The sequence below is a fragment of the Rhamphochromis longiceps genome, linkage group LG15 (genome assembly GCF_057381845.1).
Source record: "Rhamphochromis longiceps isolate RC_006_pf linkage group LG15, R_longiceps_female_GT1.1, whole genome shotgun sequence".
Classification (NCBI taxonomy): Eukaryota; Metazoa; Chordata; class Actinopteri; order Cichliformes; family Cichlidae; genus Rhamphochromis; species Rhamphochromis longiceps.
In genome coordinates this window covers 24,392,389-24,443,659 of record NC_140571.1, presented here as the reverse complement: position 1 = coordinate 24,443,659, position 51,271 = coordinate 24,392,389, and the positions used below count along the sequence as shown (strand labels likewise).

The following is a 51,271-nucleotide window of genomic DNA, read 5'->3' as shown; positions in this document are numbered from 1 at the left end:
ATTTCAATAGAACAGTAGCAGTATAATGTCCTTGTAAGTGGATATCAGGCCCTTGTAGAGCAAAATTGAGTATTTTGGTCTAAATAACCCAAATAGTGATGTCCACATATGTGGACGCCAGGTTCTAGGAGGTTAAGAGAGAAATACAGTTCGTTCACAATTTTTTAGAAAAAGACACAAAAAAGTTAGTACTTATGGCTCTGTACTCCAACACCGATGAATTCATTTGTATTTTATTTTCGTATTTTCTTAAATATAAGGCTCAGTGCAAGTTTAGGAAACCCCAGAGTTTCTCAAATCAAAGAAATGTAGTATTCTTCAAAACCCAAGAGCCACAAAAGAGCATATTTTCAAGTTATTAAATTCAAAAGTGAATGCGGAGACCCACAATGTCCATGTCCATGTTTTCCAGTCACTGTCTGCAAAATTCTTTCATGAAACTGTTAAAAATATATTTTAAATTATGTTCCTTTGTCCCGTTACTATTGAGTCATGGTGCCTTCCTCATCTTGATAATTGGGTAGACTAGAATAAACACATCTTTTTTCTTTGCAGTATGCATCAGTACATCAAGCATTCAAGCATACATCACTCTTAATTACCGACTTGGAGATGATGCCATTCTCCCCTGTGACAACGCACCCCCTTTGGATTCAACATGCTCCATCGTTAGCTGGTTTCACAGCCGAGAGCTACCTTGGACTACAGAGGTGGTTCACAATGGAAACATCATTGAGAAAACAGCCCAAGCCGCCAGGCTGAGTCTGTACAGTAACTGCTTCCTGGGCATCAAAAGCATCACTTTGAAGGACTCTGGTGTTTACTACTGTCGGCCTGGGGACAACAATGCACTGCTTACAACTGTGTATCTAAATATCCTGACAAGTGAGTACAATGACCTGAGCGAACTTGATTTGCTAGTGATATTTAGAACCTCCTACTGACTGATTCTTTCCCAAACTGATCCTATGAAACACACTCCATATTTATGTCTGTGTGATTCTCTAACAATTTTCTAGGCCAAAATGTGAAGATTATTATTGTTTTTATTTAAAACAGTTTCATTATGACAGATCATTAGAAGGATATGAGCATGATTTATTGGTGTGGAGAATTCAGTTTGAGGCATTTGGCTGTTCATTTAAAATTAAAAGGAAAAAATAACCCAAATGATAAAAATATGGCGAAAATACAGAACACAATATAATTTGATTTATGATTATTATACATGTTTCAAAGCATTAGGTTGAATAGGTTACATGGATTATTCCATTAGAATTATAAAAGAAATGAGTAGAAAGGTAAACATGTTTATTTCTTCACAGCGGGCATTGGTGTAAGATACTTCTACCTTTATTACAAATCGGGGCATGATGCCATTCTCCCCTGTGACAACGCAGCCCCACTTGACTCAAGCTGCTCCGTCGTTCACTGGCTTTACAGCAAAGATCGATCTGGGACTGCTGCCATAGTTTACAATGGGGCCATCGAGAAGAACTCATCCCGAGCTGCCCGGCTCAGTCTGCACAGTAAATGCCACCTGGGCATCCAGAACATCACTGCTGAGGACGCTGGTGGTTACTGCTGTCGGCCTGGCAAGAACACTGACCAGGACACAGTTGTGTATCTACATATTTTGAATAGTGGGTACTTACACTCTGCTGTAAAACACACTACATGTATTTGTGTCTTCTTCTTTCTTTTAATTCCTTAATTGGGTTGCCTCAGTGAATCATCTGCCTCACCCTTTCCCTACCATCCTCCTCTGTCATACCAGCAATCTGCATGTCCACCTATCCATGAATCTTCTCTGCGGTCTTCCTCTTTTTCTCCAGCCTGGCCGCTCCATAATCAACAGCCTTTGTCCAATATTTGTCCAATATTTCCTCGGGATGGGCCGTGGAGCGTTTAACATTTAGAGTTAGAAGCTGCATACATTGAAGTGTATTAAAAATTGTATGGGCTTTAGTCCCCATGACCCTAAAGTGGAATAAACTGGATGGATTGAAGACTTTTAGCATGCAGTAACTGGAAAGTAGCAAACTAAAAAAACAATGTTTTGACTAAACACGGATGATGAAATGTATTAAAGGCTTTTGTTTGAGTGATTTTAACACTTCAGATTCATGCTGTCCTTAGAAACAACAACTTAAGAATAAAGTCTCACTGATGAATCCAATGAAATGTGCATAAAGCTGTTAAACATTAGAATTAGTTTGAGATGTGGGAGCAGTTGTGATGACCTAATTACATTTACTTTGTTTATCACCTATTTCTCTCAGTTTCAGCATCTCAGACACTAAATGGGGATGGAGACTTCACATTAAAGTGCGCTCTGTTCAGATACTCTGACCTCCATCCTTGTGAAGAGAACAGCATCCGCTGGCTGGATGAGACGGGAAAGATGCTGCTTGACAGAGGTGTCACGAACACTGGACGGACGTGTGTTTCACTTCTGACCGTGAAACATCAGCGAGGCCACAGAAAAACATACACCTGCCAGTTTTTTAAGGAAAACAGCGTGAAGATAGAAGCTCAGTACACACCTGTCTTCACAGGTAGGATAAAGAACAGATTGATTTTGACATATAGCTTTGGTTTGTTACTGTAGCTTCTAAATGTTCAAAACATTGATGTTGCTGGACATTGACTATAAGGTTACAAGAAGGAAATTTAAGAAATTTAGGAATTAATATTTTCCTTCGTGTGTTTTTCACAGATTCCACAGATCCGTGTCCTCTGAGCTACATCATGTTGGCCCTTTGTATTGCAGGACTGATCCTAATAATTGCTATCATTGCTCTTATGAGAAACAGAGGTTAGACAATTTAAATGCTAACAGAGCTGCAGGATATAAGTTTTACTGCAGAATTTCAAGCACAGGATCAATTTGGAAGGCTTTCCTTTTGATTTGGATGTTTTTTACCTATATCAAGCATTTATTTCAGCATTTGCATCATATAAGGTTCGCTGATCAAAAATAATCAGACGTTTCAGTTTAATTGCTGTTCTGTTACTTTTTCCAGCTACTTTAAAAGCTTGAAAACACCAAAGTGAGTTGAAGCTTGAAATATGTAGGTTTTTTGATTTAAAAATGTAGCTAACACTTACAGTTTAAGTTAGCAGTTAGCAGTATGAGTCATCTAAAGTGCCTCTTGAACAATTTGGTAGTTTTTGAAAACCTATAAACATAATACTGGATGAAACTAGGACTTTATTTCACAGTTTTGCTGTTACAGGAACACTCTCATGAGTTAGTACAGGAAAGACATGCAAACCTGTCTTATTGCAGGATTTGCTATAAGGAGGAGGCACCACCTTGTGGCATCATTCAGTACTGCAGCACATTTACATGACTGACTGTAGCAGCATACTAATCTGGTCTTTAAAGGGCCTTCAAGTTAGATAAGTGCAACCTCAGATGAACAGCAACATATGCCATTGATACTGTGTCATTTTTATTTAACAAAAATGAAACAAAACTGCATAAGCAAACATGAAAAAGCACAGCTTTCACTGGAGGTTCTGCCAGGAGAGAAAGCCTCTTGTCTCTTAAAAGAATATGGCAGCACAGTTTAGGTTTATAAAGTGGCACCTGAACAAACCAAAGAATATCATCATGTTTGCACAAAACAAGCAAAGCATATCAGTTCAAACATAGCAACCGTCTAAATTAACAACACAGGCATTATTTTTTATGTGTCTGTAATATCTAATACACCACCTGTTTTTGAAGATTTACTTGCGTTGTAGGGGAGACCGGGGATAGTTGTAACATTTTTGACATTTCTGTCTGTAAATTGGAGCTCTTTTATGGTAGTGGATTCAAAATGTAATGCAAAGTATTTACATGTCTCGGCTATTAAATAGTGCAGCTATTTTCTCTGCAGCACAATTACCCATTGCATGGTATGGCCTCAAACACAAAGAGTGAAATGTTACAATTAACCCCATAGTCTGGGTTAGTTGTAACATATCCTGGGGTGAAATGTAACACAATGAAATAAGGGTACTAACAAAACATTAACATGTAATCTTTGTTTATTCAACACATGAATGCACTTAGTTGTTCACCAGCATCGCAATTCCATTACTTTTTATCATGGCTTACCTTGGTGTGGTTTGCAAAGTGCTTCAGAAAGATGAGGGAATCTGTTTCTTGCACCCATCCTGATTTATTTCCACTACCAGTACTTCCTACTGGTCCATCTCTGACACAGTGGTCTGCATAAGGTATGTGTGGGAACACAAACAGTGGAGGAATTGTGTTGCCAATGGCATTAACCGCATATACAAAAGCGACCAGTGAACCTCTCTCTGCTGATGTCGTTGCCCCAACTTGTTTAATATAAGTTAAAGTAATAGTGTGGTAAGTTGTAACATCTGCATTATTGTTACAACTAACCCAGACTGTTGCTGTTACAACTGACCCAGACTCCTATAGCCATGAACTAGCTAACATTACAGCCAACGGCTAAAACATTAGCACTAAAGACCTACACAGAATATATCCCCATAGACATACAAATAACATAATTTAGGTTTGATGAGTTTAACTGCAAAGCAGATAATGCTATTAGAAATTGAAATAAAGTAGAAAAACTTACTTTTTGGCATACAAATTACTTTTTTTCGTGTTAAATTGTCTGTGTTTGACAAAATGTGCTGATTTTTCACATGTGATAGCAGAACTGAGTTGGGCATGCACAGGATGAGTCACATCATTTGAAACTTAGCCCTGATTGGAGAAATTGGAAGTGTTACAACTGACCCACGTTACAACTATCCCCGGTCTCCCCTACTTAACAGGTTGATGGTGAACGTGCTGATTTTGGTGACCCTGAAAAGCAGTGCTGAGCTCAGAGCACCAACTTTATCTCACCAGGAACAAAGAGTCATCATAATTCTTTTTAGTTCTTTATCATTTTATAAATAATTTGTATTCTTCAGAAAGATCATGTTTACTTTCTCTTTCTTGTGCTTTGTGGCTTCTCAGTTCCTGCACAAATACATCATGAAACCTTTGGATACTGAACAAGACTGAAACACACTGTACAATGTGTAACTTCTAGAAAAATTAAATAATCTAGTGGAAAATGCTTCATCTTCTGCTGTGCTTCACAGTAAAATTTTAAATGTTTACAATGTGGAAGAGTTTACCCGTAGCCGATGTTAAAATGAGGTTGGTAAATGAAGTGGATAATTTTCTCCCTCTGCTTTTTTAGGGCAATTTTTGTTGCTCACAGTGAGATATGTATTTGTATTCTACAGTCAACTGGATAAAAAAATGGGGGCTTGGTGCTTTTTATGCTCCTTTTTCATGGTGAACAGTGATATTAGAAGTCTTTTTTCATTAATTATGCCCTGATCAGCTTTTCTGAAACCAAACTTTCTGAAATTTCCATCTCAGAGTTAAGACCTCAGGATCCTGCTTGTGCATATGTGTTGACAAGTGATCAACACATATGCACACATGGTCACTGAAAAACCATGTGTCTCTAATTTGAGTAAAACTAGGTGCAAGTCAAATTTTAAATAACTTTAAAAAAAAAAAACTTTTAAAAACGTAAACACATCATTGGCCAGCTAAATCGTTTTTTCCACCAATAACACAAATAAAATATAGTCAGATGCTTTTTGTGTCATTAAAGCATTTTCACTCCAACAAGCTTAAATGACATACATGTAAGGCAGAACCTGCATTTTTTCCTTGGACTTAATTTGCTGCAAACTACACTGCTGAACTAAACAGTCTATTTGAAGGCCATTTATTACTAAGAATAACCTTTAACTTTTTAAATAGATCAGATTTAAACGTTCAGAATTCCATCTATTCTCTTCTGCTCATCCAATTCAGGGTCACAGGGGCACCAGAAGCCTGTGCCAGCTGCAATAGGGCAAGAGGCCGGGTATACTCTAGAGAGGTCACCAGTCTGTCACAGGGCTAACACAGAGAGACAGACAACCATTCACACGTTTTTTTTCTTCTAAAAAAAGAGTCTATTAACTCATTCACTGCCATTGACGTCTATAGCCGTCAATTGCAGTGAATGAGTCAATGGGTTTAACTCATTCACTGCCAATGGCTGGCAGTGAATGAGTTAAACAACTGTTATAGCTGCTAAATTCATGGCCCAAAGGGCCAAAAGAGACAGGAGGGAGACAGTCAACAAAATCAGGTTTCTAGCTAAACTAATGGAAAAAAAACCAAAACTAGATTGTGATTAACTTGTAATTAAAATACACAAATAAAACAAAAAGGTAATACCCGTGGTGAGGGAGGAAGAGAAAGGGAACAAGATGTCAGCTGCAAACTTCCACGCTCTGACTTCTCTGGCTTTATATACGTGGACGAGTATTCTGCGACCAACAGAGCTGGTTAATGAGATGACAAGAAGACAATAAAAGGATGATGAATAAATCAGTGGCCCACATAACACCAGTAATCCCAAAGGATCACTGAAGCATTGCTCTGACCTATAGTGCCACTAGTGTGTTTTTTTTCTCTTCTTTTTAGATAATTTATTAATTAAATTTATCAAATGCATATGCATGCGTTTGGCGTATTGCATTTCCAGGGAAGAACTTTAATCTAATTTAATACAGAGAATAACAGAGTTCTCAGCATATTTTGCCTTTCCTTGTGTCTTATCCTGTATATGTATTTAATTGCAGCCCAGAGTTTGAAATAATGAGTATGTGCAAAGCTCACCTCAGGCACACAGCTCTGGATGTGACAACAGTTGTTCGTTCAACTTTTGGTACATGTGTTGATGAGGAGCAGCCAATCGGAAGAAAGCTTATAAAGGTATAAATGAAGACGTTTTCTGTCAGACAAAAGATAAAAAGGGGCTATACAAGGAGTAAGTATGTATAATTTGGCCTTCTTGTCCTTCTTTTGTGGCATGTATTTTACAGACTTTTAGAAACTCTACCAGGTTAAATTAACCAAGACCTGTTTTTTCTTTTGTTTGTTTTACTTGCCCCTGGGCTTCTATTGAAAAGCCAGTTATACACCGCACTGTCCCCATAGCTGATTTAGCATCTACTGTGACATAAGATTGACCTTGTGGGTGAAACACTTCAGGTAACATGGTAAATGAATGGCAATGAGTATGTTGGGGTCCTGGGTCATTTTGACCTAGCACTCTCAGTTTTGTTGCGTTTCTGTATCATGCTAAGATCATTTGTCATTCTAAGGAGTTATTCTTTGTTGTTCGGTTTAGTTGATTGGATTTCCCCTTGTGTCTTTACCCCTCTGTGTATTGGAGTTCTGGTGCCTTATTTTCCCTCCTTGTGTTTTATTCCATGTTTCCCCAGCCCATCATGTCTGTGCTCTCCCTCGTGCTCCTCAGTGTTCTCTCTCCCCCTCCAGTCTGCCTCTCTGTGTATTTCCTGTTTTACTTTGAAAGTCTGTGTCTTACGTTAGTGCATTCTGCTTTGCTTCCTTGTCTCTTTGTGCCCAATCAGTTCTAGCTGTGTTGCCACCTGTTCCTCATTCCCTCATGTTCCCGTCTGTGTATTCAGTGTGTGTCATCTTGTGCTCATTGCTGGTTCGTCTGTGTTGTTTCCCCAAGTCTCCCTGCGTCTCTGTTTAAAGGTTTCTGGTATGTTTTTGTTAGTTTTTCCAGTTTAGGTTATCTTAGTGTAGCCAGGTGGAAGGTCAGTATTATGGGACATGCCACTGGATGGCGCTGTTTCTTTTGGGGTACCTCTGAGAGCGCAAGAGATGATGATGGGGATCTACAGAGACTAGGGTTGCCAACTCCCTGAAAAATAAATAAGGGACACCTCGTGGCCAGGGCCGGGCGACCCAGTTGTCTTCACCCTTCCCAGTGTGGTGAATTTTCTAGCTCTTTTTTTGTGTGTGAAATTTTTTTTTTTTAACCATTTGACTTGAAGTTGATTTAAGCAGATGCATATTCTATTCTTTGTGATATGAACACATGTGAAACAAGTGATCATTTAGCCATTTATTTTTAGCTCAAAATGACAACATTAACACAATAAAACAGGTCTCTTTCTTAAACAGAAGCCTGTCATGCTTAACTTTTGAGAATATAAGTAAATCTTTCTTTAAAAGAACTTTGTCCTGCTTAACTTAAAATAATAGAAAATAATAGAAAGAAAAACATTCTTGTAACAGTGCACATTTAGTGCATTTAGTACAATTGGCTTCAGCTGAGGTATTATTTCAGCTTTTCTAATGCTAATCAGCTGCTCCTGTTTGTAAACCCGCTTGTTCCCATGATTATGCATCTTAACCCATCATTATTCACCTATGTATTACTTTTATGTATTAGTCATCTATTTGTTGTAATCATCTATCCTTGCAGTTGTTTATTACACAAAATAAATTATATTATCACACTTCTGGCCACATAGCGCTGATATTCACTGCACATGCCCATATTAACTTTTTCCAGCCAGGTGTTTTCCTTTTCCCATTCTTCCCTTTCTCTGAGGGGAACAAACATTGCTGCTCTAATGCTGGGCTCACACTGTGCGATTTTTGGCCCATTTTGAGCCGATTTTTGAGTGATCGGACCGATTTTGGCGATCGGCCCGATTTTGGCCTTCATCGTGCGTCGTGTAGTATACGTGGGGTAACGAGAAGTGATTAACACCTCACGACCAGCTCCCGATCATCAATCGCTCGTGAGGATCTCACCACAGCCGCTCACACTGCTCACGCGCAAACACATAAACGTCGGTGAAAAAGACGGCGCAGCTCGGCAGTGCAGCGTGTGATCTGGACACAAGCGATGGAGGCACAACTTGTAGAACTTTGGAAAGCTCATCCGAGCCTTTTCGATGTGGCATCACAAAATGATCACGACCACAACAACCGTGAAAATAGTTGGATTTACACTGCTGCTCAATCACAGCTGCCTGATCAATGTTTTTCATTAGCAATTTAGCAAAGTTGATGGTGGTGGTGTGCGTGTCTGTGTGAGTGAAAGACAGAGAGAGCGAGCGACAGATTTTCTGTTATAACCTTCATTTTATGGACGCACAGGGTGAGCTCTCAGGTCGCATCAGAGCATCGGGCGGTATAGTGTGAGACTCTGCATCGTGACCTATGAACTTCTAACCCCTGCGAGTCAATCGTGCAGTTTGAGCAGGAGCTGAATATCGCGACTGAAAAAATCGCACAGTGTCTGCCCAGCTTTAGGTGTACTGTCGTCCGAGACGTGCACCGCAGTGTCGGCGTTTGTTTCCCTGTTGGCCATGCTTCTTGTTGTGGTCACCTGTTGTCTTCCGGTATTTTCTCCGCAAGCGACCTTTCCTCGACCAATGAGATGAGCGGTAATCTGAATTGTCATACTCGAATTGTCATAAGTGTGCTGTCAGCTCATTGGTCACAAAGCAGGAGAGGGGCTGGGAATTATGTTTTCAAACAAAGCGTTAATTCCATTAACATTTATAGACTACTTTTGATTCTCACTGTATTACGGGACAAAGTGCGTCCCTTATTAGCTCAATACGGGACGTGTACTTTTTTTTCTAAATACGGGATGATTCCGTATTTTAAGGGACGGTTGGCAACCCTAACAGAGACATTCACGGAAGTGCTAGCTTGCATTGGTGTAATGTGGGTGTGCAATGCCCACAATGTAATCACGACGGTTTTTCGCTGCGTGATCTGTTTGAAACGCAAAGTGTGGAACAGTTAAAGCACCAGAAGTGTCTGCAACCGACTTCAACCATTCATCTCAGAGGGATCTGTATTCCGTTTTTCTACTGGATTAATGCACTGTATGTATTTGAGGTCACACTTGTATTATAATATCTCCGTGGGTAAGAGGGAAAATGTACCTTTGTTAACTGTTTAATCTTGGCTCTGTCTTTCAGCAGGAGAAGCCACTACAATTATTTTTGCACTGCTGAGATTTTGTTTCTGGATGGGTTTATATCAGTCACACATTGACGCTAGACATCTTTGAGTTACAGATGCTGACAAAGTTGAGAAAATAACCTGCAGTAGCAGTGGGTTACCAGTGCACAAAGCTGTTACTGGATAAGAAATAAATGCATTTATTTTTACAACCTTTTTATTTCCAGCGCTTACTTTATCATTCAGATTAAAAGAACCCCAAAGATAATCTGTGTTCTGGGCTGGTTAATTTAGCCAGGCTACGTTCTGCACATGCTATCACCACTGCTGTTTCTACCCTCACCATAAAAATGAATCTTGCATCAGAAGCAGAAGCCTGCATCTTGGGTCCTAATCAGTGTTGGTCAAGTTACTTGAAAAAAGTAATCAGATTACAATAATGCGTTACTTCTATCTCTGCTGTACTCTCCCTCCTTGCAAACAAAACAGTATGCGTTGGGTGGATGAGACAGGAAGTGTGCTGTGGGACAGAGATGTGAAGAACACTGGACGCACGTGTGTTTCTCTTCTGACTGTGAAGCTTCAGAGTGGCAACAAGAAAAGATACACCTGCCAGTTTGAAGATAACAATACTGTGAAGATAGAAGCTCACTACACACCTGTCCTCATAGGTAGGATAACATCAATAAGAAAAGTAAATTAAGATAAGATGGGATATAAGAGTGAGTCACTTTTAAAAAAGTGAATTACATACTTTTTAATGACTTTTGAAAGACTTTTAATGCTGACTACTTTGAATCCTCTGACAGATTCCACCCCAAACAAGGCTTTCATCATCATTGGTGCTGTGATGCTGGTGCTGGTGGTTGCCGTCATCGCTGCTGTTTTCATCAAATACAGGAGGCGTGCTAAAGTGACAGAGGGTTAGTAATTATAGTACATATAAATGTGGTCATTCTTGGGTCATCTACTTATCATCTAGTTCATCTAATATTATTATTACTATTATATATTATTACAAGAGCTCTATCCCATTTTGAGCAATCTGCAATAATTGCAGCTTAATGTTAACTTGTGAAAATGCTACATTTTCACTGCGGTTACTTCAGTCTAATATACTTTGCACTGGAAAATTGATTTAAGAAGCTCTACATTGTGATTATTGATTCTACTTTTTCTTCCAGACATTCAAAAACCCACCCAACCCAAACATGTAAGTATATTGATACACACTATATATGATATGTTTTCACATATAACAGAAATACCTTTGTTTAATATTAATATAACCTTTACAAATGAACTTTTTTCTTGCACATTATTGCCACTGATCACTCGGAAAATTGCAACATGCTGACCGTGCCACAGTATATGATGACAATGTGTTCTTCCCTTTTCTTGTTTAGAATGAGGAAATACTTCAAGGAGTCTTGGGCCAGCTGATCTCGGTAAATAGTTCATGTATCTATAATAAATATAGTAATGAACATAGTAATAAATTAAATTATTATTTATATAATTCATTGGCTTAATTTGCTGTCTAAAGTATTCCAGTTAAACCTGGATTCATCAGATTACTGTGTATGCTGAACCCGAATACGGTATTCGGAGAGGCACAAATAACGTGTTTTTTTACGAATACTTATTTCGAACAAATACTTTAAAAATATATTTGTATTCGGGAACAAGAAAAACTTTATATCAAAAAGCTGAGTTTCCTTATGAAACCGCTGTGCATGACTGGATGAGTGAGTGACGTGTGAAAGAGGTGACTGACACAGGCTGCTCCACACAACTACAGAGACAGTTCGGCTGAGCGAAAAAAGACTGAACTGCATCACTATTCTTGTTGAATAGATTTTTTTGTACCTTAACTGGGTTCCGGACGCTGTTTATAACTTTTGCGAAGATCGGGAGACTATTCCATTACGCTGCATTACTGACGACTGCAGTCTTCGTTCTGTTTACATAGCTCTGTTAGCTCGGTCATTTACAAATAGGCTGTTGACAGAGTAACGTTAACGTTCGGTTAAAAGGTTAGAACAATGCTTGTGTAGTTGTGTCGAATTTTATGCATTTGTGGAAACATTTTACAATCAGTACTGTAGGTGAAACCAAAGCGATATGTAATGTGTGCAAAAGTCAAATCGACAGTGGCAGATATATCAAACATCTGTCAACATCTGCTATGCATAATCACATGCATTTAAAGCATCCTCTCTTGGTACTGTCTTCATTATATTAAATTATTAAAACCAGGACACTACATCCATCTGTTATTTAAAGTCTGTATGTATAGAGAGGGGAAAAAATACATACCTGTGACTAAGTGGACAGGTGCACTTTGCAGCAGTTTAAAGCTGGTTTGAGATGCAATGAGTAACTGAGGAACAACAATTACTTTTTTTTGGCACAATGGCATAATAACCTCAGCCTGCTTGTAATTCCTCTTCTCTGACTTCACTGGTTTTAGTGGACGTTTTAAAAGGGTTTTTTGGTTAGTTTCACCCTTTTATACAGAATTTTACTAAAATAAGAGTAAAGCCAAAATCAAGTCTTTATTTGAAAGTTAACATTTAGTTTTTGAGACTATGTTTGATCATCATGTGTCTGAAATAGAACCTAAAGTAGTTTTCATTCATGTCTTTGCTTTTTGAACCACTGTGTTTGCTTTCAGGATGAGCCAGAGAGCAGCATCACCTATGCTACTATTGACCACACTGATCAAAATGCCTCACTGAGGAAAACTGTAACTATTGTTTTTTTGTTTTTTACTTATATTCCATTTTAAAATTACTTTTGGGCTATATAACAGTTGTAGATTCATGTTTTATTCATTAACCCATTTGATTTGAATCAGTGAATTTTTTGAGAAACAAAAAAAAAAAAAAAAAAAAAAATCTACTCTCTAGTGTCTGTGAAGGTTCTCAGTCATCCAGGTCATCTTTGCAAGCTCCTTTGACTCTACTCTCTAGTGTTTGTTATGGTCTGAATTATTTAAATCCTTTAATTTTCTGTTATACAGGTTAAAAAGGAGGAAGCGGTGACTTATTCTGCAGTGAAGACAAAGGTAGAAAGTGACCCCAGCGGCTTCTACAGTATCATCAGCTAAACTTACCAAAAATAAATCAGAGGAAATAAAACATCTCATAATGTCACTGCTTTTATTTAAGCTTGCTGTTGTCAGAGATAAACATAACCCTACATCTTTGTCAGCTTCAAATACATACAAACATGAAATATGGCAACATTACCGTAAAATACATGAGTTCATCCAACTAAAGAAGTAAAAAGTTGTTTTTGTATAATTGTGTGTGTGAGTGTTTTTGACATGTTATTTAATTTTTTAGTTTAAGTCATCCATAAATTAAATTGTTCTCCTCATGGTCCTGGGTATTTGACCTAGGTGTTTGAGCTTGGTTGACTTGTTCTTGATTTTTGCAGAATATTGAGTTTCCGATGTTCAGTGTAGAGTGCCTCTGTTACTTAAGTTCTAGTTCTTAGTTCCTGTTTAAATTAATTCCTTCTCCGTCTTTACTCGGGTTGTCCTCCTCAGCGTCCACAGTGTGTAGTCAGTCATGTCAGAATCATAGAACTATGAGGAGGAATAACAATTAGATGTCCAAATGGGGAAACAAGTCAACAAGTCCAGATTCAAAACAACTGATTTTATTTTTAGGTTAAGCTTAAGGTGCTGATAAAAATATATAGGAAAAAGAAAAAGGGGAGATGGCAGTCCCAAAATGGCAATAAACAAAGGAAACAGAAATAACAAACTATGCAAAGAAAAATTTTGCACTAGCAACAGTTCCTCACAACTGAACCACAACACAGTACTCAGCTGGGTAAATGATACTGATGTATATTTTAATTTTGGAAGACTGTCAGAGCAAATAAATCAAACAGCCTGTTAGCAGTGTCTTTCATTGAAAGCACTTGCGTGTAGTCTATTTGCAGACACGGATGTGAAGAAATCCAAACTCATGACAGAATGGGTGGCGTGTGATGGGCTCAAAGACAAAACAGCAGCAACATAAAGATAGAGAAATACCTCACAGTGTGTGCCTGCTGACAGGGAATGGTGCAGAATGGCTCTTTGGAAATTATTTCTGGTTTTTGTGCTTCAGTTTGAAGGTAAATCTGCTTTTTTTTCATGATGCTAGGCCAAAATAAAAGGTTGTTTTGTGTTTCTTCAGTTTGTCACCGTGGGTCTGCATTTGGGTCCTCTATCCTGCAATGCCATGACAGTTTATGTTAAATTTCTTTGAATAATTTTGCAGAAATGATAAAGAGATGCCACTTTCATAAGCTTCAGTAACAGTTTTTAAAAAGTAGCCAGTATTTGGGAGAAAAAAAAGAATAGTAATAATGACTGAGTTATATTTGGAGTGATTCTCAATTTTATGTAGAATTTATTTTTAATTAGTCTTGATTTTGGATTACATGAGATGTACAGTAAAGTTAGATATCATTGAAAGTTATTCATATAAGAACTCATGCACTATGTATGCATGTTGCAAATGTTAAGGTCTACGTTCATTATTTGTTTAGTTGCATTTGCATTGTTGCCTCACAGCAAGAAAGTCCTGAGTTCAATTCCACCATCAGGCTGGGGTCTTTCTGTGTGGAGTTTGAATACTCTGGCTTCCTCCCACAGTCCATAGACATGCAGTTCGGTTAACTGGTCACTTTAAATTGCCCATAGGTGTGAATGGTTGTCTGTCTCTCTGTGTTAACCCTGATGGTGACCACTCCAGGGTGTACCCTGCCTCTCACCCTAAGACAGCTGGGATGGGCTCCTGCTACCCTGAAAAGGACGGGTGAGCGGGGAAGAGGATGGATGATGCGTGTCATTCATCACAGAAACTTTCCTTTCCTTTGCAGCAGGAATCAGTGGTGAACCATACTTTCTCTATCACAGACCAGGAAATTATGTCATTTTGCCCTGTGACAAGGCGCCTGATACGTGCTCCATGGTTACCTGGTTTTACAACAGAGAGCCATCTCAGACAACACAGGTGGTTCATCATGGAGATGTTAAGAACTCAACCCAAGCTGCCAGACTAAGTCTTCACAGTGACTGCTCTCTGTGCATCAACAACATCACTACTGAGGATGCTGGTGTTTACAACTGTCGGCCTGAGGGGACCACTGGCCAGGACACAACTGTCTATCTAAATATTTTGACTAGTGAGTACTTGAACATAAATGATTTGGGTCTTTGCAGAGTATCATGGTCATTAATATCCTTTTTAAAAAAAAAAAAAATCTCTGAGGCCCTTTCCCTCAAAAACAAATTTGTGCATGACACTCCGCACTAAGGATTAAACATCCATCATCCCCACAGGCTCTGTGAGGGATCCAGCCTTGATTTTAATCCATCATTAGGCATATTTGGAGTAACTGAATGAATCCATTTTGGTGGAGTCTGAGCTTTAACTCGATATGCCTATGCAATAAAAGGAGCAAGATTTTACAGTAACATCTGGATGAAAGTTACATATATTCAATGTGCAAAAGTACTTTTTCTACAGGACAATCACTCAGTAAACCTGTGACAGTAAGAAGAAATTACAGAACTTGCATTTAAATTCACATTCCACTTTTTTCTTAATGCTGAGGTAACTGTCGTCACTCATTTTCAGTTTCAGCATCTCCATCAAACCCCGACCTACAGATGAATGGAAACATCACATTAAAGTGCTCTTTGTTCAGACTCAGTAGCCTCCCTTGTGACGAGATAAGCATCCGCTGGGTGGATGACACAGGAACTGTGCTGCTTAATAAAGTCAGATACACTGGACGCACATGCATTTCACTTCTAACAGTGAAGCTTCACAGTGACCACAACAAACGATACACCTGCCAGATTGTTGAGGAAAACAATGTGAAGATGGAAACTCACTACACACCAGTCTTCATAGGTAGGTTATATATAACGATTAGATGATTTTTACCTATTAAACACTGATGAACAGAGTCCACAGATTCCATAGCTCATTACACACCTCTAGGTAGAATAAATAAGCTGGTTAATTCTACCTAATATGTGCAAGTCGCTGCTATAAATACATTTTTAAAAAGGCAAATTGCCTTAGATTTGAAAAGACAATAAGTTCTATCGGTGACGAGGGGAAAACCACCATGGTAACTTGTGGGTTGGAAATTAAAGTCTGGCCAGTTCAGGGTTCAAGGACACCACACTCAGGGTTGTCATAGGTCTTGTGGTAGTGGGCTCCATGCTCCGACCTGGGAGTGTAACTGTCAGTCTTTTCCCACCCAAGCCTGCTGCCTTCCATCAGGTTGGCCACCACCTAAAATTGTGATTCAAAGAAAAAGACAAAAAGACAGTAGAAGCCAGACCAGGTTAAAACGATAGTAGTGTTTTGGTCCACAGCTGAAACCAAGGTTTCAAAGCAGCTGCTTCTAAACTCTACAACGCTCTTCTTTTTACCTTCCAGGGTGTCCTAATTTTCAAACAATTTGTAACGTCATTGGCAGATCTTACCAACATACAGGACCAGGTCTGAATCAAACTCTAATTAATGTTTTGGTCTGGTGAATCCCTTGCTATAGGAGGTGATTAAAAAAAAGCATTTAAGACTTCTTTCCTTAGTATTTGAAGAATTCAAATAGCTTTTAACCTGTCCAGGATGAACCCCGCCTCTCACCCTATGGCAGCTAGGATTGGCTCAAACCCCTCCACAATGATGACTTGGATAAGAAAACAGATTGATAGAATAGCTCTAATAATCACATTCCAGTTAGGAACATTCAAGAAAAATTGACTGTTATAATGTACCTCTGGAGTACAGTGTAGTCTCCACTCTTACAGAAAATAAAGGCATACAATAACTTATATAGAAAAAAAACCCCAACCCAATGTTTAGGGAAATGGCCTCTTTTATTCCACAGTGCTGCATTTTGTAAAAATAACTTTGAGTCCTACTTTAGTTTCCAAATATTCAAACGCTGAAATGCATGAAGAAATACTGTGAACCATGTGCTTTGTGCAGACTTTAGAGAGTCCATGGACCAGTCTCCGCTGAGCTATGCCATGTGGCATCTTCGCATGGCAGCACTGATCCTAATGATTGTCATCACTATTTTAGTCATCAGATACACAGGTGAGCCAATTCAGATTACACATAATAACTATAATTACTGAAAGTATACGTTTGAATTAAATTGCTGCTCTTTTTTTAAGGAAACAGAAAGCTTCTTGAAGAGAGCAACGTGAGTTTAAAACGATCTTGTTTTAAATGTTATGTAGGATTTTTTCAATAAACAGTACACAGTAAGTGGCTCTGATAAGCAGATTTCATGTATACACAATTTGTCAGTGTGAACTGGCTAGTTTGAAACCTAGGAGGAACTAAAATAGCTTGTAAGACAGATGATGAGAAAGTTGGTTCACCGTGAGTTACCATTAATATAAAGCTGTTTTCACACCTGCATGGCAGTATTGAATTTTTCTAGGACTTACCTGATAAAGATGCATGTGAAAACATAAATGTCCTAAACAGTTAGACTGGACTTTAATCTTTAACCTGCCAGATCCTTGGTAACAATTATGTGAAGTATAATGAATCCTCAAGTTATTACTTCAGTGGCCACCCGAGTTTCCCTTAAACATCTGCTTGTGTGCTTTTTACAGGTCCATTATGTTGGTGACTGCGATGATGGCACAGTGATCTATGAAAATGTGGCAAGTCTGGCTGACTCTGAACTGCATTGAACTTCAGAGCACATACTTCAGCTCAACATTTTCTTAATCCGTTTGCAACTACTTAGATTCTCTTTAAGTCTTTTGTATATTAACAATAATGTAATGTACACCATCCAACTAAAAAAATAGACCTGTAACCAGGTTTAGTCTTTTTCGGTCAAATCTTACTTTCTACCTACTGAAACTGCAGTAATAGAGTGATCCTGAATGAAGTTATGCTGCTTCTTGCTTATATAACTTTGGATTCCTGAAGATAAATAAAGCTGAAAACTGTGAATGGAGAAGAAATGCTCAGTGCATTAGCAGCCTTAGCCTGTAGCAGCATAACTAAAGGATAATTCAGAGTCATCTGAATCATCCCTATGAGATTTATCAAAAATGAAAATTAGGAGTCTAATCCTAAAGCAGTGATGGCGTCTGACTTCTGAAATCCCAACTGGCAGCACAGGAGAAGAGGCCAACAGCTAAAAGCGCTGCCTCACATTCTTCTTTTGGAAACTCTAAATGCTGAATCTCAAAAGGTTGATTCTGTTCACCTGGGAGAAACGTTTCGTCACTCATCACTCTCAGCTGAGACCTTATAAACAGTGCATTTGGACAATAACTGAAACCAGCCAACTAAATGAACAATGGGTTGTGAGGTCAGTTCCTTGATCATTAATATGCAAATTGTCATGACCATTGATCAACAACCACTGATCAAAGATCATTAATCAATATGCTATATGCTGAAAGCAAAAACACTTGGGTGCACCTCTCCATCATTGAACACAGCTTTTCTGGCAAGCCTCCAGTCTTCTTTGTCCTCCAGATGTATTTTAGCAATTGAGATATCATTCACAACAGATACTGAAACTGATCTCCATGTCACTGGTAGAACAAGGAGATGAAGCTGCGCAAATTAGAAAAAAACCCTAAAGATAGGATTGAATAATCCAAAAATGTACCTCCTTCTGAATCACATTTCTTTGATCCCCATGAATAAGGAGGTTGCTATCCCACTTTTACCATCGGCATGCTCTGCATTTAGAGGTAGCTTTGTCTAAGTGTGTCCAGTGTTGGGTGCTTTTTTGGTTGAGCCAATTTAATATAAGTTTGCTCTGATGATGTTATCTCAGGATGTTAGTGCAGGAGATGAGCCCTCATTTTTTTTTAGCATTCACAGATTATTTTTTAATTTATTTAATAAACTACCATATCCCTGTGTGAATACATAAAATAGCTACAAAAGATATTATAATACCATCAACCCCCCACCCCAAACTCTAGTACTCACAGGAATGGTCACATTTTTTTTCGAGATAACTGATTGGTCAGTAGGTAATGACATCATACTGTAAAGATTGACCCGACAGACTGTGATGCTGTTCACTTGAGGAGTGTTTATTGAAGCACCACACATGTGGCTTTATGTTTTGGCACACTGTTCACCAACTTTTGAGTTAGTCATCTGCGAACACCCCTCCCTCTAGCTTCACTATATAAAAAGGGAGAAACCTTGTTAGGCAAATCATCGCCACCTGTCCCTCCAGCCTCCTTGGCACCACCCACTTGAGCCTAACTGCCCCAGTCCTCCCCTGCAGCTTAGCTAGCGATCACACCGCCGCCACACATACCTGTTGATTTCAGGCAGTAGAACCTGTTCTCTAACAATTAGAGATCTCTAAGATTAGTAGTTCAGTCCCAGGTTCCATCTGCTCTTGACTAGGTTTGATCTCCTAATTGTCCTGGATGTAGCCGTGAGTGTGTGTGACTGCTAGAAAAAGTGCTTGAAGGCCTATTTGAATTAATAATAATAGATTGCATTTATATAGCGCTTTTCAGGACCCCTCAAAGCGCTTTACAATACCACTATTCATTCACTCTCACATTGAAGGCAGGCTACAGTTGTCCAGCTGCCCTGGGGCAGACTGACAGAGGCGAGGCTGCCATATTGCGCCATCAGCCCCTCTGGCCATCACTAGTAGGCGGTAGGTGAAGTGTCTTGCCCAAGGACACAACAACCGAGACTGTCCGAGCCGGGGCTCGAACCAGCAACCTTCCGATCATAAGCCGAACACCCAACTCTTGAGCCACGATCACCCTTGGTGGTTTGTAGTAAAAAGCAGTATGAGAGCAAGTCCAGTTATCATTACCAAGAAAGAGACACAAAGCTAATTTTACAGAACAGAGAAAGATGAGGCAGAGAGCAGGAAGAGTAACACATGGACAGTAAAACAGACAAAGACTCAACAGTATCATTAGAAATTACTCTTACAAAAATAACAAAATCAAAATGGGAATTCAAATCTCAAACAATAAAAAAATAAATGAATGTAGAGCACAAGAACAGCAGTAAAATCAAACAAAAAAGTGCCCAATGCCAGGGACTGTGACCCACATTCAGATTCATACATACCCTGTCAAACTGCAGATACATTGGGTGACGAATGGGACTATTTCACAAGTTTTTCTCTGAAACCAGGAACAGGAAATGTTATCACTTCTGTTCTTCTGTGCCAGAGAGCCTAATTTGAGCCTGCAGAGAGAGATGCAACAACACATTTCTTCACTTTTAACAATCCTGATTTTTATGCTTCAGTTTGAAGGTAATTACTCAGATTTTCTTTTCTTACTTTTGTGCTTGACTATGTTGCTATGAAATATGAACATTTAAATTGTTGTAGCCATGAGGAAAATTATCATCAATTGCCAACACAAAATGACAACATCTTTGTATTCTTAGATTTTGGACCTTAATTTGATCAATTCCATTGACTTTAACCGCAACAGAAAACTGAAAAGGTTATGATCCAGCGCTTCACACAAAGCAGGGCTACTGTAGATTCTGCTATGCACATAGCAATCAATTAAGTGTTCATTCTAGTTGAATATACAGCATATTTCGCTTGTTTATTACTGTTTTTTCTATTGTTTATTAATTATTAATTGTAGAATGAAATCTGCATATCAGTGTTAGAATAATGTTTACATCTTCAGTTGGCTGAGAGGTGCAAATGACAGGATAGAAGCTACTAGAAAAACACTGATCTTTTCACAGGTCTTGATAGGGATGATGTAGAGTTAAGAACTTTATGGACAGATAAGATTTTTGTAGTTTTGCCTCTGTACATCAGTACCAGTGGATTTTAATTCAAACAGTCAAGATGTGATTGCAATGCTGACTTTTGGCTTTAATTTAAAGGCATCTTATAAAAATTGTGCATTAACTGTTCAGAAATCATAGCTGTTTTACACTTTCAGAGGCTTTGTAGAGGCAATTGTACAATTGACTGGCAAGTGGTTTCATGGCCGGGGGAGACTTTTTTTCTTTCTTTTGTATCTCATGACGAATAAAACAGATAATATATATTAATTTGATTCAAACTGTTGCTTTCCACTGGATTTCTAAATATGAGGCCCAAATAGAAGAATGGAAGTGATGGAGGACATCATTAGGCAGAAAAACAGAAACCTGTCAGAGAGCTGGTAAAAACTTCAAGGGCATGCACAGTTCAGAAAAAAAACTTTCAACAGATGAAACCATGATATCCTTAAACTTATGTACATTAATCGCACCAACCCAAAATTATGGTAAAACGTGCAGTAGAGATGCCAGTCCACCTGAGTTTTTTCATATCCCATATGCCTTGCCATGGAGTTTTAGAGCCGACGGCGATATCATTTTCTGGCGGCTTTTAGAAACCAACAACTGGGAATGTCATGACTCACTCTATGAAGTCTATCTCTGATCAGTACAAAATGCTGGTAGGTCAGCGCTGCATCAGGGTGTACCATGTGACCATCAATTTTTATCCATTGGTCAAAGGCTGAGTGCAGGGTGTCATCATGAAATTGTTCTAGTAGGAAATCTCCTGGGGCGAGCAGGGCCTTGCTGTCTCCTCTCCCGGACGAGCCCGTGTCACTGCTAGGTGCAGCACAGCTGCTACATACTGTTAAAGGCCATGCATCCCCGCACACTGCCCCAGCAGGTTATTAAACCCTGGCCAGTCTGTCCCCAGAATTAAGGGATGCACAGTCTTTCCTCTAGCGTCTTGCCCTTATGTTTAATTTGCAGTGGCACTATGGGATATTTGGGTATGTCACACATCTAACTTCCACCAACTCAGCCTCCAACCTCCCTGGCTGAACCAGCGTTTGTTAGACAAGGGTCTGTGTACAGCCCGTGTCAACAATAGCCTGGCGTGTACCCCCTTGGGACCTTACTGGATCCCTGTACGTGCCTCCTGAGCCAGGGAGTCTGTTGGGACTTCAGCAACACCAAACACATGGCTGGCTTCCATGAATGGGCACTCCTGGTGGAAGTGTCCACGCCCAGTCTTGACCTACAGGTCCTCTAGCTGCCTCCCATTCACAACTGCCTGCATCTGCCCATCATCTGGGCCACCTGAACTGGCTGCGGTACCTGTGGGTTTGACACGTCACACACTGAAAAAAATATGTTGTTGGATTTACTTAATTCAATGGTGGACATTTGTTGCACACAGATGTTTTGCTTTGGCAGCAACTTAAACCATTGAGTTAAATTAACACAATTTATTCATGTTCAATAAACCTGTGCAATTTGTGTTGATAAAATGTGACTTAAACGTGTTTTGATGAAGTAATTTGAGCTCTTGGAATATTTTAATCCTTCACAATTTTCTCACGTTATCCCAACACGATTCAATAACTTTTACCCAATACTACTTGGTCACTTAAATACTACATGTTATCTTCAAATTACATTTTGCTATTATATTCTAGTATCAAATACACAATTTTCAAATGGAGGCCTTATAACAGATTGTATTGTTCTCTTCCAAGATGGTTGCTGGCATCCACCAGTAACCTTTCAAAACAACATGTCTAATTTCACTGCAGTAGGTAAAGAATTAAACTGACATTACTCCTCTACTGAATCTATATAAATCAACAGTTAAATAATGTCAGTTCTTCCGTGTTCTCTGGAATCAATCGCAGCAAAGAAATTAGACTGTTTCTTTTGAAAAATGTTGGGAAAGAACAATACAAAACATTCTATTTAAGGCCTCTGACATCAAGATTCAGTTAAACAACAATTATAACTAAACAATTTGAGGTAATGTTAGTTTCCATTAACATTAAATTAGGTTACTGAATTGGCAAACACCTTCCTATTAACACTACCCATTTTACCCCAATAACTAAAGAAATTAGCACTTGCAGGTCAAAAACTTTATTCAAGAGACGCAAAAATAACATTGATACAGTGACTGTCAAAAATTACAGCACTGATCATACTGTGACATCTTGGTTCAAAACAGCACACTTAGAAATATTCAACGTTCTTTACTTCAACTGAATGAAACTGAAAATACCATTTCACACGACCCATATGGGATATTTAGACTGTATAACTGTTCACGCTACATCTCTTCACTAGTAAAAGAAAGAAAAAATACAAAGAGAAATTTAAAAATGCTGCCAAACAGACAGAGAACTTGTACAGAGCAAAAGGAAAAACAAACAACAACAAAAAACAGCTCGTCCTCATGGCAGTTGCAGAGTATATAAAAATGAACCCTGCGATCCGTTCCTGGAATTGAGCTTCAAAAATGCAGCAGAACAAGTGTGAGATTTAAATGTCCTCTCACCTAGAGCTGATCAGCTTGCATGCATAACAGTGAGCTTCGTTGCAGGAGCAGTTTTGTCTTAGTTGTGAGCTTTTCTTGAGAGCTGAGTTGCATCCAACTCCATTACCACCCATTGAATCACCTCAAAAGTGTAGCAGAGTTGTGATGGGTAACTCATGTTGAAGGAATAAAAAAGGTCCAAACAGCATGGCTACTGCAAAGGTCACGTTATCCAGATCTTGAAGAACAACATCAGAAAAGTCATTGCCTGGCGCATCTCTGGAGACAGATGTTCATTGTGGTTTTCTCAATCTGTGCAGTGGCCTCAGTCAAGTCCTGGTTAAACACAAAACATTTCTTTAAGATTCCTTTTTAAACTCATCTCTTTTGAATCTACCAGTTCTAATGTTAGAGTAATTTAAACCAATGCAAGCAACATAGTAAATAGCTATAGCCAAAGAGTGGCCTGCCATGCTGCCATTCATGGTCTAACAGAGTTTCTAAGAGAGGGTGAAAAACATAATAATTTCAAATGCTTTACATTAGTTTTTGTTAGAAAGACACCGGCCCATCAGAAATCCAGGCTATGTCACTCAGAAGATGTTAGAATTTAGACTTTCAGCCCCACAATTTGGTTAGCTGTTGGTCAGTTGGTCTTTTTTTTTTTTTTTCTTTTTCAAACAAAAGCTAATGTAAATACTGGTGGGATTTTCCTTTGTTCATTAGAATGACAAATTTAAAGTTTTTTCACACTGATGTGACCCCTAATACAGGGGTGGGGGTGGGGCCTCAAGGGCCGGCGGCCGAGTTCACTACCAGGCCTCATGTGAACTTCAAATTATTAAAGAGGACTACTGGTCCTAACCAGTCCAATGAGGATCAAGTGGATAACTAAATGCATTTTTAAAGGTTGCAAATCCACAATCTACTCATAAAACACTCACCATGAACTCCTGCACCAAGATGTTGCAATTGTCTTTCACACAGATGCGGAGCACTTTGATGAGGGACTCCGAGCATTAATGTCATCCTTGACTATTATAACAAAGAAAACAGAGATTTGTGAACTTTTCAGTAGCACAGAAGAAAATGATCCCAGACAAAAACTCTTGACTTTTTAAACCAGTCAACATGCAACACCAGCATCTACAAAGCAATATCAAAAGTTCCTGTTTGACATCAACTTTATGGATATATAGTTTCCAGAACATTTATTTTTAAAAAAAGATAAATTTTTCTCAGTGGGCCAGTAAATGCATGACGAAAATTATGGCATCCTTTTAGTGGAATCATTACTCACAGGTAATAGTTGACTGTTTCAATGGATGTAGCATAAAAATTTTACTGACCTAATGCAATACATATACACTTTGTAGTTAAAGAATTTTAAAGTTCTTACTGTCATAATGGCAGCTACATCCTTTAGCTTTGTGCCCTGTTCCCCCGATCACTTTGCAAACACTTTCAGCAGACTGTCAGAGAGAAACTCAGCTCCGTCAGAAACCTTGACTGCAAAGGCATGGTTGGGATGCACTGGAATGCTGCATTTTATCTGAAATGACATAAAATTATTTTGAAATAACAGCAGGCACTGTGCTTGGTTAATCAGTAATGTTTTGTTGAATAAAAACTGTGTTTCCAGATCTTATGGGATTAAAAAAAATCCAAAGATGTTTGTTTCTGATTTGCAACCCAACAACCCACAAGTTACAACCTCATTTCAGTTCAAGTGTGCATTAATGCGAGTCCAGTAATCACCTTTCTGGCAATACATACAGGTATAAGTTAAACCTATGGCAGATTTTGGATTTCTCAGTTGTATTAATAGGGTGAGTATGCATGCACCTAATAATTATAAAAAAACCCATTATAATTAAGTTACAGAAACGAAAATAGAATATACTTTCTTACCATAACACCTTGAACCCACAATCCATCAGCTGACTCCTGGTGAAATGCAGAATAGAGGTCGTCTCTCAATGTGCAGCAAAAAAAAACAAAAACAAAAAGAAAAGGACAGCAGGTGAGGCCAGGAGGGGTAGGGATGTAAGCTAGCATAATGCCGCTGATGATATTAGCTAAAGCTGTTCAATGTCCAAAATCTCACTAACACCACGGTGCAGTAAATACACAATGTAACTGAAGAGTCAGTTGGCAAATCTATTCACACACAAATTATGTTATGAGTGCCTCGTAATTAGGTTTAATGTGATATTACGGCTCTTGTGCCAAAGACAAATTCAAATGAAAAAGCGCCAATTCTTTGACAACAGATAAAACAGCAAATAAGCTAACGGCTCTTTTTTAGCATGTTACATGGCGACACTCTAGACGTTTAACTACATTTGTCTGAAATATGGTAAATATTAATTCAAAAAATCAAGACATACCAAAAACGTAGAGTTGGCTGCTTGACTTGACTGAGATGGATGCCTTTTTTAAACCACGATCCAAAGCCCGCGAGATGAAATCACGCGTGGTTTCACGAGATTTAACGTTGCTATCTTATTGACTTACTTCACCTGAACATGATATGAACAATTTAATACACCCTTTCTGCATATCATGTAGTTTTTACACTATATAGTTACATTTAACTTTAAAACATGAGGCAATTGTGTTAAATACATGCAAGATGCTTACATAAATCCAAGAGATGGCCAGTCCCTTTTTTTCAGTGCACCTGGAAGTTGGGCACCACTGTAACACTCGTTACCAGAACCCCGGCAGTTTCTGGGGCCTCTTCCTCTAGGCCCCAGCAACTACTAGAAATAGGGAAGGTGTGGTTAGGATGATGAAAATCAACTGCGCCAGCAGGCCTTCCCTGGCACTGTCCATTGAATGCACTACTCCACCCCTCCCCTGCAGCTGAGCTGCAAACCACATCCTGCCACAGTAGCGTTATTCATTTGCCAAGTCAGGCATCTGATCTCAACCCAACAGAGCATATTTTTCCATTATTAAAAACAAAGCTGAATGCAGAGAGACCCACAAACAAACAGCAACTGAAGGCTGGACTAGCAGAGGATCTCAAAGGAGGAAAAACTGCATTTGTTGATGTCCATGGGCTTTAGACTTCAGACAGCCATTGACTGCAAAGAATTTTTAAATGTTAAAAACAAGTGCTATATTTCAAATTATGTTAGTTTGCTCAATTATTTTCACTAACTCAAAATAAGGGGACCATATTTATAAATGGCTGTAATTCTTAAATTCTACAGAGAAATACCTGAGCTGGCCAGCGGATTCAAACCCAGGACTTTCTTGCTATGAGATATACCAACATCATACAGGTTTTATATACATGGTCCCCTTATTTTCAGGGGCTGAAAATAATTTAGCAATATAACATCATTTGAAATGTAGCAATTGCTGATGATCACTGTTGTGATATTTTGATACCATGGTAGCATTTACAGGATATTGTTTTATAGTGATATTATACAGGAAAACTGTTACTCAATAAGGCCCATTTACTAGTTGTTTTTCTCTTTCTCTGTGACCCAAGAATTAATGTGTAAGACTCACAGGCTGGTACCCCAAGGTCGAAAATACCACAGAGACGAGACCACTTCCTTACTCCCATCCTCCCTTCCTTATTCTTTAGAAAAGAGCTTGTTAAAGGCCAGGTGGTTTGTTTCAGAATTCACTAATGAAAGAACTCTGTATTCTATGTCTAGGAGTGTATTTTGCTGGGATGATCATAAATTGTAGCTGAACTGATAAACTACACAAAGGATACTTCTTTGCTCAGAAGGCAGGAAGACGTTTCCTTATTTGGTCTGTACCGGTTTGAACTGAGAACCTGCTGACACACGAACCATTTTTTCTTCTATATAAACTGTTGTATACTGAATAAACCTTTGAGTTGATTGTGGGAGAGCAACCTGAACAGTCTCTGTATCATTTTGTTCTCCTAACTGCTCCCGACGTCGTAACTAACCCAGCTGAACGGCATACCTGAGCGTTACTTTGAATAATTAGGAATCTTATAAGGAAAGGACAAAACTCTGCTTATCGGTGCTCACGCCTTGGAGGAAACCCGATCCACGGAGAAACCCGGGACGGAGATTTCTTTCAATCACAATATCATGCCACCCTAACTTAAGCCTTCAAATAAAAGTCAGAAAAATAAGTGAAGGAACGTAACCTACATCACAGAAATGATTATGAAAAAAAAAAGAAAGTTCAAATTAGCATGAGTATGAGAGGTTCCTATTAGTTTTATAGGCTGTGGGCAAAAAAATGAACATTTAAGTTTCCTGTTTCTTGGTATTGATTGATAGGTAAATACATGGATTCAAAGAAAAAAGAAAGTAGAATAAACATATTTATTTCTTTGCAGCATGCATCAGTGAAACCTACATCGATGTTTATTACACACTGGGAAATGATGTCGTTCTCCCCTGTGATAACACATCCTCATTGAACTCATCATGCTCCATCATTACGTGGTTTTATAACAGAGATAACTCTGAGACAATAGAAATGGTTTGGAATGGCGCTATTATGGAGAACTCAGCTCAAGCAGCCAGACTGAGTCTGTACAGTAACTGCTCCCTGGGCATCAGGAACATTGTTGCTGAAGATGCTGGCCTTTACTGGTGTTGGTCTGGGAACACTACAGCCCAGGATACAATTGTGGGTCTGCATATTTTGAACAGTGAGTACTTAGACTGTAATGATTCTGAGCTTGGACAAATCTCATATCCTTTTCTTCACTTTGACTCTCCTCCCAAACACTACAGTTATGTTCACTACATTTTTGTCTTAATAAATTAACTGCGTACACAGAACATTCAGCAAGCAGTAACTGCAGACTAACAAACTGTGAAAGAGGCGAAGATTTGACCAAACATCATATAACAGTTTTAGTTTGGGAATTTAAAAGGTTTCAGATTCATGCCGACCTCTGAAACAACAGATTAAAAGGGAAATCTCACCAGTGAATCCAGTGAAATTTGTTTGAAATGTGGGAAAAGTTCTGAGGACCTGTTACAGAGTTTTAGATTTCTTTTATCACCTGTTTTCTCTCAGTTGCAGCATCTCAGACGCAAAACTGGGATGGATACATCACATTAACGTGCACTCTCTTCAAATACTCTGACTCCCAATTGTGTGGCGAGAACAGCATCGTCTGGTTGAACGAAACAGGAACTGTGCTGCTCGGCAGTGGTGCGAGGGACATTGGACCGATGTGTGTTTCTCTTTTGACTGTGAAACCTCAGAGGGCCCACAACAAAACATACACCTGCCAGTATATCAAGAACAACAGTGTGAAGATAGAAGCTCACTACACACCTATAGGTATGATAAGAAGCTTAAATGAATTTCAAAATAATCTGAATTATGCACTTCAATAAATAAAGCTTTGGTTTTATTTGTAGAAGTAATTTACTGTAGTTTCCAAATGTTCAAACATTAATTTGACCAGATTTTAATAATAAAGTTACAAAAGCATGACATTTTTTTGTACTGTTTTTCATAGAGTACACAGATCAGTTTCCTGTGAGCTACATCATGTGGACTCTTCGCATTGGAGCAGTGATCCTAATGACTGCAATCACTGTTTTTGTCCTCAGAGACAGAGATGAGACGATTTAGATCCTGATAGAGCACTGATAAACAATCTGACATTTGAATCTAATTGCTGTGCTCTCTGCCTTTTCAGGATGCAAAAAGCCACTTGAAGACATAAGAGTGAATGAAAAAAAAACTCAAAAAATTTGAAATTTATATCACGTGTTCTTATTTCAAAGTAAGCTTTGGACACCAAACGACATCTTTGTGTCAATATGAGCACTTTACTATTTGTGTCAGAGTTAAATTAGAGATTGTTTGTCTCTAATGTAATAATCATACTTCTCAGCTAATCCCTGAACTAGGACTGAGTTGCACTCACCTGGTCAGAAAATGAAATGATGAAATGCTCTTTTGTATGAGAGCAGAGCCTGAGGGCCTGAGAGCCTGGGTTAGCAGATAAAGATAATAACCACGCTCAATCCCTGTTATTTCTGACTTGGATTTTTGGTTTTGCCCACCCATCTAAGACAAATAAACCTGACCTTGCTTCACTATATAAGAATTTCCATTTTAATAATCCCCCACATTTTTTCCCCATCTGTGGTAAATTATCCAGTCATTCACCCCGGTATTGTTACCTGCCTTTGGACTGTCACAATGATAAGGATATGGGCTTTTGTTCACTGCAGTTTCAGTTCTTCTTGCTGAATAAAATGTAGCAGCATTGCACATTGTGAGTACAAGAAAATAATTATTAGAATATAATGTGTTAAATTTGCTTAGATAAGAGGGTCCAGCAGTAGATGAGAGGAACAGGGAAGGATTTGTCTGTGTGTTTTAGTTTGGCTTAGCTGTAGGCCTGAGAGTGTGTAATTGTTGAGGGACAGGAATTTATGGACACTGGAGGTCTGCCTGTCATAAAAGGAGACAGGAAGCTACAGTTGGGGATTGCTGATGCTTGTACCTTTAATAAAAACTCATAATTGTTATAAACTTAGAAGTAGGTTTGCAGGAGACTCTCCACACGCTTATCTGTAACTGTAAGACAACAAGGGGCCAATGGCCCAGTGGATGCAGAGTGGGGGTCTCAGTGTTTGTAATCTGTTAACTCTGTTTTGTATGTTGTCTAAAGGAATTTGGTTTAGCTTGGGTGAGGAGATTACTTTTATGACCGGCAGGAAGTCACACACACAGTGCTTTGGCTGTTACGACACACCCACACCTACATGCACACTCACTCACGTGCACTCACATGGACACACGGGTATGTGCACACACAGGCACTCACGTGTTCGTGTATACACACACAGACACAAGTTTGCAGCACACCATGGGGGTTTTATGATAGGGTCGCTTCTACAAAGCTATGTTTCACAGACAAAGGAGGGAAGATTTGCAGAGGGACACTGGCCTTGCACATCTCCTCTTCTAGAAGTGCATGCTTAAATGAAGATGAATAAAGATTAATAAAGGTTTTTGTGAAAATGACTACTGAGTCCGGTGCCGTCTCTGGATGCCCGAGGAATAAAAGAACCGGGGTGAAACTGATTTCGTAACAACATCTACACAAAAGATACCAAATTAAGGAATTAAAATGTTATGACTAAATTTAGGATCTTGTGTTATTTAAATGGTAATTGGGCAATAGTAACTACATAACTTCCTCTGAAATTCTGCCTTTTAATTCATAAGAAATAGGAAATGGCATCACCTTTTCTGATGTAAAGCTTGTTTACAGAAATCCAGCGACAAATGTCTTCACCAACCTTTTATAGAAGACTGTAGGCGGCCCAATGAACATAAGCTTTAATGCAATACTGATTTCATCATTAGGTTCTTTTTCTTTTGTAATGTCTGAATAATTTCCATTTAGAAATACACAGAGACCCCAACAATTAAACACTTGGTGAAAATGAAAAAGAAAATCTCCCTTTTCCGGCTCTACAGGTTTATTTATGATTGCATTTAATTATTAGTTTATTATTAGTGGCTAAACCTATAGACTATAGTGTAACATCTTGTTTTCAAATGGGTCCATATATGCTGTCTATTAGTTTCTGCTAGGGCTGCCTTGCTTAACGTATAGGTGTTTCCCATTAAGTAGCTGTTGGTAGAATAAAAGCACTGAAAAGTACAGCGGTACTCAATAAAGCCAAGTTATGATTCTTAAGCTTTAATATTTGTCATCACTTGAACAAAGTAATTCATAATAATTCCCCTGGATCTTCTTGCTGTGAGGTAACATTGCTACCTTGATAAATCTTTACGTTATGGCTTTGAAATATCAAATTTACAATTAACATATAGTAGATATTAGCTAGTTAGGTAATATCTATATTAGATAGATATCAACATTAATCTGATTAATCTGCATTTAACCTTCCTGCCTTCTTGGGACCTTTTTGTGCCACTGCTATGTGTTAAATGGCTGCCATTTCCACTGTGTTCAGTGGAATATAACCAAACTTGCCACAGGATAGTTTTTACCTGTCAATGTTAATATTCCAGTGTGAATTCCTTAAATCAGCCTAAAATGGCTGAGCAGCAGAAATCCCCACACCCATCACCCTGGGGACCATTTTCTGCCCATTGACTTCCATTATAAACGCTATTTTTCAACCCCAAATTATCATCATATGATTTTATTTTTTCTTCTTTTCTTGGATGTCAATGAAGACTCAGGGCCTTGAAGTTTTAATTTTTAAATTGCAAAAAAAATGCAAACAAAATAATGGCAGGTCAAAATGTATGTTGGTGCCAATCTTTGGTCCATCTAAAGGCCTACTTATAATGACAATCACATATTACTTCAACTGGTTTTTTGTGGAAATATTTAGTTTCGTTTTTTGGTTTTTGGGGCTTATAACACAGGGCGCTCATGTAATAACACTGGGATTTGAAGGGTTAAAACAACGAAAATATAATTAAAACTTTACATGAATATTTCAGGGAGAAGTAGTTTTACAAGGTTGGCTAATTTAAAGTGGAATAAAATATGGATATATGGTCTTTTTATGGCGTGGCTGAGAATGGTCCCTAGGGTGATGGGTGTGAGTTTTTTAAAGGATGGCAGGAGGGTTAAAAATATGATGGATCATTTTGAGGATAAACTCCAAATTTTTGGAAAAAATTGTACTTAGAGAAAAAAAAAAGTGCTATACTCTAGAAATCTCCTAAGATTAAATGGCATTTGCCCACCTCTAATTCTTGTTTTTTGACATTGATTTATTTTCTGAATTAGTTTACAACACCTTACCATGCTTCCGGGATTCTCCTCATAACTATCCATCCATCCAGCTGCTTCCACTTCTCAGGGTCGCAGGGGGTGCTGGAGCCTATCCCAGCTGTCATAGGGCGAGAGGCAGGGTACACCCTGGACAGGTCGCCGGTCTGTCGCAGGGCTAACACACAGGGACAGACAACCATTCACACTCACATTCACTCGCACATTCACACCTAGTGGTAATTTGGATTATCCAATTAACCTATCCCCACAAGCTGCATGTCTTTGGACGGTGGGAGGAAGCCGGAGTGAACCCACGCAAACACGGGGAGAACATGCAAACTCCACACAGAAAGACCCCGGCCTGATGGTGGAATTGAACTCAGGACCTTCTTGCTGTGTGGCAGCAGTGCTAACCACCGTGCCACCGTGCTGCCCTATGTGGCAGATTATTGAACTGCAATAATCTGATCATACTTGTTAAAGTACAGCCAAATTAAGATTAAAGTTAAATTAACCTATTAAGATCCACCAGGAGACAGTGACCCATTGACCTGTCAGAAAGACAAATGAGGGTTATGGTTATGTTCACATTGATCCTTTCATATTGAATTTTCACCTTTATAGATTCCCCAAAGTTTTTTTTAACAGAAAAAGGGTAAAGAGAAAATGCACAAACTGATAATTGTTAGAAATGCAACATATTGTAGTTTCTGAAAGTATTTTTGTTGACCTAAAATGGAATTTATGATGTCAAAGTTCTCACCCAAGAGCGGAGTTCTGTGTATTGATATTTATGCAATCTAAACCACTGTGTTTCTAATCAGAACGAGCCAGAGGAGAATATCATCTACGCCACAATTGACCACTCCAATCAAAAAACTCTGAAGTAAAAGGTAAGTTTGTCAGTTTTTTCCTACAATAATTATGATCTTATCTTAAATTTTCTTTGCAGCGCTATATAATAGGATGTATTACAAAGCATATATTTATCTTCAACTCCTCTGATTTCAATCAGTGAGTTGTTTAAAAACTGAATAAAAAAACTGAACTCAACATCAAAATCTTTGTAACGATCTGACTTATGTAAATGTTGTGTGAAGCAGGTCAAAAACGAGGAGGCGGTGACTTATTCTGCTGCGAAGACGAAGGCAGAAACTGACCCCAGGAGCATCTACAGTAACATCTGCTAAGCTTACCAAAATTAAATCAGAGGGAATAAAACCTCTCATAATGTCAGTGCTATCTACCCATGGTGGTTCGGGTTTTAGCACCACCACAGGCAAGGTTATTATCGTTAACGAAAACTAACGAAATAACGAAAACTAGAAGTGAAAAAACATTTTCGTTAACGGAAATAAAAATAAAAACAAAAAAAGGAAAACTAACTAAAACTGTAATATGTGTTCACAAAACTAACTAAAATTAACTGAATTTATAGCAAAAATGTGTTTAGTTTTCGTAGATGTGTGTGTGTCATAGTCAAGGGTGAAAATGAAGTTTAGTTTCCAGATTTTTTTCTTGCTATGTCTCATTATGCCAGCAGGTGGCAGTATGTTAGTCGAGTCGTCTGTGTTGCTGCTCCGTCCACGCGCAGAATCATGTCAGGAAAAGTTGGGAGAAAGCGCCGGAGTCCAATTTGGGATTACTTTGAATATGACTGTGTTTTGGATAAAGCAAGTGTCTTGTAGTGGAAAGAGACAAATTATGAGGGACATTTCTAAAGGGGAAAAAAATCCCACAAACCTTAAAGTGCACTTGAAAAGCTCACACAAGAAGGCTAACCTAGCTTACCTTGAGAAGGTAAGGGAGCGCACTCAAACCTCATCCCCAGAAAACAGAAGCTAACCCCAGGCAAGGCAGCGTGATGCATCCCGAGACAACAGGACGGGGATATCTACATAACTGTGTGAGTCAATTGCCTTCAAAAGGTTTATCAATTCACTTGAACCAAAATTACGAACACCCGGTGCTGCAAGAGTTAATAGTCTCATTGGGGCCAAGATATAAATTTTATATTTGCCTGGTATCAATGGTTGTTCATCTGCCTTTATTTATTTATTTATTTAAAGAACCCATAGGTGGGAATGTGAGTTGTCTGTCTCTGCGTGTTAGCCCTGCGACAGACAGGCGACCTGTCCAGAGTGCAGGGTATGGTAGCTGGAATAGCAACATACCCAAGGATAAGCAGAAGAGAATGACTGATATGATGAAACTGGGATTTTGTTGCACTTAATTATTGCAAACACAACTAAAACTATAACTGAAACTAATCAAAACTAAACTGAAACTAAGGATTTTCAAAAAAATAAAAACTAAACTAGCAAACAATTGGTAAAAACTAATTAAAACTGATATAAAATTGAAAATCTGAAGTCAAAACTAAATAAAAATAAAAACTAATGAACATTGCAAAACTATTAAAACCCTGACCACAGGCACCAACCACTTTGCAGCCACAGCTGAGTGCAGCAGCTTCAGCAATGGAGGTACTACCTTTTTATCCCAGTAGAGCACTTTGCTCTCAGACTGTAGGTTTACTTGCTGTTCCTAGAGTTTTTAAAAGACCCCTGCCATTTTAGGATTCAGGAGACAGACCATCTCTACATTTTAGATCAGGCTTAAAACCAATTATTTCTGTCCCAGGTATCAGAAAAAACAACCACAAAAAACAACAACCCAACACAGAACTTCAGAAGCACAGTGCCGAAGCTCGGTTCATCTGGTCAAAGTCACGTGATCAGTGATATCCAAAGCTCAATTCAGTATGTCACTGCTTCAGTACCTGATTCAATGGTTTACGAGGAAGTGAATCATTGGCGGGATTTGTGATGTGTTTAGGTATGTCCATCCAGAGATAGCGAACCAGTGTGTGACTTAATGACATGGAGCCAGTGAGGACTTTCGGCCTGTTCATAAATAAACAACAAAAATAATAACCTTATATCTGTTATGTTTGTATCTGTACAAGAATGACAACACCACGGGACAGAAGTTTGATACCATCATGGGGAGGCTCGCGGTTCTCCAATGGGAGATTGAGAGACCAGTGTCGGAGTGTTAAGAACAGCTTTGAAATTCTCCTGAGCTGCTCGCATAAAAGAAAAATCAACAACATCAACATGCGGACACCACGGCGCCAGCTGCACGGGTCCAAGGCTGGAGCCGAACAAAAACTCCCTGATAACAACTGTGTGATGACTATTCTTCCCATCCCATGCAAGGCCACATGGGTTGGCTAGTAGACTGTTTACTTAGCCTGATAGGGTGAAGGACACTGTCTCAGCTGAACTACGGACACGCACACACATACACTTACACTGATAAGCACTCACACATCCCCCCTCCCCTTCCAATGCCTTCGATGCTTGTTGCCTCCTGGGAACACGAGGCGGGTCTGGGCCCGTGCTGGTGAGTCGGCGCAGTGGCAGGATGGCTGCTGTGTTGCCTGGGATTACTCCTTATCCCCTACCCAACCCTGTTGCTGGTCATGTGCTCTATAATGTTGTACTGTGGACATTTATGTGCTTTCTGTGCAGAGGAGTTTTTTTGTTTCCTGTTCACATGCTGTCCTCCTGTAGCCCAGCATGAGTAGAGGTCTCTTTTTTTCCTCTTGTACTTTTCCCATTGTAGTGTACATTTCAGTGTTTTTTTCTGCAATGCAACCGTTCTCTGACTTGTATCCCCATGTGATGTCTGTGTTGTGTGTGTAAGGTCGGGGGGCGGGTTCATTTCACTGCAGGGCAACCTGCATGTGGCGAATAAATTTGAACTTGAACTTTTTATTTTACCCAGATTAAAAAAATAAATTAGAAATACATTATACATGTAAGTTATAGTATTTTATATATAAATGTATCTGTCCACTGGTTAATCACATAACCATGTGGGGGCAGAGACCTCACACCACAAACATACTCCCAACCTAGTATATGACTGTGTTGTGTATTATTATACATCATTAATTGATTTATTTTTAATTTATCATGTTTACAAATGTCAAGTAGTCACAGTACAAATGAGACCACATCATTTTACATGTTTAAACAAGGAAGGTTTATTAATTAATATTCAAATAGACATAACATTATTTTGTTTATATGTGATATTTTAAAAGAAGCTGTCAACTTAGATCTGTAGAGTGAACAATCATAATGAAAAAGTTGATTTTAATTTATAGACGCAAGCCGCACTTCATATTTCTGACCACCAGATGCTACTAAAGAAGACTGTGTTCAAAGGTTTAGAGTAATGAGCCCCTTTTGAATACACACTTCAATCCTTCAGAAAGCTTCATTTGCCCACCACTAGCTGCCCGTCCCTGAGACTGGTTCTGCTGGAGGATTGAGCATTCATCAAGACTGTTAAAGGGATGCTTTTCCCTTCCCACTGTCGCTAAGTGTTTGCTTATAGGGGGTCATCTGATTATTAAGGTTTCCTTTTGATATTGTAGGGTCTTTATCTTCAGGTGACTGTTGTGAATTGGCACTATATACATAAAACTGACATGAACTGTATTATACAGACACAGTGTGAGACCAGATCAGATGACAAGGATATTCTGCTGTTGTGGATCCTTGTACCAATGTCTAAACACAATGCACACACACACACACACACACACACACACACACACACACACACACACACACACACACACACACACACACACACACACACACACACACACACAAACATGTACAAAGCCTCTAGCAAATATTATATTTAGAGTTTAGCAACATTTTTTTTGCATTTAAATTTAATAAGTCTCACAAAATAATAATAGATCAGTTAGGACTGACATCATTGTTTTGATCACACCTGATGAATATCTTGTGATTTGTGACCACACTTGCCTGAGTGCTTCTCAGTTCTCAGAAAAACAGAAGCGGCATCATTTGTCACACCTCTAAAATAGTATCAGCATTGCCAAGTATCAAACATCCAAAAAATGGTAACTAAACAATGAAGTAAAATAATATGATTGACATAGACTCTTACAGCAGAAGCACAGTTTTGTAATGCTGTCTAATTATCAGAATCTGTGTGTTCATAGTCTGAGGCTGCAAATATAATTGCAATATGTCCACACAAAATATGCATGATTCCCATCTCCTAAAGTCAACTGTCGACACATTACGTAAGTGCATGTGGATGTACTATGTTTCAGAACATTTTAAATAAAAATGTTGTTTTTGTCTTTGGTTATGAATCAAATCTGAAAGAGATACTATGAGCTTACCTACCTTAAAATAAACAACACTATAGTCTCATGGGGAGGAGACATTAACCACAGGAAGTAGATACCACATTTCTGCTCATGACAGAGTGCAACAGAAACCTTTGAGAGATGCTAGACTGAGAACAGGAGATAAAAGAAGAAAAAGCTGATAATTTGGAGCAAAGATTTTTAATATCTTTCTATTTTAGATTTTTTTTTTTACTTAAAGGTAAGGAAACAAATATATAACATATATTTAAACAACAATCAAAAACTTGTATTTATATTACAGTTTACTTTGTAAAGTATTAATTACTGACAGAAAGTGTTGTGTTTGCTGTTTCCTCAACAGCAGCACCTGGAAGAAATTAAATTTATTGTCATAGTTGGAGGTGAAGTCACTTTACCTTGTGAAAATGGAAAAGATGTTCATGAAAGATGTTATGTTTGTAATATGTAATACCTGGCTCTAATTGATTAGAGAAACAATAAAACAATAATGCTGCTGTAACACAGGAATTTAGCACCGGCTGCCAAAGATGCCACAGCTAAATAAAGCAGCGCGGGTGTTACAGAAAACCTTTCTCACGTTATAAAAGGACAAAGGTGAAGATGATGGTCATTATGACTACAGACAGTCATCAGACCATCAGGTCAGAGGTCAACATTTAATTTTATTTTATTTATACAGCGCCAAATCACAACAACAGTCGCCTCAAGGCGCTTTATATTGTAAGGTAGACCCTACAATAACACTTACAGAGAGAAACCCAACAATCATATGACCCCTTATGAGCAAGCACTTTGGTGACAGTGGGAAGGAAAAACTCCCTTTTAACACGAAGAAACCAGAACCAGGGAGGGGCGGCCATCTGCTGCGACTGGTTGGAATGAGAGAAGGAGGACAGGATGAAAGACATGCTGTGGAAAATAGGGAGAGATTAATAACAAGTATGATTCAATGCAGAGAGGTCTATTAACACAGTGAGTGAGAAAGGTGACTGAAGAAGTAGTGACATGACATGATATTTTAAATCTTCACATAGTACTTCCATTGTGTTGGTAATACATACAACACTAAGTAACAATCTTAGTTTCTAAGTTTATAAGGCTGTTTGGCAATTTTCAACCAATAAATTATTAGTTGACCTTTGTAATGGGGAAAATTTTGGTTTATCCTCATATTTAGATATAAGCATGCAGATGGCAGCGCAGTGGCAAAAGCCCTCCTATCAGAGATCATCTCCAGATGGGGTATCCTGGAGAAAATCACAAGTGATGATGGCACCCATTTTGTAAATCAGGCACTGAAAGAAATCAGTGTGAGAGTGGGGTTTAGATTACAAACACATTGTGCATGGAGGGGCTGTAGAAATAGCGAAAGACTCCTTGAAAACCTCCAGCACACCTCAGTCCCTATGAAGAGTTGTATGGATGAGCTGCCAGAATGGGGGCTGAAACCCCAAAGTGGACAGGCGTGTCTACAGAGCTATGTAACAGTGAACTGATTGTGTATTGTCAAAATCTCCCCAAGACTCTCTCGCAGATACACCAGACAGCGAAGGCAGTCCCTCCCAGAATGGCAGAGGAACCCCTGCACCCTTTCAAGTCAGGTGACTGGTTGCTGGTGAAAGGCGTAAGAAGGAAACACTCGAAGGCAAAACGCTGGTTGGGCCCATTCCAATTCCTGCTGACCACACAGACAGCAGTGAAGGTCGCGGAAAGAGGCAAGTTGATCCACGTCAGCCATTGTAAGCTCTTCACAGGAGAATTGCCTGTGACACAGAAAGTACAACCAGACAAAACACATTGGGCAGAATAATCCTCGCACCTCATCCAGGTAGTAGGCTACCCTCTACCTGCAATGATGTGCCAAACCGAGAAGCAGCCCTTGTGCTATTCACAGGGCTGCCTTGTGGTCGAGCCTCTGGGGAGACCTGCAGCTGAAGACCTGCAGCTGAACACCATGCCAAAGCCCAGAGACATCCGTACAATAGGAGGAACTGCCAACAAGCAGAGAGACAAATCTCTAAGTATGGCGGATGCCTTGAACTACACTATGTATACTCAACCACTCAAGATTTAAGTTTTGATCTGTGTAATGTGATTAATTGTAAGGGAAAGGGTGACAGTTGGAGAGGGTATGATTTGTATTTGTGTAGGCCACCAAGGGGATGGCCCGAACCTGGAGACCGAAGCTGGTGCAGTAGCTGGGACGATGTGTGGTCTCACTTGCAACCAAATTATTGGGGCCCAAACAAGGTACGAAATCTGCGCTTTTCTCATTAAAGAGAGGCCGGGTGGGACTGGGACCAGATCCAACCCCTTGCTATTGACCATAAATGGTCTGAAACAAAATCCCTGGTCCGTCGCATATTCAGGACGATGTTATGATCTGTCTGAAGACTCATTTTACATGATTATCAGAGTAGACCAGGCAGGCACAGATAGCATGGGGATAATTAAGGTAGTTCTTCACTCTAAGGCGGAAACTGTCGGTGGGGGTTACATTCCAGTCAACGGCACTTCAGCACCACAAAGATTAAGGGGTGAATGTCACGGATTTGGCCTACGAGACCTCCAGAGACCTATTTGTGAGGTATGTAAACATATCCTCACCAGAGGACATGATACAGGTAGAAACAGGGTACATAGATAAAAACACCTGGCTGGATTGGATAACATACACAGCCAGTACAAACAACATGATAGAGTGTGTGGCCTGCTCTACAGCGCGCCCCACACTGTTCACTGTGACTGCCCCTTTATTGTTCAGGGAGGACAGGCCAGGATTTGACTGCATGTTACAGCTCCACATGAAGGAGGAGGTGGGTCATGACTAACAAATTTTAAGTGCACTTTTCCCAGTAGTCAGGAAGGGTGTCACTCCTCCTCTGTTTTCCCCAAGGGCCGGAAATTACACCTGTTTAACCAGGGTAAGTGTCACCCCTATAGGAAACTCAGACGCTGCATGGTGCAATGAGGTCATAGATGTCACTGAATGGGCAAATATGAGCAGCATTAATGTTGCTCGTGCTGACCGCTCCTGGTGGTGTGGAGACAAGACCGTGAGAGACACTCTGCCCAGTGGTTGGTCAGGAACTTGTACTATTGTGAGATTAGCGCTCCCTATAGTGTTAATGGGATCTCATGCTACTGCAGAGACCGTTGTGAGTAGAACTGGTAGAACCATGTCAGAAGATTCTGATTTGACTAAAAACTCTCCAACTTACATAGATGCTATAGGCGTCCCTAGAGGTGTCCCTGATGCATACAAATTAGTTATTTCTTAGATGAAGGATGTGTGTGTGTGTCAATATGTCCTGGTGAAAAATGCTTAGCTATGCTTAATGATGTTTCAATATGTTATCTGCTAAATGTTAGATCGTAGAGGGACAAATTCTAGGAGGTTCCTGAAGCAATGTTAGTGGAAAGTCTTCCCTGCCCAGCAATAACCCAGGTGGGACGAAGTAAGCCCTTGTAGCTAAAAGATAGAGGGATAGCATTTTACATTTCCAATAAGTAGGATTGTGGGTTTGTGACTTACACGCAATTTAAAATTAGTTAGATATGACAGTGTGGTTGAACCTGATGCTTATTTTTGTCATGTGTATGGCACGCAAACAGAGCTGACATTAACCACAATGTCATCAAAACACCTCCTACCCTAGTACCCTAGTTCGCTTTCCTGACCTCAACAGACTGTTCTCTCTGTTGAGGTCAGGAAAGCGATTCCGCTCCCTGAAGACCAACACAGAGAGACTGAGGAGGAGCTTCTTCCCGCAGGCGATACGGTCTCTCAATCACACCACCACACAGTACTGACCCACACATATGGTTCTTACACACACACTGGACTTTCTGGACTTTGGTTTTGCACAACACTGGTCACTATATTCTTCATTTCCGGTTAATACTTGTACAGCTGCTGTTATTGTGTATATATTTATTTATATTTAGATTTCTTCATACATTCTTATATAGTTCTATATTGTGTATTGTGTATTTTGTTGTACAGTTATTTTATTTTCAACTTTAATTTATATATTTATCTTTATCTTATTCTTCCCAGTTAAATTTACCCTTCATTCTAATTTGTGTTGTACAGTTATTTCATTTTTAACCTTAATTTATATTTTATTCCTTCCTAGTTAAATTTACCCTTTTTAATTTTTCATATTTATTTCCTATCTTATTCATAGCCTTTTCCTTTTTTTGTTCTCTTTAGGTCACGAGCAGTTGTCCAAGCATTTCACTACATATCGTACTGTGTATGACTGTGTACGTGACAAATAAAAATTTGAATTTGAATTTGAGTTCTCAGAAAAAAATAATCTCATGACCACAGTTCTCAGACCACTAAAATATCTCGTCCGTGTTATCCTCTATAAAACATTAATGTGTTACATCTAGGAGTCAAATATGGTTTAGAAGTTCAACTCCCTCATAGTTCCGTGTGCTGTCCGTCATGCCATGAATCCTGCTGTTTAAAAAGCACAAATGTCAATTTTCCCAAAGAAGCACACATACTGTATAGTGACACGCTTTTGTGCTAGCTGGTTGAGTATATATGGTTAAAGGATAGAAATACCCTCATTATATTGTGTCGTAATGCTAATTTTGAAATATAAAAGTAATGCATGGTCGATTCATTAGAGACTAGTTCTGAAACAAAACATTTATATTCTTAAAATGTATTCATTCATCAATATTATGCTAAAAAAATACAGTGTGAATTCGATTTAAACAGGATATAAGTTTAAACTGAACAAAATGAAGACGTTAATGTGATCTGCCTAGACTGAAAACCACCAGTCACAATGAGGTGGAGACAGGAAGTAGGCTGGATTCTACACTTGTCTTGAGACACAAGTACAGCGACATTGAGACTTGAGGTTATAATAAAGAAGAAGACAAAGAAGCACAATGGTTGAATTTGCAATATTTAAAATTCTTCTTATTTTGATGCTTCTATTTACAGGTAAAGAAACATATTTAAAATATGTATCAAACCTATACTGACATTGCTAATGATGGTTCAGGACGTAATAGTCATGTAACTGAAACTGTTTACTATTTTTAGTTAACACGATGAGTTTAGGAAATTCTTGAACCATGTGTATTTTATATATATAAATATAAAATTATGCCCTACATACAATATAAAAGCTGTGTTTGAGTCTAACGTTATCATTTTCATTTATCTACTTTTGTCACCAGCAGTTACTCAAATGACCAAATTAAGCTCTAAAGTTGGAGGTGAAGTCATGTTGCCTTGTGTAAATGGAAAAGATTTTCACAATAGCTATAACAGTACTACTTGGCTCTTCAGTGGTTCAGGAAGCAATGAAACAGTGTCACTGTTTGAACATGGGCAGTTTAACGGTGGTCTCAGAGCTAAATCACACAGGTTGAGTGTTACACCGGACTATTCTCTGATTATAAAGCAGGTCACATCAGAGGATGATGGTCATTACACCTGCAGACAGTTCAAATCAGGAGAGCAATTTACAGACTCTTTGGTTTACATGTCTGTTATTAACAGTGAGTATTGACATTACTGTTTTCACCTTTAACTGCTTTGTTACAGCGCACTCAAAGTACAGTAAATAAGTACATTATCTTGGCCTATGCTGACACCTGTATATTTAATGAGAGCTTAAAAAAATCAAGGAAAAATCTGAACATTAACGCCTACAGTGAGTGGATCTAATAGCTCATTTATAATCATGGATAAGTTTTCTGATCTAATTAAGCTCAATATGTTCCCCTCCATGATTCAGTATAAAGATAAAACATTAGTTTTTATTCTTTACAAATGATTTAAAATAAAAAATGTGATGATTTCACCAGTCTGGTCTATTTGTTCTGTTTGAGTGATTTACAGTATATACAAAGTATTGCATATCTTATAGTACAGTAGTGCTGTTGCATACAAGTGAGAATATGATAAAAAGTTTGAAGAGATTTCATACTGAATTGTTTTGTTTTTATATTGATAGATTTGTAATTTTTAGACCCATTGTTTTTTGTTTAATGACTGTAGATAGTAAATGTGTATATTTTCTCACTGGATTTTTTAACATTTCAGAAGGGGACACAACAAAAGGAATAATTACATCAACAACAACCAAAACTGCAATATCAGCAAATGCCCCTGAATCTAAAAGCGCTACATCAACCACAGAACCAGAGAAACCCTCAAAAACAGGTACAGTGTGAGCATCTAAAAATTAAAACTGTATGTGTTTATTTAATAAAAAAGCTGTTTCTGAGTAAATAATACAGATCAAACCATCACCAAAAACAGGGTTAACATTACTCTGGTAGCACATTGTCTCAATCAGGCAAAATGTTTTTTAAAAAACTAAAAATACATAAATTATTTCCACAATTTACATAGGCTGGAAGTAGCAGTCTTTTTTTTAGCAAGCCCTATCAACACTTATCAAATCTTATGAAATACTGACAGGTAGTGCCACGTGCTGCCATATTGCACAGGTGCAATTAGAGCAATAAGAAAGGGTATCTCTCTCGCTCTCCCATTTAGTGAAAATACACTGGATATAAATCATTTACCATGTTGATAACTGGTTTAATAAATACATAGTATTGTAATTAATAGCTATATTTTGTTAATTTCTGAATAAAAATTTTTTTCCAGTTCAAACCAAACACATGCTGATCATTTTAGCAGGTGGTTTTCTAGTACTCTTCATAATCCTGGCACTCATTGGATGGAAGAGAAATAAAAGTGAGAACACCACATTTATATTTGAGAAACACAAATATTTTTTTTAAATAAAGTTGTTGGACTTAAATTGTTGTTGTTGGAATTCCCTATTTTGTCTCTTTAGGGAACAAAACACAGAAGAGTGATGAAATTGTGAGTTTTAAACTGAATAGTCAAAGATGTTTATACAGCGAGGACTTCTATAGTTAATTTCTCTGTGGCTATAACATCACTTTATTTTAAGTATCAGTGGTTTAAATGAAAAATATCTAACAACCTCTATTTGTTCAGGAACTGAGCATGAATTACTGCGGTATACCACAAACCAGTCAGAAGGGGGTGAGATCACACACCAGTGCAAATTACACCTGTTTCATATTTTACTTATGATATATTTATCCTCTAACACACACACACACACACACACACACACACACACACACACACACACACACACACACACACACTATACACTGAACCAATTATTAAAAGTAATGGTACTCATTACATTTCCATTTTCCTTAGTGTCAGGGGTAGATGGTTGGGTGTCCAGATACAAAGAATAATAATAATGGACTGGATTTATATAGCGCTTTTCAAGGCACCCAAAGTGCTTTACAATGCCACTATTCATTCACACACTGGTGGAGGCAAGCTACAGCTGTAGCCACAGCAGCACTGGGGCAGATTGACACCAGAGGGGCCGATGGCACCAGCACCAGAGGTGCCTCTGGCCAACACCAGAGGCACCATTGGCCCCTCTGGCCAACACCAGTAGGCGGTAGGGTAAAGTGTCTTGCTCAAGGACACAACGACCAGGATAGAGAGCCCGGGGATCAAACCAGCGACCTTCCGGTTACAGATGCACTTCCCAACCCCCTGAGCCACGGTCGCCCCTTACAAATTCCTTATAAATGTTTATAAGGAATTTGAAATCTATATAAAACTGACATCAAAAGACATTTTTTTCTCAGATTATATTTGACTGAACTATACTCAAATATATTTAAAAAAAAAAAAGTTTCCTGTTGCCTAAATGCAACTTCACAAAAAATGCAAATGATTAAAAAAATGTGTCACCTTTTTTGAATGGTGTTGGAGTAAAAGTACAAAATAGTTTGAAAATGGTAAAAAAGTATATACTATAAATGTACCTCTAGAAATTAAGTAATGAGGTGTATTTGAGTATTTATGTTCATTTTCTATATTTTTCTGACTTTACTGCGTAGGCTGATCCTGCTTACTATCATACCATTGGTAACAGAAACAAGACCTACAAAGCCCCAGTAAGCTGTCTCACTGGTTATACTTAATGTTAGTTTTGTTGCATGAAGACAAATTTCAACAATTAGAATTTGCTGTGTATAATTGTGTTGAATGAAAAAAAACTTACATTATGCGTTAGGATTTGTGTGTGTGTGTGTGTGTGTGTGTGTGTGTGTGTGTGTGTGTGTGTGTGTGTGTGTGTGTGTGTGTGTGTGTAAAACCCCTACAGCAGATTAAATCAAAGCATCAAGGGTGCAATGAACAAAAATAACACATCTCACACATGTTTGAAATTCATGAAGAACAAAAAAAGTATAAAAAGCAATGACTTCACCAGTCTGGTCTATTCAACTATTAAACTAGACTAGTTTATTGTCTCAAAAAAAAAAATCTAAATTTTTTAAGTATGTCCCTCTAAAATAAATAATAGATAATATCTATCTGCAATCATTACTTTTGAGATTTAAATGTCTGTAAATTCAATCTAGAAATCTTTCTGAATCTGCACACTAGGAAATACTAAAAGAAGGCACAGGTTAATCACAAGAAATTTGATATCAAAAATATTAACATATCACCTCTGGTTATTTTTAATGTCTAGGCTAATCCTGCAGTTGATGTTTCCTATTCCTCCATCAAAAAGTCCAGGAATAAAACCCAGGTAAGTACCAGTATTGATCAAGAACAAATCACAGCAGCAAAAATTTTGTATAGATATTTTTTTTTATTTCTGATGACTGAAAAATTATGCAGTTTTTTTATGTGTGTATTTATTATGTATTTATGTGTGTGTGTGTGTGTGTGTGTGTGTGTGTGTGTGTGTGTGTGTGTGTGTGTGTGTGTGTGTGTGTGTGTGTGCTGCTTTCCTATATTTTACAGGTTCAGAGTAATGACCATAAAGATGATGCACTGACTTTCTCCACCTTTGGCAAAGCCTCCAATAATGATAACAGGATCTACATGAACATGAAAAGCATACAAAAATCCAGGGGCAGTTATTTTTAATGATCAGAATATGCTTTATATTATTTGATATTACTGTGATGATCATTTAGGAACCTACATAAATCCTTTTTTTCCCTAAATGATTCATAAAGACAAATTTCAAAAATCAAAACAAAAAACAACAACTTATAATTGTAACATTTTTTTCTTTTTCGGACATCTTATGTTTAATAAAAAAAATGAGATATTTTCTGTCAATTTACTTTGCGTGATCTGAATTCCAAACTTTGCTAACAGCCAAAACATTTTACACTTTTAATTTTTTTGCTATATTTTGAATAAATACTTATATTAATCAGTGGCAGGGCGTGGCCTGCAGTGCCGCTGCAAGAGAGGTGGTCACACCTGAGCGTCATCCACAATCACGCCTCGCTGCCTTAAAGTCTGTGCTGTCTCTGCTGTTGTGTTATGTGTCGGGCTGTGTGCTGGAAAGCTAAACCCAGCTGCATGTGTACAGCAACGTGTGTGAAATTGATCAACAAAGAGAAACTGTAAAACATGTTCATGCAAACATCGTCGGGTCTGCCGTGATATCTTTACAATAGGACTTCTGCTCCTGAACCTCTGCGCACAGCTTCTGCAGACTGGGGCTGTACAATGTCACTTTCATCTTTACGCAGGACTGTAAGCTGTTGTTTGTAAGGCATGAGCGGTTTTTGTTTTTATCATTGTTCATGGTGGGGAATAGCTGCTCAAACACGTATGTGGATCCGAAGATCGACAATCCACAAATTAGGCATACTGTTAGGCAGCTCTCGTCAGAAGTAAATAAATCTGCACAGGCATCATTACATCTTCTATTTTCTTCAGATATTTTCCTTTTCTTTTTTTTTTACATTTCTCCATACTTGGCCTACCTGGGGTTGAAAGTCTCAATAAATGCACGGCGGGTTTCGGCTGGTATACCGGCTTCCACGAGTGTGACTCTTACTTTGAGCAACGAAAAATAATAAAATATAATTTTATTTTTATATTTCAAGATCATGATAATCCTTCAATTTAGAACTACAAGTTAAAAAAGAACTAACACAAATAAAATACAATTCAGCTAAATACTTTTACAATTTATTCTCCCTAACCACAGGGCCACAGCATAAAGACTAAAGAGCCGCAGGTTGCCCACCCCTGGGCTAGGCAATGGTACTATCATGGCCTCTGTATGCCATGGCCCAAGCGATATATTCAGAGAACCCTTATTTTTTTGTGAAATACTTCCACCCTATTGAAGCAGGAAGTAAAACGGTGGGGCTCACTAGAAGTGAGAGAGCACATGGTACAGCAGGATGCTTATAATACATGATGGAAGAACAGCAGCACAAACTTCTCAGTCTGAGAGTTGTTTAGTTAACTGGATAAACTGGTTTAGATACAAAGAGGGAGGGCAGCATAGGCTCCCTGTGCCACGACTGAAAGAGCTGAACCCCAAGATGGACCTAGAAAGCAGATAAAGACCGAGATGCAGTTGATGTGCACAGCGTTTATTTACAATACCAAGGTAAACAGTGGAAGATTGCAACATGCGACTATTTACAACAGTGAGAGACTGTGGAGATATTTACAAGAATGTGACAGGAAGTGCAACAGTGAACAAAACTAGAGAATAAACAAATACATGGGAATCAATGGCTGAGAACGATTGAGGCACTATTTACATACACTATTACAAGGAACATGAAGTGCTATATACACACGCTGTGACTATAACCCTGAATAGGAAACAAGACACTAAATCTACATCAGGGCTGGGAATGGAGGCTGTGGGCTAGAGACAGAGTTAGAACCTGAGGGGACAGAGGTAATGAGCTGGTGTACAGGGTCATTGATGGCAGGTAGGGATGGGTATTGTTTAGGTTTTATCCGATACCAGTACCAAACCGGTACTTTTGAAACGGTGCCGGTGCTTAAACGGTGCTCGAACTGGTGTTTTAAAGAATGGAGAACACAAACTTTGTCCAAAAACCTCTCATAGTTAGCTGTTTTTTTTTGTAAAAAGATAACAATATTAGCCTTGCAGTTATAGGGCATATATTGTATCACTCTTGGCTGGAAGCAGTGCTTAAACACTGGAAAAAACACCAACTTTGTCCAAAAACCTCTCATGTTTAGCTGTTTCCCACTTTTTCTTTGGTCATTTTAGCCTTTTTGGCCAGGGTGAAGGGAGTATCTGCCAACAAACAAGAAGACAGCCGCATGTAACTATGACGGTGTTTGCTAGTTCACCTTACCTTATTAATGTAATAACGTGGTTAGCCTACTCAACGTAAATTACACACGAACAACATTAAGCTACTCACCAGAGAAGAACGGCTGCTGCTGCCATCATCATCCGTCATCAATTCTGCTACACTGGCAGGGCTAGGGGCCAGGACTCTCGTCTTCGGGTTCTTGGGGGATGTTGCTAACACCGGGTCGATAACAGGCACCACACCCGCAGTAGATGTGCCGGTGTGAGGTCTCGCAGCAAGCTATCAAATATGGTGCATTTCTCGGCTTTTAAAAAAACGCCATGTGTCGCCAGGTGTTTCACCAGATTCGAGATGTTACCTCCTTTGCACAGTATCACCTTAAAGCACTTGTTGCAGGCTGCTGAGTTTGCATCTTTTGCTGTGAAGTACAGCCAGACTTTTGACCACTTCGCCTTGGGGATTTTTTTATCTGTAGGTCTGCTCTAAAAGAACGTACGTACCTGGGCCCGCCTACTATCCTTGCAAAGGTAAAATGATTGGCTAGAATCCAAAGTGTGTGACAACTCGGTCTGGTTACTACCGTTAATGCCATAATGGCACCGGATACCGGTACCCATCCCTAATGGCAGGTGGAGGTTTGTGAGAGGAGGAAGGCTAAGCTGGGTCTGGGTGAGTGAAGAAAAGGTGCAAGAAAAGGTTTTAACACAGTATTGCTTTCAGGAAATTTCTAGCTGAATATCATTGATATTATGCATGAACCTCTTCTTTTCTTTCTTCCTATTCTTTTAACATGGCAAATTTAGTGTATTTTTCAGACCCGTAACCTATCAAAAACCTATAAAGGTATTACATTTCTCTCTCTCTCTCTCTCTCTCTCTCTCTCTCTCTCTCTCTCTCCTTATTTATTTATTTTTTCTCAGCAGTTCCATCTCAGCCATCCAGTTCCAGCTTCTCTGTTAGAGCTGGAGATGGAGTTACTTTGCCTGAGATAGATAAGAATTCAATTACCAACGTAAATTTGGTACGGTTCAGAAAGAAGCTGGATCTAAATCAGACACACTGAGTGTTACAGCACACTGTTCTCTGGTTATAAAGGTCACATCAGAGGATCATGGTCCTTACACCATGATTCAGATCAGGACAATCAGTTACAGACTCTCAGGTGGATGTTCTTAACATTGAGTTCATGGTCTGTCTGTATCACGGTGTTCCAGTCAAAGAAACATATTTACACAGAGATCAGTAATGTGTTTTGATATTACTGATGGTATTTATCTTTAAATAGGGTGAGTTTAATGCATATTTCAAGCAAACAAAAACTTTCAAATACAAATTTAAAAGACATATATGGCTGAAATTTATTTTCTCAAGCTGTCCTATTATCATTTTACTATCTCTTTAAAATAGCGATTAAAATTTGGTGTGTATATTTGTGATATCTAATGTCTCGTCACTCGTATATTTTTTCTTTATGTGTGTATTTGTTGAGCTTCTATCATCTGACATATTTCAAGTAGACATAACAAATGTGAAGAAGTGACCTGGTCTGTGTGGGTAACTGCACTTGACTGGTTTCGATCCTATTTAACTGATAGAAGTTTTTCGGTCAGGTCCGGTAGCTCTTTATCCACATCCACGCACCTTACATGTGGGGTCCCCCCCAAGGATCTATCTGTGGCCCAGTACTCTTTTCACTTTGCATGCTCCCATTAGGCTTTATTTTCAGGAAACATGAAATCTCATTTCATTGTTATGCCAATGTCTATCAAACCTACTTTCCTCTTAAAAAGAATTCTAAAGACTCTCTAAAAATGTTCTGCTAGACTGCCTTGTTGATATTAAATCGTCGTTTGCATTACATTTTTTGAATGTAAACGATCAAAAAACTGAGATTGTACTATTTGGACCTTCTGACCCTCGTTTTTCTCTTAACGGTGACCTAGGCTCTGGAAAAGTCCAGAACTCCCATTTCAAAAAAATCTGATTGTGTCCTTCATCTTTTTTCATTTAAGACACAAAGAAACTCTGTTGTAAAAGCCAGCTTCTTCCAGTTCAGGGCTCTTGCAAAAACTAAGAACATTTTTATCATTTGCTAACTTCGAGAAAGTGATACGTGCATTTATTTAATCCAGGGTTGAGTACTGTAATAGTCTTCATTTTGGTATCAGCCAGGCTCTGATCTCTCATCTTCAGTTTGTTCAGATGCTGCAGCCCAACTCTTAACAGGCAGTCGTAAGCATGACCATATTTAGAATTTATGGTTCAGGGGTGACAGAAGCGGTCTGCTGGTAATCTAATGATGGCAAATGTACCTACAGAGAGTTCTGCTGCCAGTGGAGGCAGTCTGCCAGGGATACCAATGGTCTGTGGGGTACTCTTGTTTGTGCTGTTGTTGATCCATCACCCTATTGTTGAAGAAGAGTGAAGCTATAACACACAAAGAGCTGAAGTGAAAACCAGTGTTCAAAATAATGAAAAGTGTGCTCTGCCACCACTGTCTGCATTTTTCATGCTCCATGCTTTCTTTTTTGGGCCTTTCTGATTCTTAGCTAATTCTGCTATTGGATTGTGCAAATTCTAAGACATAACAACCACAACTGAATTGACTAATGAAAAAAAAGAAAGAGTGATAAAAAAAAAATTCATATAGGGCAATGCTTGTGTGACCAAGTGGTCGGCGGAGTTATAAAAGAAATAGTAATAACATGACAACGCCACCAAGAGGAATTTCACCTCCAGGAAATATATATATTTAAGAAAAATAAATAAAAGAGGCCGCACATATTCAAGGATGCACACCGAGGCAGGTTGGCTCCAATATTAATACAGTTTTATTTATAGTTAAAATAAAGAATAAAATTAATACATTAATGTAGCATCGTAGTTGACAGTGTCCTAAAAGTGCAATAAAACAATCATGGAACTTGGACTAACCAGCAGCCGTGGACCCAAA

At 38.7% G+C, this 51,271-nt stretch overlaps 2 protein-coding genes and 1 long non-coding RNA gene across 3 annotated transcripts; 2 read left to right on the top strand and 1 right to left on the bottom strand.

Annotated features, from left to right (window-relative positions):
* The first annotated feature begins 8,031 nt into the window (after positions 1–8,031).
* Positions 8,032–13,140, top strand: LOC146652726 (uncharacterized). The gene is made up of 7 exons (XM_085383177.1): positions 8,032–9,759; positions 10,328–10,509; positions 10,648–10,761; positions 11,023–11,051; positions 11,245–11,286; positions 12,516–12,587; positions 12,864–13,140. The coding sequence occupies exons 2-7, from the start codon at positions 10,329–10,331 to the stop codon at positions 12,948–12,950; spliced, it is 525 nt and encodes a 174-aa protein (XP_085239303.1). The 5' UTR covers positions 8,032–9,759; position 10,328; the 3' UTR covers positions 12,951–13,140.
* A 786-nt stretch (positions 13,141–13,926) lies between these two features.
* Positions 13,927–30,126, top strand: LOC146652724 (uncharacterized). The gene is made up of 7 exons (XM_085381227.1): positions 13,927–13,972; positions 14,726–15,028; positions 15,484–15,762; positions 16,855–16,965; positions 27,507–27,824; positions 28,199–28,468; positions 28,650–30,126. Exons 1-7 carry the CDS (start codon positions 13,927–13,929, stop codon positions 28,763–28,765), a joined length of 1,443 nt encoding a protein of 480 aa, XP_085237353.1. The 3' UTR covers positions 28,766–30,126.
* On the bottom strand, positions 23,212–24,671 carry LOC146652725 (uncharacterized). The gene is made up of 3 exons (XR_014907601.1): positions 24,561–24,671; positions 24,106–24,196; positions 23,212–23,497 (listed from the first exon to the last, which is right to left on the bottom strand). It is a non-coding gene; the product is annotated as an uncharacterized LOC146652725 (long non-coding RNA).
* Positions 30,127–51,271: the final 21,145 nt, after the last annotated feature.

Bases quoted from the DNA above. Each gene is read 5' to 3' on its own strand.
- LOC146652726 (XM_085383177.1), top strand. From the start codon at position 10,329: ATGCGTTGGGTGGATGAGACAGGAAGTGTGCTGTGGGACAGAGATGTG. The intron at 10,762-11,022 runs GTTAGTAATTAT...TTTTTCTTCCAG, and splicing joins GCGTGCTAAAGTGACAGAGG to ACATTCAAAAACCCACCCAA. The intron at 11,052-11,244 runs GTAAGTATATTG...TTTCTTGTTTAG, and splicing joins AACCCACCCAACCCAAACAT to AATGAGGAAATACTTCAAGG.
- LOC146652724 (XM_085381227.1), top strand. From the start codon at position 13,927: ATGGCTCTTTGGAAATTATTTCTGGTTTTTGTGCTTCAGTTTGAAG. The intron at 13,973-14,725 runs GTAAATCTGCTT...CCTTTGCAGCAG, and splicing joins TTTTGTGCTTCAGTTTGAAG to GAATCAGTGGTGAACCATAC. The intron at 27,825-28,198 runs GTGAGTACTTAG...GTTTTCTCTCAG, and splicing joins GGGTCTGCATATTTTGAACA to TTGCAGCATCTCAGACGCAA.